Source organism: Globicephala melas, chromosome 4 (genome assembly GCF_963455315.2).
Source record: "Globicephala melas chromosome 4, mGloMel1.2, whole genome shotgun sequence".
NCBI lineage: Eukaryota > Metazoa > Chordata > Mammalia > Artiodactyla > Delphinidae > Globicephala > Globicephala melas.
The window spans coordinates 80,571,664-80,643,274 of NC_083317.1; the positions used below are offsets into that span (position 1 = coordinate 80,571,664).

A 71,611-nucleotide genomic window follows, 5' to 3' on the forward strand; every position below is an offset into this window, starting at 1 on the left:
GTGCCAGCAGAGACCACCTCCCTTCCAGGTTGACATTGGTTCATTAATTAACAGCATGTTCAAACATAATTATTGAGTTATGAATCCAACTATATGCCTCTATTTTGCCCCCAAAGATATAAAGATCTGAATCATCAAATGCCTTGCTGAAAACCTTGTCTATCAATTTTCTGCTGTCCTAGGTTAGTGACCTGTTAGAAGAGGCAGAGGCTTTAATTACCTGACTTGTTCGGTTTCCACAACTGATATTAGATCTCAGGAGCCATCTTTTATTTATTTTTATTTTTTGGAAGAATTATCTCTAAATCAAAATCCAGCCCATATGGAAGCTACCTTCTCTACATTAGGATTAAGTGAGGCTAAGTGAAGAGGGCAGACACAGTCCAGGTGCATTACTTATTTGAGTTTGCATTGAAAATTATCATTCTTGTTGTTTTAATGAATAACTTGATTTTTAGTGGTAATAACTAGAAAATGACTTAAAAGAAAACAGGGCTTCCCTGGTGGTGCAGTGGTTGAGAGTCTGCCTGCCAATGCAGGGGACATGGGTTCCCGGTCCGGGAAGATCCCACATGCCGCGGAGCGGCTGGGCCCGTGAGCCATGGCCGCTGAGCCTGCGTGTCCAGAGCCTGTGCTCCACAACGGAAGAGGCCACAGCAGTGAGAGGCCCGCGTACCGCAAAAAAAAAAAAAAAAAAAAAACAAAAAAACCAAAAAACTTTACAAACCTTAGTTAAGCAAAATAGAGATACTAACTTGCTCCTTTTTGCCTATATGTCCCCAAGCCAGCAATTCCAGTTGTGACTGTCCAATTATTCAATGACCCTGTGAAAGGGGTACTATTATTATTACCATTTTGCAGATGGAGAAGTTGAGGCACAACTTGTAAGTGGTAGAACTGGAATTTGATTCTAAGGGGTTTGATTCTAGAGTATATACATTTAAATAACTATGGTATACAGAGTGAAGTAAGTCAGAAAGAAAAAAACAAATACCATATGCTAACACATATATGTGGAATCTAAAAAAAAAAAAATTGTTCTGAAGAACCTAGGGGCAGGACAGGAATTAAGATGCAGATGTAGAGAATGGACTTGAGGACATGAGGAGAGGGAAGAGCAAGCTGGGACGAAGTGAGAGAGTAGCATTGACATATATACACTACCAAATGTAAAACAGATAGCTAGTGGGAAGCAGCCGCATAGCACAGGGAGATCAGCTCCGTGCTTTGTGACCACCTAGAAGGGTGGGATAGGGAGGGTGGGAGGGAGACGCAAGAGGGAGGGGATATGGGGATATATGTATACGTATAGTTGATTCACTTTGTTATAGAGCAGAAACTAACACAACATTGTAAAGCAATTATACTCCAATAAAGACGCTAAAAAAAGATTAAAAAAAGAATTATCTGTTACAAAAGCTAAGTTTAATACATTGGAAAGACTCAATAAATACTAAAGCCTTTAAAAAATAATTATGGTATATAAAACCTCCAATTTTGCATCTATATTCTGTCAGAAAGAATGACATTTGAAACATAAGGGTAGAATGAACAGCAGTAAGAGGAAATGGAAGACCAAGAGGGAAGAGCTGATTACAAGAAACACTTATTAACACTTCAAAGGAAATTATGTCTTCTGGACTAGACAAAATCCTAGAGTACTGAGAGGAATATAGAGGAGGTTGTTAAACACGGCTGTGACTTTGAGACACTGTGGAGGGGTAAGAGGCTGAAAGACTGGAGATGGGTGATTCTTCCAAAAGCTAAGAAGGTGACAGTCAACTTAGGCATCATTTGTAAGCACGTAGATGAGAACGTGCTGATCTCTATGACCCAATATGGGCTTGCTAAGAAGAAGTCATGTCAGATATACCTCATTTCCTAATAGGCTCTTGTATAAATGGATTTCAACAAGGCCTCTTAGCAAATCCTTGTGGACATGATAAGAAATATGGCTACATGCAAAATTAGTTATTTTCATGGAGGTTGATATGACTATATGCCAACGTTTTGATGAATGACAACCCGGAGAGAGGCTTTCAGTGGCAAAACCCAAGAGTTGTCCTTCAGTTCTTTGGTCAGCACTTTTCTTCACTGTTTGGATAAAAATCTTGATGTCTCAGCCAATACAGCGGACAGATAACATCAAGCAGAGACGCACAGACAGAATATTGGATGACTGAGTGGGGATCCCAAAACATCTTGACAGTCTGGACCACTGGACTGAATTGAATGAGAGGTAATTGAATAGGGAGGAAAAGGAGGTCCTTCATCCCAAAGTGCTAGTCAACTTCTCTCGTGTTGAGAAGTAACCTGGCAGCAGCGCTACCAATAAAATGATAATATGAGCTACACATGTAATTTAAAATTTTCTAGTATCCACATTTGAAAAAGTGAAAAACCAAAACCACCTCAGGTGAATTTTATAATGTATTTTATTTATCATTCTAATAATATATTTCACCAAATATACCCAGAATACTATCATTTCAACATGTAATCATTATATAAAATTCAGTTACTTTACATTCTTTATTTTGTACTGTATTCAAAATCTAGTGTGTACTTTATACTTATAGCACCTCTCAATTTGTACCAGCCGCATTTCAAGTGCTAAGCCACATATGGCTCCCATATTGGTCAGAGCAGCTTTAAAGGTTCTCACTGACACTCAGCTCTGTGACTGCACTGCCCTCTACTCATGGCATTCTCAGGCTCGCTGCATCAATAGAGGTACCATACCTAAAGTTGTCCCACTCATAAGTACTGATTTCATTTAGTGGAAAGAGAAAGGGTCTGGGCTCTTTGACATATAAATCACTGTGGAAGCTGTACCGGTACCCACGGCCTGTGACCTGTAGTCAACCCTTGATCATGAGTACTGGTACCATGTCAGTGACTAAAAGTCTAGAATTTTAAAAAAGTGAATACTCATCAAACCATTTTTTCCTCTCTGCTTATCTCCTGGAGTCCTTGGATGTGTATCTTTGTTCAAGGTAGACGTTTTTACTGGAGCTAATTGCAGCTTATCTTTTGTCAAGGAATAGAGTAAAATCTTCCTTCCATTTCTAAGAACAACCAATGCAACTTTTCCAGTGGTTTTGTTTCCATATCCTGTTCCCTTTTCCAAAAACAGTGATTTCTGAGCACTAACACCCATCTAGGATTCAGGAATCTGGCAACATAAACAATAGTGAATGCAGCTGAGGACGAGGAATTAAACATAAATAAATGTGTAGCTAAAATATGTTAGAAATCACAAAAGCTCAAATTAAAATATATCACCTTTCATTATTTCCATTTTGCAGGTGAGAAAACTGAGGTTCGGGGAGGTTAACTGGCTTGCCCAGTGTCACAGAATTGAATCCCATCCCAGGCCAACCACCCTTTCTGCTTCATTACATATCTCATTGGAGTGACATTTTTCCTTGCAGGGGTGAAGACATTATTATTTGTTCTCTCACCATAACTACCTAGAATACTTCTTCCACACCATTTATTTTCTCTAAGTAGAAATCATGAATTCATGATAGTTAAGAGCACATTCTCTGAAGCAGACTGCTTGGCTTCAAATGCCAGACCCACACTAGTAAGCTGTGAGATGTAACTCATTTCCTCATCTGCAGATTGAGGATAATACTCCCTCTTCCATACAAACAACCTCATCTATATAAGGCACTTGAACAGAAACTGGCACATAGTAAGGACTCAATAAATACTTGTTACTAAATGAGTAAGAGAGCAAGTTTTCAGTTCTTCACTTGAAAACTCTGTAACACATAGAAATCTTCAGCTTGAAGGGAACATATACTGACCATTACAACCTCCCAAGCCCATTTCTGGTAGGGAGCTTGCTGCCTCGGGGACCACCGCTCCATTTGGGGGCATTAACTTCTGGGAAGGCAGTTGTACCTTAGTGCAAAAAGCTTGGGCTTTAAAGCCTGGTTTTCCGATCTTCCTGTCATCTCCACCGCACCACCCTGTTACTATGCTTTATTACAAGAAGATCTATGGAACTTTGATACAAGTCTTTCCACTTTATAATGTGCTTCAGAGAAAGCACTTAAAGTAAACTGAAGCTCACAAAGAGTCAATGGTAAAAGAATATTCTTTTTTAACTCATTCATTCATGGCCATCTGGACCATGGATAAACAGTAGTGACAAAGCCCCGTGAACATTCTTATTTATAGAAAAGCGTTATATCTGGGGTCTTTCTAGCTAAGAATAATAACTCTAGTTTGGTATGTGACTCTTTGCAAAAATCTTGGAAAAAATCAGCAAGTGCAAAAAATGATCAAGAGCTCTCCTGGGCTAAGATATAGAAGAGAAATGTTGATAATTACTCCTAAGAAATTTTTAACTACAGCAACTCAGTACATAATGAATATTAAATGTACAAAAGTTCATGAAACACACATGTATTTATATGGGGCATTTGATTTCTAAGCTAGATTTTCAGTATTTCAAATAAGCCTCTGAATTTTGTTCTTTTTCTTCACAAGTGAACACACAGTTGGATCACTCAAGTCCAAATAGTGTCTGGGAGCTTCCCTGGTGGTGCAGTGGTTAAGAATCCGCCTGCCAATGCAGGGGACACAGGTTCAGGCCCTGGTCCAGGAAGATCCCACATGCCGCAGAGCAACTAAGCCCATGCGCCACAACTACTGAGCCTGCTCTCTAGAGCCCACAAGCCACAACTACTGAGCCTGTGCACCACAACTACTGAAGCCCACGTGCCTAAAGCCCGCACTCCACAAGAGAAGCCACCACAATGAGAAGCCCGCACACCACAGCAAAGAGCAGCCCCCGCTCGCCACAACTAGAGAAAGAGCCCGCGCACAGCAACGAAGACCCAACACAGCCAAAAATAAAAACAAATAGGTAAATTTTTAAAAAATAGTGTCTGATTGAGGTTAAAAGGTGCGCTTTTTCTTTTTTTAATTTATTTTTGGCTGCGTTGGGTCTTTGTTGCTGCGCACGGGCTTTTCTATAGTTGCGGCGAGCGGGGGCTACTCTTCGTCGCGATGCGCGGGCTTCTCGTTGCAGTGGCTTCTCTTGCTGCAAAGCACGGGCTCTAGGCGTGTGGGCTTCAGTAGTTGTGGCACGTGGGCTCAGCAGTTGTGGCTCGTGTGCTCTAGAGCACAGGCTCAGTAGTTGTGGCCCAAGGGCTTAGTTGCTCCATGGCATTTGGGATCTTCCAGACCAGGGCTCGAACCCACGTAACCTGCATTGGCAGGAGGATTCTTAACCAGTGTCACCAGGGAAGTCCTGGTGTGCTTGTTCTTAACTGTTCTAAATGGATGAAATTTCCTCCCCACCGCCTTTCCCCTAATTTTTATAAAACAGGGCAAAATAAATGAAAAGGCAATAGCAGCATTGGCTGCTGTATAGCCAAAGGTGGGAATGTTGCTGGAACCAAACTGATGGCTAGAAGGCAGCTCCACAAACACTCTGCAACAGCAGTTGTTCAACAACATTGAAACATTCACTAGCTAAAGTAACATAAAGAATGTAATTTGACTGTATAATGTAGAAAAGGGAAGGAGGTTACAAAGTCAAATATATTGACGTCACATACCACCTGAATTAGGTTCCACTGGGAGAAGCAAATACAACATGCAACTCTACTGCTTCAAATTCATTTTCTAGGGCCGACAATAATCCTAGTTCCTAACACAAGCCGAAGACTTTTCAAACATGAGGTCAACTGAGATTGGATACATGAAAAGTGCTTTCTAAACAGTAAAGTTTCCATGTCAGATTTGATTATTCCCAAATTAAATGAGAGGGAATATACTTTCTCAAGGACAATTAGGTGGTTGTGTGACCTTGTTTCACCTACTCCAATCTCTAATTTTCTTCAGGCTTCTTTCTAGAAAGTGCCATGTGTGTTTAACTGGGTACAGGGACTGGATCTTCATCACTCTTCCACAGGTTTGTGCATTCATCTTGCTTGATGGGAGGAAAACCCAGCTAGCTCACAGGCCCCAAGGAGGGAAGCGAGGCTGATCAAGGAAAAATGACCAAAATGGAGATGGAAGAGACAACAGGGTAACTACACCAACAAGAAACAGGAGTCAAGAAAAAATTAACAACAAAATTGTATTTAAAAACAGACTTCTCCAGTTGGCATTTCGAATGAAATAGCTAACAATTAACTCCAACCCTTTATACTGTGTCTTTTGCTCCTGGAGTCCTCTTGCAGCTTTAATTCTTGAAACTCAGGCGGCAGCACCAGACATAAATCCCCAAAGGGAGAGGTATTATTAAACCTTTTGCTGGTCATTCTTTTCTCAACACGAATGGACAAATTCTTAAGCCCTCTTATTCATTTCATGACGATCATTAGAAGAAAAAAAAATTAAACCAAACTTGCATATTGAAAATGAAAACAAAAACAAAAAACCCTGCAGATAATAAATATCGCTGATTCACTTATTTTAAAACAAAGTCCAATTTTATTCGCTCTTAATATCCTTGCAGTCCATTGTATACCTTCTGCACTGACCCTTGATTCAGCAGCTGTTTGATACCTGAGGAAAGAACAAACAAATGACTCCGTTAACAAAAAAGTGACTTCCCCAGAGTTTGAAGAGCATGTGTCATGGGGAGGCTCACAAAAGGCCTTATGACAACCAGGGATCTGAATTAAACAAGTAACTACCAATGTCTAACTTTATCGCATGTGGATACCCATACATGCACGTCCAAGGTGAGCCCCTGTCTTTGTGTCTCAGGCACACATACCACACATACATCCCACAAAATCCGATAAGAGGCAACTGAAATGGACAGAAAGCTCTTTGGCTGTCTTCCATTCCTTCTTCTTTGTCCTCTTTCCAGTTTTGACCTCTCTCACCTTTTCCTTTTTACTTAGGACCCACTGACTGGGCCCTCTTCTCAATCAGTCATTGCAGACTTCACCCCTAAGCCTCTAACCCTTCTAATGTAGACCTCATCTTTCCTTGAACAGTAAACATTATACCCTCACCTTCTCTTGCTTCCTCTGATAACTGTTCTTTTGGAAAATCCACATCAAAAGTGATTATCAAAGAGCCCTTGATGTTGTTGTTGTCAAAGTTGGGGAGCCCTTCCCCTTTCTTCCATAGCTTGGCTCCTGGTCTGGTGATCTTATCCCGGGAAATATGTACCTGGAAAGCAAAGGGGATGGACTGGAGCAGGACTGGTACTCTCGAAGCACAACACACAGCTTCCAGTGAGTACTGGCGCCCAGAGCCCATGTCATGGCTCAGAGCAGCAGGATGAAGGGGCAGGGCAAACATCATTAGGACAGTGTGAGCCAAAGAAAGAGAAGGTTTTCAAAAAGAAAAAGAAAAACGAAACACGTAAAAAAGTAAGGCTTTTACCAACGGAGACTGTAAAGACGAGACTGCCAAAGGCTGTGCAATCACCTGAGTAGCTGAGGGGTCTGTGGCGTTGTTACTGCTACACGTTCAGCAGCAGAGTGAGGAAAGATGACAGGACAAAGCCTGAGCACTTAGTTCCCGTGGCTCCAAATGACTGAAGTGGCTGAAGTAACCTCAACAGCAGCCATGTGAAGGCTTTAAAAGGACAGGAAGTGGGAGAACTGGTTTGCTTACCTTGTGACCATCCAAGTGAGCAAGATCCATATCGAAGCCCACCAGAGACTCCACGAGGGAGACTGTCACGTTTGTGTACAAGTCATCTCCTCGCCTTTCAAATATTGGGTGCCTAGAACAGAACAAGGTAAAGATCATTAACTTCCAAAGTCTCTCTTTGGGAAGAGTTCAAAAAGTTTTTAGAAAAATCATGGAAAAGGATGAATGCCACTCTTTCAAGAAATAGGCATTTATTAGACACTCCTTCGTGTATAGTATTAATCAAGACTGTAAAGTAGCCTAAGATTTATTAAACCCTAATCTTAGGGAGCTTACAATCAGCAGAAGTCAAAGCACGTAATTAAAATACAAGTAACTAGATTATGGAAAAGAGAGAAGGACAACTTCTGGCTGTGGGACTGGGGGAGAAGGGCATCAGGGACGGGTCCTGGGGGGCTTCTAGAGCTGGGCTTGTAAGGCCCGATCAGCTCTGAAGCTGCAAATAAGGTGGGCGCAGGGGAGGGTGGGGATAGGGCAAGAGGGAATTCTGGCAAAGATAAGGACTTGAGAAGGTACCAGGTTTATTCAGGGAATAGTACATGTGCCAGTTTCTCTGGGAAGTGATGGGAAAGACAAGGTAGGTGAGAAAGGTTGGGGAAAGATCACCGAGATTAAAGAGTGCTATGAGGGAAAAAAGTCCTTGGCACTGGGGGCCCATTTCTCCATATTTGGGTGGGAACCTTGTTTCAATGAATCCTTAGAAACAGAGGTATCACTGGTTTCCAAAGTGGTAACAAGAGACAAGTGATAAACAAGAAAGCCTGAGTCCCAGGTAAAATTCTTATGTAAGTAGAACTGCACGTTGAAGAGCAGCCAACCAGAGAAGCTGCCCAGCAGCTGCAGATCATGTCACAGAAGCTCCTTTCTATGGAAAAGTCTCCCATTCTTGTATGGGGCCGTATTTCCTCAGTTAAAATCTCTGGTCTCCTTGTCTGCCTCTCTTTCACAGCTCCTTACTCATAATATCGATGCTTTCCTCCCAACATCTTTTGGACTTGGAAGTCCTGAGTAAATAAATAAATGGACTCAATCCTAGGTTCCAACCCCAAATTTTCAGTATGGCTGTAGAGTTACATATTTAGGGTATTAAGGGCATGAAACAGAGGAAGAAGTCTGGAAGTGCCCTGGTGGCTACCCATATTTCTTTAACCTGACTCCTCTGAAAAGCAAGGGCTAAAGAGAAGGCCTCTAAACTGAGATTACTTACTTGACAACTTTGATTCGGAACCGTAAGTCTCCTGGCTCTCCATCCACATGAGGCTCACCTTGTCAGAAGAGAAGAGATTACAGCACACTGTAAGCCACGCAAGTTGAACGCTGCAAATCTATTTAGCAGTTGAGAGAATTTTCTAAAGCCACTACCTTAGGCTTTGACTGTCAAGCCTATCTGTGAGAGCAGCGTGTCTGTGTCTACCTGGTTATGTCAAGTCTCAGATTATTAGTGAGGATCACCTGGGACTCAGACACAGCAATAAATAACTTGACCTACTTCCTAAACAAGGAATGATTCACTGGTCTCCTGAATCTGATGTTTTAAAGCTATTTTTCTTCTAGAGATTTAAATTTAACCCCTAAGTGAGGTCTGAGAGCATCTTATTAATGCCAACTAGAGTTACATAACTTCTTTCATTGCTGAGTTAAAATTAATCCATTAAGTTCTGAACATTTAAACTTTGACCTAACTTAGGCTACTTGACAGTAACTTTTGGCCATGATAGTCAAAGGATAAACAGTAATGCTACTGCTTAAGTGGACCAGCCAGGATGCTTAAGGATGGTCATAAAAAGGCTTTCTGTGTCCTAAAACTGACTGAAGTGTGTTGGAAATGATATATGCATTTACTAGGTGGCCACGAGGTATGGGGTGAGGTGGGGGTGGGAGGTGTTCATAAGCAGGCGAGAGCATAAAGTTACAATAATAAAACATCAATATCAATATTTCACCTTCTCCAATAAAGGGGTACTCCATGCCATCTCTCACCCCAGGTTCAATTTCCACCTCCAGTGTTCGTTCTTCATTCACTAGTCTGAGACAAAGAGCATTTAAAAGAAAAAAAAAAAAGAAGAAAATATAAACCAAACCCCAGATACAGATAATAAAGTTTTATCTACTCAATCAGACCTTTTCTCTTGGAAGACTATCCTGTATCCCTAAATGACAAAACCACCTGATATCCATTTACACCTTCCACCTGCCAAAAGCCAGGGCAAAGCTACTATATATCACATAACCATGCGACTGCTGACTCCAAAAAAGCCTGCAGTAGACTGATTGCCTTGAAGTGGGTGATCAGTAACAGAGAAAACTACTCGCACTTACATAAACGTGCACCTGAAAGGACAGCATCATGTTTATCAGAAAATCTAACAGAAGAGTTTATCCTATTTGATTTTTTTCACTGATCCCACAAATAACTGAGCTAGTTTTAATATATACAATTGAAGGTTCAATTAAACAGTTGTATTTATAACATAAATCAGCAAATAGTACTTCTCTAATCTGAAATGTTAGCTGTACACATAAGATTGCTCTAAGTATTCCAAGTAGGAAAAAGGAAACATTCCAAGTAGGAAAACGGAAAAATATCAACATTTTTTTTAAGTATATTCAGAAATAAAGGGCACTGCTTATTAGTTCATAAACATAAAAGGAGATATTCTTAATAGGTACTTTCAGAAAAAATTAAACTGTACATTTCTTTGCTCTATCCTCTGGCAGAACATGAGGGAGAGAGAGAAGGATGGGGGACAGGGAGGGAAAAAAAATCTAGGTATGGACCATTGGCATTTTATTAGACAAATGAGATGATTAAAGTGTCCCTTGGCAGAGCAAAGAAGGTGCTTGCACTCACTTGACATTTGGGCACTCGTCGCAGACCACCTCCTGGGTCATCTGGAAGCGGCCGGGGCCCAGCTGGGTGGTCCGCATCTCCTGCCTGCAGTTGCACTTCCGTTTGCCAGGGGCCTGCCTTGCCACGGGTTTGTTTCTAACCACCTAGCAAGTACACACACAGGATCAGCTTCTCTCTTGTGTCCCACAGCCTTTGGTTTCCTCACCAGATCGGGACTCTGCGCACCTGCCGGGGTTGGCACTTCCCCTTCTCTCCCAAGCCATCCCTCAGGGAGACCCACAGCTGAGAGAAGTCTTGGAGGAGTTACAGGTCAGCTCCCACATAGGAGTTGAGCAAATGGATCTTTAACTGACTCAAATTCTAAAGTTGGAGAAGAGAGAGGAGGGTAAGAAAGAAGAGAACTGAAAGATAGTATGTGTGGAATCACCTTTTCTAAGCCATGACACAATACTACTGAGTTAAAGTAGTGCACAGAATTACTATCTCTTGAGAAATCTGAGCTGTGTAAAGCATAAGCCCTGAAGAACAACCACAGCCTTCAAAAGCTGGTTTGTGGCTCCCACCCCACGATTAGTCATGATTAACCTCATGAAAACACTTCCTTGTTTCAGGCAACTCAATCTGGCAGTGTTTTCCAGTGCTGTCTCGATTCAGATACTCTAACCCGTAAGAAAAGACACAACGATCATCTCCTTGTAGCTGACTGCAAGTAAACATTCTGATCCCTCTAAATCACTAGAAGCTAAAATATATGAAGAAATGTACTCTTGATTTTGCCTGTTTAGTCAAACACCTACTAATCACAGGGCACATGCTCATGCAGTGAGACGACATGAATGCCTGGAGAAAAATCCCTCAAAGCCTACGAACATATGAAAGCCCAGGTCAACGGAATAAATAACAATAACAATAATTAGAGCCAACACTTTATAGCACTTAGTATGTGCCAAGCAAGGCCCTAATCACATATATTTATGAACTCATTTAATCCTCACAGCAGCTTTATGAGGTAGATGCTGCTATTATCTCCATTTTACAGAGGAAAGAATGAAAGCACAGAAAGGCTCAGTAATACGACCAAGGTCACATAACCAATGTATGGTAGAGCCAGGATTCTAAACCAGGCAGTCTAGCTCCAAACTCTGTGCTTTTAATCACTATGCTCTCTCAAGGTAATTTTTTCTTAAAAAGAACTTACCATGGGGGCATTTAAATAGCAAGGTCATATACATCCTTTACAATAATTAGATTAAAAAGGAATTTGTTTAGGAGCATGCTAACTGCAAAGAGTGATGCACATTATGTATTAGCAATGATGACAGACAACAGGTCTGCAAGGGAACATGGGAAATTAATATTTTTACCTGGATATATGTACAAGACTTCCTAAAAGCACAGCTTGGAATTGAAAAAACGTGGAGGTAACCTACATGCCTATTGATGCAACGTGGTCACAATGAAATTCTCTTCAGCAGAATTATAGCTATAAGCAAGAACATGGATGAATTCTGACAATATTAAGAGTGAGTAAAAAAGGCCAGTCTCAGAAGATAATGTATAGTATGATATCATTTTTACAAAGTCAAAAACAGTGAAAGTAAACAATATATTATTCAGGTATTCCTATATATGTAATAAAACAAACAAACACGAGTGGCAAGAGAACAATAAAGACAAAACTCAGGATATTAGACAGTTACCTGGGAAAGGAGGCAAGTGAATGGAATAGGGAAGTAGCATGTAGGTAGATGTATCTCCTGGTATTGTTTTATTTAGTTCTTGGGCTGAGTGATGAGTTCATGAAATAATAACAGCATATCATGAACCAAGAATTATGATTAATTCAATTCTATACACCTCCCCACCCCCTAAAAGACAGAGAAGGTACGTAGAAACCTCTTGTTTTTAGTCATAAGAACACATTCTGGGAGTCAATATGAATAGCTGTATAGTTTGGACTTACTTCTACAAAATTTCCTGCATATACTTCTTCCAAAGTGACTTCTAGATCTACAATAATATCACTTCCTCTTGGAATATTTCTGTCTTGCTGACGAGGGGTTCCTCCAAACATGAAACCAAAATCTCCAAAGAAGCTGTTGGTAAGTGTAAAATCATCGTGAAAAGATATCAGAGTTCACCTCTTACAATTTTAGTTTTCTTCACATTGATAAAATATTGTGTCCCACCAGTGAGCAAAACTGAAAGACATTTTAATACATTGGAGTCATACATCATACACAATTTTTAATTTATATAATGTCAACTATATTGCCCCTACTACAAAAAAATTTACTTTTTAATATTGTCCAGACACACAGTACAGTGTATACAGTATGCCAATGAATTCTTAATCAATGAAAAAATAATCTCTCTCAATACTGACAAATATCAGGATATAATGGAGACAGAGAGAAAGGGTATAGTCTATATAAATTCATGTATTGCCAAACCTAATGGTAATTTTGGACATTTGTAGTGTTCACCTTTACATGCTTTTTTAGAAACTAACTTTGCTGAAACAAGCCACTGCTTTGTACAAGAATCTTGGAAACATAATTAAACTAAAAAAGCATCAGCCTTAGTAAAACTCTGGATCTTACAGAAAAGGAAGTTCTGGTCTCATAAGACGAAAATTAATTTGTTAAGTAACAGAAGCGTCACTTTGAGATTACTATAAACAGTGACCTTCAATTGCATAGGAGTTCTACTCTTGATGTTAAGTTTTGGTTATTAAGAGCCTCAGATGTTAGCATAGTGATGACAAATATACAACAACCCCAACCCCTCCAAAAAACAAAACCAAAACCCAATCTTGGTGAATGGATTCCCTGCATCTTAAATAAAAGCAGAGAGGGAGGATTTTGGTGGGGAAGGAGCAAGGGCAGAGCCTTTTTTCTTTCTGGCATCCCTGGGTATCACTTCTAACTGCTAAGGGGTTCAAACAGGACACTTCCCTGGTAGGCCAAAGCAGCCAAATCAATCCTGGGGAAGAGAAAGATTTCCTAATAATATTACTCACACATCGTCCTAAGTCCTGAAAATCTACTGTCACCCCCAAACACTAAATGAGGGAAGCTGTTGTAGCAACAGTGATTCTTACTTCTTTTGGGGAAGCGTTCACAAATCTGAAGAAATCTGAGAATCTAAAGAAAATTCTCTTTGAGAATCTGAAGAAAGCAATGCATCCTATCCCCATAGAAATGCATATTCAAACATCTTTTTATTTATAACTTGACTTGAAACCCCAGATCAAGATCTCCTATTCATGCATCATCAGGACATATGAAAATTCAAATGCTCAACAAAGAGGGGCTCAAAGAGCGGGAAGGAAAGATGTTTATTATTCCAGCCTCTCAGCACTCCCAGAAAGCTGGGCCCAGCAAGGGATGAAGAGCCTCTAACCCAACTCCTTCCAACAATGCTGATTATCATAACCATCCCTCTCTGGTGGATGGGATGAAGAGTCAGTTTGGGGTATGAGAGTAGGAATTTCTCTCTCCGCTTGTAAGAATCACCTTTGCTCATTAAGTGGTTTGCAGATTCTATGACAGCAGGGAGATACAATGAACTGGTTTCCAACATATATCCCCCCCAACACAGTCAGAGTTGATTTAATTGATATGGTTGGCTAGATGGACATCCCTTTTAGTGCCACCTGTCTTTTCTGGAGCTTTGTGAAAATAGAGGAGTATATTCCCACAGAAAGGATGATGAATGACCTCTTGGTCAAGGATCAGTTGAGTTGTACTCTTCATCGAAAGCTTCTGAACAAGGGAGCAAGGATAATTCTTTAATAATCACTAAGTGATCCATTCTCAGACACTAATACCCTGCAGATAGATAAATTACTTACTGTGAAAAAATGTCTCCATGGGAGCTCTGATGCCCATCTTTTAATCCTTCTTCACCATAAGTATCATATTGTTTCCGTTTCTCACTATCTGACAGAACCTGGGGGCAAAAGCCAGTGGAAGAAAAGATTATGAGTTGGTAATATTCAGGTAAGGTGAATTCACATTTATGTTTTTGTTTTTTTAAACTCTGATACTGTGTGTAAAATTTTAGTGGAATTCAGTTTTCATTATGTATGGTATTAAGGCATGTTTATAAAGTTATTTTCTTTATCAGACTAAATTCTTTGATCAGTGCTCATTTTGTAACTTTCCACAATGCTCCATTCATGTTTTTAATTTAAATTTATCAAAACTCACCTAGCCACATAAATATCATGCTGGAGATTAGCGACATGGCTATGAATGTGAGGGCAGTAACAGGAAGAGGTGAGATGAATTCCTCAGGTTTACTTCCCCCGTAGTTTGACTCCAGTGTTTAGGCTGTTAACCACTATGTTATATTCTCTCTCTAAACTATAAACTAGGACATGACTATGACAGACTGTCATTAGTCACAGAAGCAGTAAACTAGGACAGCCGTCAAGTTTGCTCAGCCCTACACATCTATACCATAACCCCTGCACCCCACTACCACACACACATTAAAAGACTGGTAAGTCAAGGGACTCCAATGACAGGTCTCCAGAAAGCTCTACACTGCAATATTTTCATATTCCCTTTTCATTCTTTTGATTCATGTAGAAATCCATTTGTGGAAGAATGCTGTCTGCCACACACAGCTCATAACCTCCTGAGTTTGAACTGCAAAGAGTGAAAAGGGACACTGCTCTATGAAGGACGCTCAAGCTCAATTTCACAACTTGAAAAGACTTTCTGAAGTTTTAATGGTTTTAGCAAACTACATACTCAGTCACAGGTATATGCTTTCTCATTGGGACCATTCCATATATAGAACTAAAGAATGTAAAACAAAATAAGCTTCAATGTTCTTCAAAATTTGCCCTCCCAAAAAAAAAGCTTCCCATTTACTTAGAGCATTCTGAAATATATGCACACATATAACTTTGAAAATTGAATAACTTTATGTTATTTGATATTCTTAAATGTCTATTTAGATAGCAGACTGAAGGAGAAAGTTATTTCAAACCCATACTTGTGTTGGCTCAGGAAACGTGAGGTTGGAAGTAGATGGGGCTTGTTGACTCAGCAAAAGAAAGGGAAGATCTAACTGGCGTATGTAAATAGGACACACTTTTGGCTCAGGGCCTGAATGATGTGTAAGGTGCCACAGCAAAAATCTACTAACATTTAAGATACATTTAGAAGGATAAAAAGAAATTCAGTGTACAAGAGAGTGAGCATTCTTAAAAGCAAAGACAAATGGGTTAGTCTAGAAGGGACCAGAGTACTCAACTAAAGCCACTGTGATAGACCAGGTGAGAAAAAAATAGTTTGGTAAATATCCTAAAAAAATAGCCACTTTGGGGAAGTAGAAACAGGCAGAGTTAACTTTAAAAACAAACAAAACAAAACAAAACTCATTATTATGTGATCTGGATTTCCAATATTTTCACTTTCAAGTCTACTTCTCTGTTCCTGTCTTGGCAAAGAAATGAACCCCACATTTGGGTCCATAAGAAACACCATTTCAAAACCCCAAAACAAAGACTATTTTTTTAAGTCAGCTTCTTTTTGGACATAGGAGGCTTCTGTAATAACTACCCCCAAATTACTCTTAAAGTTATCTATTACCGTTCACTTACTCCTCACTTTTCTTCTGTCTAAGGAATGCAACTTTATTCCATAGTCTTGGAAACTTTTATTATTAAAAGAAAAAAAGGAGTTTCTTAGTTGATTGGCCAACCAACCAGAGTCTCAACTAATTAAAATGCCAGTAGTAATCCCAGCTCAGTAGAGAAGACAGATTTGTATTCACAAAAGACTCTTCAACTTTACTGGGATTCTGATTTGTGAACACTAATTTATCTAAGGACCAAAGGCAGGCAATCAAGTGAATGATACAAAGAAAAAAGAAAATTTGAACTAGTGACCAGAAGGGTTCTTAAGAGTTAAACTGCAATATCATGAATGATCTATGTATAGCCTTGCCTAGGTCATGGCTAAAGAACATGGTAGAGTTTTTAAAGAGCACGGTAAATTCTTAGCAACAGCTTCCCCAGAAAATATTTTTGATTATTGGGTTCCTAGCAAGCAATGGGAATACTCATGGGAAACACAGTGTGAAATATGGAATCCATATTATCAACGAGAAAGAAAATGTTACATACAGTAATTTAGGAGGGTCCACCAACCCTCTCAAGTTTATTTGTGGGCCCGAGGTTAGGAACTTTGGTCCTACAGGTGTTGAGAGAAGAAAGGGAAACCCCATTAGTTCTAGGTTTCACCTGGGTATATAAGTCACTGTTTTGGTTCATTCACTTCTTTAACCTAGGAGGCCTTGGGATCCCTTCCTTCTGGGTTTTTTCCACTAAAATATTTTTCAGATTTGTTTTCAGTCTTCTCACTATACAGGGATTTAATTTGAATTCAGAAGTTGTAGCTCTCTGACTTTTGGAGTCAAATTATTTTTTTCTGTGCCCTTTTAGAAAATGTGAATAAATGGTGACTAGAATTGATAACACTGTACTGTATAACTGAAATTTGCTAAGAAAGCAGAGCTTAAATGTTCTCACCAAAACAATAAATATATGAGGTGATGGATTAACTAGATGGGTGAAATCCTTTCACAATGTATATGTGTACCAAGTAATCACAATATATACTCTAAATATCTTACAATTTTATTTGTCAATTATATCTCAATAAAGCTGAAAAGAAAAAGTATAACCACAGAATAATAGTATTCTATTTCTAGGGGAAAGGTGAATTGCAACACACACAAAACAGCTAACTCCTAAATTAATACATATGAAAGATTATCAGTGACTTATTTGTAAAATTTTTTCACCACCGTGTTGAAAGATTCTGTGTATAATGGTTTTTCAAATAGTAAAAAGATTATTAAGCATTCAGTAAATATTCCTCTGTGTTGTTAAAAAATTTTTTAAAAATAGTAATAAGAATATGCCCAGCTCTACTATATCTCAAGGTGTCCTAATGAAGATTAAATGAGATGATACACATGAAAGTATTTTGACCTCTAGATTACAGGTTGCAAATTCAAACTACAGCTGTGTTTTCTTTGATTTGCACGAAAAAGAAAATTTAAAATTGAATCAGTTACCAACATTTTACAACCAGGAGAATTTACCAAAAAATCAGGATTTCCACTCCTCTTGAAAAATTAAATGATCTGGCCACGGTGTGCAAACACAGTGTTTGCATCTGTATATGGCAAAAACTGGCTGGTGTTGAATAACAGCTGTTCCCTTGAAATGGGGCAAGAAGTCTTCAGCTTGTCACAGTCCTCTTCAATCGCTACTGATTCCTAACATGGAGGTAGAATATCCACTCTCCTGTTTTATCTTATACCTGCCCTGAATGTTATCTGCCTGATCCACATGGGCACATGTGGATTTGCAATCCTCATTTAGATTTTATTTCTGTTTCTGGCTCCAACTCTCAAACGGATTGATTGATCATCAGTCTACGTATTAACCTACCGATCCTATTTTCTTTCATTCGTCTTTTTCAACATTACTCTCCTTAATAAGACAAATACTGAAATGAAAAGGGCAGGAAGTAGCACCTACTAACATTAATGTACAATATAGCATCAACTGCTACTTTTATCTATTGTCAATTTTTTTTTAAAAAGTGACTTGAAAAATGGGAGTGTTACTCAGCATTACATGGCTTTTTCTGTATCTGTAGGTTTTATTCACACTTTATCCTTTTCCTGACTCACCTCATAAGCAGCACCCAGATCCTGGAATTTCTCCTGCGCTCGAGGATCATCAGGATTCCGGTCAGGATGAAGCTGCAGGGCTAGTTTCCTGTAGGCCTTTTTAATATCCTTTATAGAGGCACTGCGAGGCACCCCTAAGATCTTATAGAAATCTCGCCTGAGGGTGGGGGAAAGGGAGAAGATATTTCATTGAAGAGTTAATACATTACATTTTTAAAAGTGAAATTTTTTCCTTTACATTTAGGTTTGTGTCTGAGCAAAGAGGTAGGAAAATGAAGGTACCCACGTGACACACGAAAAAGAATGACTAAAAAGAGAACACACCAGAATTTGTAATGAGTCTCATATTGAAGTAATCACAATGAGAGGCTATGTACTTTTTGAACAATACTAGAATTATTCAAAATATCTCTGGCATTCTTCTCTTAGAACTACCTTTAGTCAAGAAAGTCATTTTCTTATTTCATGGTCACACATCATTTTCAACCAAGAACTGTATACTCAAATTGACTCTCTTTTTTCTCCCCTATTATTGACTTCAAATGACTTTTGACTGCTTCCAAAGGTCAATCTCAAAGGATGAATTTCTTTGTTCAAAAAGATTATGTCACAGAAATGTTCTAACAGTAGCACTCTTGGAATGTTAAAGATGAAGTGACTGAAGTTAACTTCAGAGGTTAACACAGAGGTTAAGTCAAAGCCCAAATAAAAAGCTTGAAGAGAGAGTAACACCCATTTGAATGGATGAGTTGTGGAGTTTTTTGCTGAGAGAGAAAATTTCAATTTTGCAGTCATTACTAGTGGTTATACTAGTTTGTCTAGGTCAAGTCTTAATTAGAGACAGCTGCTGGAACCCATATGCAGGTGCCTATAAGTCCCAGCAGCTGCAAATATGTACATGGCATGAGCTAGGAGATAAAGTGGAGATCCACTGACCTCCTTGCCAGGAACTATGTTGGAACCAAATTAATTGTAAAGGGAATCTTTGCAGGAAGGGCCAATGGGAAGACAGAATAAGACTAACAAACTTTTAGGGCAGGGACCATAGCCAGCCCATAGAAGACACCAATAAATATTCGTTGAATGAAATGAATAAATAAGCATGCTCACAAAAGTCTATTCATTTTGCCAGAGTCAGCAGAAATTACTCTGAAAATGCATTCTCTCAACCAAAGGGATGGGAAAGTTGTTCACAGGGAGATGATGTAGTAATGATGGTAATTTTAAAATGCAGTGGGGAAAAATGCATTGGGGTATCAAGATCCACGTAATATATGACAGAACTTTTTTAAAAAATGTATTTCATAAGCTCTTAGTCACACTTCAGGAAAATCATTTAATCATTTTATGTATAAATTTTAAAAACTATCACTGACAAGGGGTTCCATGAGGATTATTTAGGTGCTTTATCGCCACACCCCAAAAATCTGCAAAAACTTGACATCTCTTGAGACAAGAACTAAATAAATCAAAAGTTTCACTAATGTTAATGACAAAAGAGCTAGCTATATAAAAAATGAGGCTTAGGATATACTTAATATAAAAATGGTTAAGTAACAGCTGAGAAAAATACAGGGAAAAGATGGCTGGCATAACTCAGCATCAACATGACGGTTCCCAAGAGAATCCTTTAGGAAAAACTGAAGTTTATAGCTACAGTACTAACAGTATTTATCCTGACATCTTGTTTAAACAACTTAAGGTACCCATTCCTTTAAGTGCAAAAAGTACTAACAAAAAACATGTTAAAAAACCCAATAAAGCATTACCTAGGAGAAGTTAATTTTTTCAGAAATTTAATATGTTTCAGAAGAAAAAAACCCAACAAAGTTGAAGCATATATGCACAGGGAAAAAACTTTTAAGAGAATAACAAGTACTTAAAGTTTAAAGCTCTGCTAGGTAGTGCTTTCTACATTCAGAGCAACCTATAAATTTGTCAAAAGCTAAGACTTTACTATTCCCCACATTCTAAAATATGAACCTGGCATATCATACCCTGTGGTCAGCAGGCCTATACGATAGTGGATCTTATTAAAGGCCGGAGAATCTCAAGAGTTCAGGTGGTCCTACTTCCTTCAAACAGGTGGCACATTATCATCCTCATGTCACAGATGAGAATTGAAATGTTCCTTCAAGGTCACATAATTTGTAAGTGGGGTGGGGGTGGGGGGGGTGGTCTAGAATCCCAGTTTACTACCTATTGGTGTAGTAGTGGAAATGTTTTTTCCCCGCTCGTAATACCATTCAGCTTCCTAAGAATGCTCCATGGAGAGACAGTGAGGCATGATGACAACTCAAGCTCATCATCTCAAGAAGCTGAGAAGTACAAGGGCTCTCCCAAGGGTCTGCCTTGCTCCCTCAATCCAACTTCCTTCAATCCCAGCATGGCCTCCCTAACCTGTCCTCCCCACTTCCTCACTTGGCCTGGCATCATAACCCACCCACTTAATGTCCGCCCAATGGCTTGTTGCAGGCTCAACACTGCATCGTCCTCTTCTCCAGTTCAGCAGCCCCCTCACACCACGTTGCTTTTGGCACTGCATCCAACCCTCACTTCTCTAGGCAAATCTAGCTCTAGGTCTTCTGGGTCTAAGCCCCTCTCACCCATATCACCCTCTGCTCTCCTCTCCACCCCACAAGCCTGGCCCACGCTACCCATTCCTCCGCTCCACCGCCTCACCATAGCAACGCCCCTCTCCACTCCCCAAGTCTGACAATGCCCCCTCCTCCCTCAAGCCCCCTCCCCAGCCAAGACTGACTTAAGGGCCCCGTGCCCGCGGATGCCAGTTCCTCACCCGGCGATCACGGCCCCGATGAGGTACAGCAGCAACAGGCAGAAGGTGCCCAGGTTCTGCGGGGCCATGGTCTCTCTGTGCGGGCCCCTGACCCCCGCACTCTTCACAGCCTCGGCCGCCGCCGCCGCGTCGGCTCGCCAGCCCAACCGGCCCTGAGAGGCCGCCTCACGCCGGAGTCTCCGACTTAGTCGGGAGCGACAGCTAGCTTGCCCCCCTCCTCTACCAGTCCACTTCCCGGGAGTCCCGAGTCCCGGCGAGAGAAGCACCCAGCGGGCCAGAGCCAATCGCTGCTCGGGACATCACACGCGGCCGGCGCCTCACAGCCAATCAGCGCAGTACACTTCACCTCCGAGGCGGTGAGGCCGGCCAGTTAGGCTTCGGAACTACAGCCGCAGCTCCCGGCCAATTAGAAGGGGAAACGTCAGAGAATCGTGCCGCCGCAGGAATCCGCTCAGCCCCGGCACCTGCGAGTCGCAGAAAATTACGTAAAGATTGGTGGTGGGGAAGGGTTCCAAAAGCCGGCATCGCGGTACACAAAGTTTCCCTCCGCCCTCCTCCTTGGACTCTCCACCAATCACGGGGCTCCTCCTCCAGCACTGACCAATTGCGGGAGGGCGGTTTTATCTTGGTTACGAGTCTCGGAATTTCATTCACCTAGAGCTAGGCGCTGTACGCCGGAGAGGAAGGACGCGGGCGAAATGGGCGGGGACAATGACTCCACGCCAACAGCACGGCTGATGCACAGCTTAGATCATATTTTATCTTCTAACAAACCTAGGAGAAAATTGTCTCGGTTTCGCAAAGAAGAGGCTGATGAGGAGTGGCCCTGGAAGCAGACTTAGGTTCGGATTCAGCTTCCACCACTTCCTAGCGGTGAGAACATGCTCCCTCCCCGCTCCCAGCCTGACACTAAGCTGCTTTATCTACAAACCTGAGGCAAAGCATTTACTGGTAGTGTTGTGAATTTTTAGTAGGAGAAAATCTGTAAACCGTCTGGCACATAGTAAGCACGCAAAGAACAATAAATATTACAGTTAAGAAGAGAGCGGATCCCCCCCCCCCATTTTTGCTCATTTCAGTAATTGCACCACCTAGTTGTTCACTACAAAACTTTAGGTGTCTTCCTTGATTCTCTCCTGTATCCCCTATCCAAATCTTTACCTTTAAACCATATATTGAATCTGTCCACTATTCTACATCTCCACTACCTCTCTGGGCTAAGTCACAACATCTCCCACCTGGCAAGGGCTTCCTAACTGGTCTCCCTGCCTCCACTCGTAATATCTTAGTATCTTTTTTTCACCCCGTCCCTTCCCCCTGCCATGATTTTTTACAAACATGTCAGATCATATAATTTGTCTGCTTAAAAGCCTCGAATGGCTTTTCAATGCACTTGCAATAAGATCCCAAGTCTTTATATTTATACTAGCTTATAGAAACATTATTTCTCAATAAAGCTGGGGATAAAGAACAAAAATCTTATATGATCTGTACCCTCACCTAGTATACTCCTTACCACGTTCCAATAAAAGTGGTTTCTTTTCTCTTTTCTGAATACGCCAAGCTCATTCCTGCCTAGGGCATTTGTTCTAGCTGTTCTCTGCCTGAAACGCTCTTTCCTCAGATCCTAACATGGGTGACTCCTTTTTAAACTCAGATAACAGCTTAAATTCACCACCTCATAGCGGACTTCCCTGACCAACCAATCTAAATTAGCCCCTACTGAGTCTCTATTCTTACAGTGTGCTATTTTATTATTTCCGTCCCTGCCCCCAACACTCAAACACATTGGAATGCCACATTCATGAAAGCATGAATCTGTACTGTTTTGTTCACAGCTGTCTAGAACAGCAACCTAGAACAGAGCTTGTGACAGAGACAAAGTCGCTTTGACTGTGATCTTCGTGTGCTGGCTTCTTATTCTTCAGGCCTCAGCTCAGATTCGGCACTCACCCCTTTCCCCAAATTTCATAACACTTACTAACAACTGAAATTATTCTATTTTATTTTCCTAATGTATTATCTATTCTCCCTATTAAAATATATACTCCAAGAAAGCAAGAACCTTATCTGTTTTGTTCACTGCTGTAATCCTAGTGCGTAGCACTGTGCCAGACAGAGTGCAGAGGTAAGAGGTAGACCAGGTTACTGCTTTCAGGAAGATGCCTACTAGGGGAGAGAGGCCACATAAAAGAGGAACTAAATTGCATTTTATGGTCTTATTTACCTTTGTATCTCCCATACCTAGAGAGGCCATAAACGAACTAAGAAAGCAGGAAATGACCTTTCCTTTAACATCAGGAACAAGACAAGGATGTCCACTCTCACCACTATTATTCAACATTGTTTTGGAAGTCCTAGCCACGGCAATCAGAGAAAAAAAAAGAAATAAAAGGAATACAAATTGGAAAAGAAGAAGTAAAACTGTCACTGTTTGCAGATGACATGATACTATACATACAGAATCCTAAAGATGCCACCAGAAAACTACTAGAGCTAATCAATGAATTTGGAAAAGTTGCAGGATACAACATTAATGCACAGAAATCTCTTGCATTCCTATACACTAATAATGAAAAATCTGAAAGAGAAATTAAGGAAACACTCCCATTTACCATTGCAACAAAAAGAATAAAATACCTAGGAATAAACCTACCTAGGGAGACAAAAGACCTGTATGCAGAAAACTATAAGACACTGATGAAAGAAATTAAATATGATACCAACAGATGGAGAGATATACCATGTTCTTGGATTGAAAGAATCAATATTGTGAAAATGACTATACAACCTAAAGCAATCTATAGATTCAATGCAATCCCTATCAAACTACCAATGGCATTTTTTATGTAACTAGAACAAAAAATCTTAAAATTTGTATGGAGACACAAAAGATCCTGAATAGCCAAAGCAGTCTTGAGGGAAAAAAACGGAGCTGGAGGAATCAGACTCCTTGACTTCAGACTATACTACAAAGCTAAAGTAATCAAGACAATATGGTATTGGCACAAAAACAGAAACATAGATCAATGGAACAAGATAGAAAGACCAGAGATAAACCCACGCACCTATGGCCAACTAATCTATGACAAAGGAGGCAAGGACATACAATGGAGAAAAGACAGTCTCTTCAATAAGTGGTGCTGGGAAAACTGGACAGCTACATGTAAAAGAATGAAATTAGAACACTCCCTAACACCATACACAAAAATAAACTCAAAATGGTTTAGAGACCTAAATGTAAGACCAGACACTATAAAACTCTTAGAGGAAAACATAGGAAGAACACTCTTTGACATAAATCACAGCAAGATCTTTTTTGATCCACCTCCTAGAGTAATGGAAATAAAAACAAAAATAAACAAATGGAACCTAATGAAACTTAAAAGCTTTTGCACAGCAAAGGAAACCATAAACAAGACGAAAAGACAACCCTCAGAATGGGAGAAAATATTTGCAAACGAATCAACGGACAAAGGATTAATCTCCAAAATATATAAACAGCTCATGCAGCTCAATATTAAAAAAACAAACAACCCAATCCAAAAATAGGCAGAAAACCTAAATAGACATCTCTCCAGAGAAGACATACAGATGGCTAAGAAGCACATGAAAAGCTGCTCAACATCACTAATTATTAGAGAAATGCAAATCAAAACTACCACGAGGTATCACCTCACACCAGTTAGAATGGGCATCATCAGAAAATGTACAAACAACAAATGCTGGAGAGGGTGTGGAGAAAAGGGAACCCTCTTGCCGTGTTGGTGGGAATGTAAATTGATACAGCCACTATGGAGAACAGTATGGAGGTTCCTTAAAAAACTAAAAATAGAACTACCATACGATCCAGCAATCCCATTACTGGGCATATACCCAGAGAAAACCATAATTCAAAAAGACACATGCACCCCAATGTTCATTGCAGCACTATTTACAATAGCCAGGTCATGGAAGTAACCTAAATGCCCATCAACAGACAAATGGATAAAGAAGATGTGATACATATATACAATGGAATATCACTCAGCCATAAAAAGGAACGAAATTGGGTCATTTGTTGAGACGTGGATAGATCTAGAGACTGTCATACAGAGTGAAGTCAGAAAGAGAAAAACAAATATCGTATATTAACGCATATATGTAGAATCTAGAAAAATGGTACAGGTGAACCAGTTTGCAGGGCAGAAATTGAGACACAGATGTAGAGAACAAACGTATGGACATCAAGGGGGTAAAGCCGCGGGGGTGGTGGTGGTGGTGGTGGTGTGATGAATTGGAAGATTGGGATTGACATGTATACACTGATGTGTATAAAACTGATGACTAATAAGAACCTGCTGTATAAAAAAATAAATTAAATTTTAAAAAAAGCAGGAAATGACCAAAAATCATAATATGGAGTTTTAGAGGAAGGAGTTACGTTCCTATGATGGGTGAAATCCAAAAAAGCTTCCTGAAGGCGGTAATATGTAGGAAAAGCTAACAGTTAAGGAGCTAACCCTGGTGGCTCTCGCTTCAGACATCCTGGGGTTTGTGTTTTAGCTCGGTCTCTGTGTTACTTTCACCTCTCTAAGCCCTCATCAGTAAAACAAACGTACTTAACTTAGAGGGCTCTTAGGAAGACTGAGATAAGATACGTAAAGGTGCTTTAATCGGTGCCCAGCCCACAGTAAGCATTCTATAAATGTAAACTGTCATTATCATTATTGTTACTGATCAAAGCGTGCTGACCTTACCAGCAGCTAGTGGCTGACCACAGCTCTGTGGAGCAATGGAAAACTTCCTAATACCCTGAGTAGAAAGGCGCGACACCACAAAGCGGCCGGATCTGGCTTCACGTTCCAGCATCAAGGACTCTCAGCTTCAGCCAACTGTTTCCCAAATCGCGGAAGAAGTACCGGGCCGCTCTAGCAACGTTTTCGTCCAGCTCTCGGTGGTGCGAGGCCTCGCGCTTGCGCAGTGGGTGGGCGGCGGGCTCTGGCCGGTCTGGCGGGCGAGGCGCGGCTGCGCGCTGGGAGATGCGGCCAGTTGGCCCCTACCTTCGCAGGTAACCGCGCGCGGGCCGGTGCCAGGGAAGGAGGGAGGAACCCATCACGCCTCGGGCTCGGGCTGGGGAGGCCGCCTTCGCGCTCGCCAGGTCTTGGGTCCTTTACGGACCCTGTCAGCTGGGGCTTCTCGGTTCCTGAAGTGAGATTGGGGCGCGCTCGGACGGCCCACTCAGAGCCGCATCCTGGACCGCGTCCTACCCCAGAGAGCGGACGAGGTGGCGGCGAAGCCTCGGTAGGACCGCCTTGGGCCTCACGCCGATCTCCCTGCTTGAATAAGCCGGATCCCAGCGCATCCCAGGGGAGCTCTTGAAGAGGGAAGGAGCCCCAGTTTATGTTTACGAATTTAGCCCTCTCTAGCCCTCTCTAGTTTCGTGGTTACAATAGAGGGTTCATCCCCAGGTTCTGGCTTTTGATTGCTAACTTCAGGGACAGGGGTCAGTACCTCACAGAGCAGCCTATTTTCATTTTGGAGCGGACTAAGATCTTCCTCACAGAACTTTCATCGTCTGGTGTTACTCAGAGGGACGTTAAGCCATTCCCAATTTGGAAGACAGCTGCCATCTACCCTCTCACACCCTTCTTTTGGGTTTATGCTTCCATGACCTTACACCTGGTCCTTAGGTGGCCTTCCATTTAAGGCCAGTCATTCTGGTCATTCTCTTCTGGATTCACTCCTATTTTCCAGAGTCTCCCAAAACTGGGTTCCTAAAATACATTTGTAAGTAACACGGTTCTCAAGTCAGACAGACTTGAATTCTAATCCAGGGCTCTGCCAACTCAAGTATGTGACTTTGGGTAAGTCCCTTAACTTTTCTAAGCCTCAGTTTTCTCATCTGAAAATGGGGATAATCATATGTATCTCCAGGTGGTTGTGCGGATGAAAGGTGAAGAACATGAAATACTTAGAATGCTACCTGGCACATAGTAAGCACTCAATTGATGTCAATTACTTTTTGAACAGAGAATTCCCAAAAGCACAATTTTCTTAAAGTCAAATGCAAAACATAATAATAGCAATAAAACATTTTGATATAATCAAATTGATGGAACAATTTGATATAATCATTTTGGAAAGCAATGGTAATATATGTCAGGAGCTTCAGAAATCTCAGTTACTTCATTTCACAAATGCACATCTGAAAATTTTCTCTGGGAATTAATCATAATGCAGAAAATATGCAGAAAGATGGTAATTATAGCATTATTTATAAAAGTGAAAACATTTAAACATTTTCTAGTGGAAAATTTTAACATACACAAAAGTAGAATAAGTAAGTGAACCCCCATGTATTCATCATCTAGCTTCAACAATGATAAATAGTTTGCCTATCTTGTTTTTGTGAAAAAGTTTAAACCTACGAAATGTCTGAAAATAGAACAGTTGAATAAACTGGGGTACATTTATTTAGAGTGCTATTAAGCTTTTAAAATAAGACAGAATTGTATTATAAAATAATACAGACTATATAGTATTATCACAACTATGACAATTCAAAAACTAATATCTAACTTGTGTAGAAAAAAAAACAAGGAAGTACAGTAAAATATTAACTAGTTTCCCTTTGGTGGTGGGACTGTGGATGATTTCCTCCCCTTCTATTTTTAGATATTTAACAAATATTTCCTAAAAATCATGTATTGTTGTTATAACAATGAACAAACAAAATCTAAAAATATTGCATCTGAACTAAGGACAGTAGAATATGCCAGAGCAGGTTCACTGTTATAGAGACTAAAGATGCTTTGACTTTCCTTGATCTATTTTTGCAGCCTACGTTTACCTGAGCATTCTTTTTCTTTTTTTTCTTTTTTTTTTTGCGGTACGCGGGCCTCTCACTGTTGTGGCCTCTCCCGTTGCGGAGCACAGGCTCCGGACGCGCAGGCTCAGCGGCCATGGCTCACGGACCCAGCCGCTCCGCGGCATGTGGGATCTTCCCGGACCGGGGCACGGACCCGTGTCCCCTGCATTGGCAGGCGGACTCTCAACCACTGCGCCACCAGGGAAGCCCTACCTGAGCATTTTTGTCTGCCACCCTGTGCTAGTGCTTCATATTGAGTTCATATGGTCAGCTAACACGTCCAGATCTTTAATCAGGCATCCTCTATGTGTAAGTGATTGGACTTTGAAATTTTATTCCCCTTATTTTGACTAGTGTTTCCCCTCAGGATAGAGCAAGATTTCTGGTGATAGGATGGCTCTTTCCCATTTCTTCTTTTCTTCGTCCTGAGCAGGCATCTATCTCATACCTCATGCATTTACACACTTCCTTGAACAACCACTTTGAACAACTCAAGTGAGATAGTTTTATTACAATATTTTTCTTGCTCAAATAGATTATAATGAGATCTGACCAAAAATCTATTCTGCTTTTGTTTGATGAACTAGATCCACTTTTTAAATTGACATAGTACATTTAAAAACAGTTAAGGGAGGGGTCACCTTACAAGAAACTGTGTAAATGCGTTTTATTTCAAATTAGCTTGTGAAGAAACTTTGTTTCCTAGGTATGCAAAGAAGCCTTTTCACACAGATGTCCTTAGAGATAATATGGATGAGTCCGGAGTTCTCCTCTGGGTGAAAGCAGAACCCTTTATAGTGGGCGCCTTGCAGGTCCCCCCTCCATCCAAGTTCAGTCTTCACTATCTCAGGAAGATATCCACCTATGTGCGAACCCGGGCCACAGAGGGAGGTTACCCACGCCTGTACTGGTCTACATGGAGGCACATTGCATGTGGAAAGCTGCAGTTGGCTAAGGATCTGGCCTGGCTTTACTTTGAAATATTTGATAGTCTTGCAGTGAAGACACCGAAGGAGCGCCTGGAATGGTCTGAGATTCTGTCCAACTGCATGTCTGAGGATGAAGTCGAAAAGCAAAGAAATCAGGTATGGATTTATGTGTACATGTATGTGTGTTTAATTACTTTGGGAAATAAACTATTTAAAATTTTTGTACTAGCTGTACAGTGTGCAGTTTAAGGTTTTAATGACCATGTGATGCCAAAGCACCATTTAAGTTTTAGCAGTTCCAGTTTGACAATACTTAGTGAGTTAGTCCTTACTTAGCAATCCTTATTCACTTATTTTTAAAGCAGTAATGTTATAGAAACCCTGTAATTGGAAGAGAGAAATATTTTCATTGACATTAAAACTACTGAGATACATGAGTGCTTATGAACTGCTGACATGTTACGGTCCGAGCACCTGACTCTTTTTAAGTGAGCGTCTGCTATATGCTGAGATTCAAAGATGATTAGAACAGCAGCTCTGGCCTCATGGAGCTCATAGACTAGTAGGTGAAGCTGGTGTGTAAAAAAGTGCTATTTAATAGACATTTCTCCAAAGGAGACATACAGATGGCTAACAGGCACATGAAAAGATGCTCAACATCACTAATTATTAGAGAAGTGCAAATCAAAACCACAGTGAATTCTACTCAGTACTCTGTAATGACCTATATGGGAAAAGAATCTAAAAAAGAGTGGGTAAATGTATATGTATAACTGATTCACTCTGTTGTACAGCAGAAACTAACACAACAGTGTAAATCAACTATGCTCCAATAAAAAAGAAACCCACATTGAGGTATTACCTCACACTGTTCAGAATGGCTATCATCAAAAAGTCTACAAATAATAAATGCTGGAGAGGGTGTAGAGAAGAGGTTACCCTCCTACACTGCTGGTGGGAATGTAAATTGGTGCAGCCACTATGGAAAAAAGTATGGAGGTTCCTTAAAAAACTAAAAGTAAAGCTACCATATGATCCTGCAATCCTACTCCTGGGCATATATCCAAAGAAAATTCTAATTTGAAAAGATGCATGCACCCCAATGTTCACAGCAGCATGTTTACAATAACCAAGGCATGGAAGCAACCTGAGTGTCCATTAATAGATGAATGGATAAAGAAGATGTGATATATTTTGATATATATATATATATATATGTGTGTGTGTGTGTATATAATGGAATATTACTCAGCCATAAAAAAAGAATGAAATAATGCCATTTGCAGCAACACGGATGGACCTAGAGGTTATCATACTAAGTGAAGTAAGACAGAGAAAGACAAATATTATATGATATCACTTATATGTGGATCTAAAAAATAGTACAAGTGAACTTATTTACAAAACCGAAACAGACTCACAGACATAGAAAACAAACTTGTGGTTACCAAAGGGGAAGAGGGGGAGTGATAATTTAGGAGTATGGGGTTAACAGATGCAAACTACCATATATAAAATAGATAAGCAACAAGGATCTGCTGTATAGCACAGGGAACTATATTCAATATCTTGTAATACACTATAATGGAAAAGAATCAAAAAAAGAATATAAATATATAACATATATATATATGTATAACCAAATCACTTTGCTGTACACCTGAAGCTAACACAATATTGTAAATCAACTATACTTTAGTTTAAAAAGTGCTATTTAATAGTATGGAATGTGCAATAAAAGTATGCATAAAGTACAGAAATAGAATAGAGAAGACAATGATTAATTCTGGTGATGAGGAAAGACGTCACAGAGAAAGTATATTATTCAGGGTAGACTATTACAGTAACAGGTAATCCCAGCATTTTAGTGGCTTGGTGCAATAACAGTTTATTTCTTATTCATGTGGCAGTCCAATATAGGGCATCTGGTTGGATGAGTCTCTAGGCTGCTGTCATCTAAGCAGTGACTGAGGGATCTAGGCATCTTCTGTCTTTTGGAGCCACTATTATACTAGGTTAAAAACAAACAAAAATGAAATTTCAGTGGCTTACAGTAACTAAGGTTTATTTCTTGCTTATTTTACATTTAGGCTGCACCTTAGCTATGGCTCTTTTCCAGGCTGTGGCTCTATGTGTCTGCCCATTTGGAGACTCAGGCTGAAGAAACAGCTTCTATGTAGGTCATGTCTATTCTTGGGATAGAAGGGAAGAGCAACAGAGCAGGAGAAAAGTCTTGATGCCTCTTAAAACTTTTGCTCAGATGTGACATAAACTACAACTACTTTTGTTCCATTGGCCAAAAGCTTTGTCACATGTCCATGCCTAAAATTAATAAGATGGGAGGTAAACTACCTCACAGGAGGCACGGAAATCCCATGGCCATGGGAAGGGCCGTGTAAGCCTCTTGGAGGATGAGGAAGTGAACAATTGCAAATAAAATACAGTTTGCCACAGCCATTCCCACTAGGGCCTGAGTCCTTCACTTCCATTTCTTTGGGAAAGTTTTTGGGAGGCTTAAAAGCAGTATATGTAAACCCACCCACATTCCATTGACTAACCCAGTTATGCCATATGCAACTTCAAAGGAGGCTGGGAAATGCCATCTAATTGTGTGATCAGGAAGGAAAGGCATTTAGTTAGCATCTAGCCAGTCTCTACCACATGGTATAATATCTAAACAAGGGTTTGGAGATTGAAAAAAAAGTTTTGCAAGCAACCAGGAGGAGAAGGGCATTATAGTTTTCATTAATTAAACATTTATTGAGTGCCTACTATGTGCTAGGTACAGTAGTGGGTGCTGTGGATACAGATATGAATAAAACCTTCAAGAAGCTCCAATTTTTTTGAGTGCTTACTATGTACTAGTTTCTATGCTAGTTACTAGGAATATAAAAATGAAAAAGAGAAAGATCTTATAGTCTCATGGAGAGGCAGGTATATGAAGGAATAATGATAATATAACAAATAATTGTTAAATGGAAGTGTGTATAAAATCAGGGAATTACGTTGAGTGAAAAAAGTCAATCCCAAGAGGTGACATACTATATGATTCCATTTATGTAACATTCTTGAAATGACAAAAGTATGGAGATAGAGAACAGGTAAGTGGTTAGGGGCTAAAGAAGGGGTGAGGTAGGGTGGGAAGTGGAGCCACTAGTATAATAGTGGCTTCAAAAGACAGAAAATGCCTAGATCCCTGAGTCATTGCTTAGATGACAGCAGCCTAGAGACTCATCCAACCAGATGCCCTGTGTTGGATTGCCACGTGAATAAAAGGCTATACATAAAAGGGCAACATGAAGGAACCTTGCGTGGATGGAAGTGTTCTGTACCCTGACTGCATCCGTGTCAATACCCTGGCTGTGCTGTTGTATGATAGTTTTGCAAGATGGGAAACTGGATAAAAAGTACATGGGATCTCTCTGTTCTTGCAGCTGCATGTGAAACTGCAGTTACCTCAAAAAGTTTAATTAAGCAAGTAAAATTTTTAAAAATATATAGATTCATGAGGTTCCACATTGACAGCTGATTGAATTGGTAGGTTTAGGTGATCCTGAGAATCATATTTTTAAGTTCTCTAGGCATACTGATTTTTAGCCATGTTGGGAATCAGGTGAATATAGCTGTAGACCCAGATGTATTACTTCACTTTTTTGCCTCTCTTGTATGTGTATGGGAATGGGTATATGAGGATAATCATGAGCTTCAAATCCTGAGCTTCAAACCACACCCTTCTTCAAATAAGAAATGACGTAACATCTGTCAGACCAGCAGTATTTTTTTTTTAAGTCAAACACCCTTTTTAAGAATTTGATGAGAACCTGAGGCCTACTCCCCACAAAATGCATATACACCAAAAAATTGCGTACAGTTTCAGGTGTTGCACTGATATCCTGAACTTTCTTGATAAGTCTGTGATCAGGTTAAACTAACCTCTGTGTCTTGATTAAATTTCCTTCTTCCTTTCTTTCATCTATTTGTTTATTCAGATTACTAAGGTTTTTTTTAATTGTAATTGTAAACTTCTGAAATAATATACTTTTAAAAAGTATGTACTTCATCCTTTCCACTTCATCAGTTTTGGGAGAGAATGACTATGGCCATAGATGCTACATAGCTTTCTGAGAAAGTAAGTGACTCCAGTTTAATTAGTTTTAGAAACTCCTATATCTGGGTATCAGAGACATACATATCCAATGCTAGCAATGTTTCCACATTTGTCTTCTTAGGATCAGCACACTGTTGTGAATTTCTTTTACTATATCTACTTAGTTACTATATCTAATAGTGGTTGATGTTGTTTTAAGACATATGTTCATCATTTATTTTCTTCTTGGACAGCTTTCAGTGGACACCCTACAGTTTCTGCTCTTCTTATATATACAACAGTTAAACAAGGTCTCCCTGAGGACATCTTTGATTGGAGAAGAGTGGCCTAGTCCCAGACACAGATCTCAGTCTCCTGACCTGACTGAAAAATCCAGTTGTCATAATAAGGTACTGTTTAAATTATGATCTCTTTCTCTGAAAGGGAAAATTTGTGAGGGAGACAGTTTGCCTTCATTAAAAATTACTTTGAATTGCTTATATAAGCCAGAGATTTGTTGGCTTGATTTGTTTTGTTTTGTTTTTTCTTTCTTTTCCTAATTATAAAACGAAATCAATATGTGCAATCTTAATCAAGATAGAGAAGTGATTTCAGTTCCTGCAACGACACAAAAATCACTTAGATAAATTTTCAGGCAAATCGTTCACTCTACTCTTACTAGCATTCCCATTTTTGCAAATGTTAATGAATTTGATTTCGCATGATTGTAGGCAACTCAGTTAACTTCTCTAGCTTGGCTTCTTTTCTCTAAATGGAGATGATAATGCCTATTTCTGAATGGCTGTGAGAATTCAGGAATACATAGCATGAGACTTGTTGCATCGTAAGCACCAGTATATGGTGACTTTAGTTTGTGCTATAGCGTGATCTCTCCCAGCAACTGATTGGACCAGGGATGGACACTTGACTAGAATAACCCATTCCTAGGTATGTATTTGAATTTGGTCTGATTTGAAATGATGATCTGGCCCAATCAGTACCCCAGGAATGAAGAAATTACCCAGTTGGTGATAGGTATTTGCTGGTAGCTCATGTGGCATTGGGACCAGAATAGCTACCACATCCGTGAGTGACCTGGAGTTATGAGGGATTAGCAACTCTGAGATAAAGAAGAGAATGGAACAGACATGCAGAGAGACCTGAGAGAGAACCAGGTTCAAGATGGCTTTCCAGTTCCAGTTCTGATGAGGTTTCCCTGTACTTCAGTTTGGGAGATGATTGTATGTCCCTACAGTAGAATCTCCCTTCACTTGAATTATCTTGTATTCCCCATTTCAGTGAAAGTTACCACCAGCCACCCTTGCTTTCTCTATTACCACCCATACCTAGTTAGTTGTCAGGTCTTACTGATTCTGCATTCAAAATAACTCTTTAAAATTTTGTCCTTTTTTTGGGAATTCCCTGGCAGTCCAGTGGTTAGAACTCGGTGCTCTCACTGCCGGGGGCCTGGGTTTGATCCCTGGTCAGGGAACTAAGATCCTGCAAGCCTCGAGGTGCAGCCAAAATAAAATTTATCCTTTTTCTTCCTCTGTATAGGCCCTAATGTCATTTTTTTTTTGCTTTGATTTCTATAATTAGATCCTACCTGGTCACCCTGCTTTCAATCTATAGCCCACCTACTACACTGGACTTTGTAAAATACAGATCCTTTGTATCCATCTCCTGTCAGAACTCCATCAGTGAATTCTCATTGTCATTGTTGTTTTCATCTTGTACTGTTTGGAGCCTTCTTAGGCCTACTTACCGTGGGGGAGGGAGATGCAGCAAGAGGGAGGAAGAGCAGGTGAGGCTGTGGACAGCTCTGCTTTGAAATGTTCTTTGGCGTCCAAATGAGAGTTTATTAAAAAGAAAAATGGTATAGCTATTTACAAAATAGTTTATGTCTCTGGCACACAAAATAAAGTCCAGATATCTTAGTATTTCATACAGAGCCTTTTGTGACTGGTCCCTGCCTACCATTTTACCTTTACCTGCCACTTCCCAGCATGCTCCCTACACCCCACCCAGAACTTCCGTTTCTCTGAACACAGCAGGTGATTTTACTCCTATGGGCCTTTGGTTGCTGTTCCCTAGGCCTAGAATGCTTTTTTCCCTGCTCTGTTTGCACAACTACCAGCGTCAATCAAGAATCTATTCAAACAGCGCTCCACTAAGAGTTGTTTTCCCCAAATGAAGTTCTTTGTTCTTCTCATGCTCATAGAACATCTTACAGATCTCTGCTATAGGTCTCATCCCACTGTGTTATAGTTATTTGTTTATATTGTCATTTCACTACATAGTTGCTGAATTCCTTGAGGACAGGAACTATGTCTTATTTAGTTTGCATAATTCATCACTTAACACTGCTCATATCACATATCTGTCAAATGAATAAGCCAAGTTATTGGTACGTCTGCCAACTCAAAGCTTATTCCCAAGGTTATAACTTCTCTTTTCTTTTTTTAATTTATTTATTTTATTTATATTTATTTTTGGCTGCGTTGGGTCTCGTTGCTGCACGTGGGCTTTCTCTAGTTGCAGCGAGCGGGGCTACTTTTCACTGCTGTGCGCAGGCTTCTCATTGTGGTGGCTTCTCTTGTTGCAGAGCACAGGCTCTAGGCACACAGGCTTCAGTAGTTGCAGCACGCAGGCTCAGTAATTGTGGCTCACGGGCTCTAGAGTGCAGGCTCAGTAGTTGCTCTGCGGCATGTGGGATCTTCCCGGACCAGGGCTCGAACCCGTGTCCCCTGCATTGGCAGGCGGATTCTTAACCACTGCGCCACCAGGGAAGCCCCCAAGGTTATAACTTCTCTTAAATCTGGTTACTGTAAGATCAGTTGCCTTGTTTCATTAGATTTTGAAATTCCTTCTGTAATTTGAGAAGGTAAATTTTAAAAAAAACCTAGTGCTTCATGAAATGAATGTCTGAGGCGGTTATTTTTATGTTTGATCTGAAACTTTTAGAATAGTTAATACTAGCTGTGTGACCTTGGGCAAGTTTCTGAACCTTTTTGTATCTCCATTTCTTCATCTGTAGAATGGGCACGGTAATAGCATCTATCCTAAGACTGTTGCTAGTTATAAATATGTTAGTTTGTGTAACAGTGCTTGGCACACACTGAGGGTTAGCTACTAGTATTACTTTTGAATTATCTAAGGTAGAGAGAGAATCTGTTTCTACCTATTACGTGCACAGAAAATCTTTATAAGATTTATATAGCCACTTCAAATGCTTTTGGGAGGATGAGGCAAAGTATAAATACAAAATGATTAAAATACAAGTCTCAGGTCTTACTGTTCTGTTGAAACAATGAGTTTCAATCTCATTGATCTGTTAAAAGTGCTTTCTTTTGATATTTTTTAGAACTGGAATGATTACAGTCACCAAGCTTTTGTCTGTGATCATCTGTCAGATCTCCTTGAACTGCTTGTAGATCCAGAACAACTCACTGCATCATTTCATTCAACCCATAGTAGTCTAGTCTCTCGAGAAGCTGTTGTAGCACTCAGCTTTCTTATTGAAGGTACAGTGAGTGGAGCCAGGAAGATATATCCACTTTATGAACTTGCACTGTGGCAACCACTACATGCAGAAAGTGGCTTCTCAAAGACCTCTAAGGCCTTTTCTTTCTACAAGCTGGAAGCCTGGTTGAGAGCCTCTTTAACTGGGAATCCATTTGGTGTATCTGCTTGCCTCAAGTCTGGGAAGAAATTGGCTTGGGCTCACCAAGGTATTTATTAATATTTTAATCTATATTAAATTGAATGACAGGTTAAGGAACCTAGTGTTTTCTGGTGTATTAATGATCACATGTCTTTTGTGGAAGACCTAAAAAATATTGCTACTATAAAACAAAAAAAGGGAACGTCTCTTTTGTATATGACTTTTTCTCAAGGCTGCAACAGTTTGAGAGAGTTGATTCATTAGGCCAGGTTGTTTTGGTTGCAGTTAGTAGAAACTCCAGCTTCGGTTGGTCCTTTTCTTTGCTCTGCTCTTCTCTTTTCGGACTCTTTTCCTCCTGTCACTCTCATATGCTCATTTACTTGAAGCTTTCCTATTTTCTAGGCACCCTACCAGAAATTGGCCATTCCATAGTTACAACCTCATAGAATTGGTGTAAAGATGAGATTCTTTTTTAGCTACACAGACACAAGCAGACTAGCTATTTCTAAATTGGAAATTTAAATTCATAGTAGAGAGAATTACGCTTTGGTTGCAAATGTATCTATTCCTGATAGTCCAGGGATGGCTAGAGGGATAGGTTCAGGTACCGTATGACTTCTTCAGGCCCAGATATAAGTTTTAAGAGAAGAGGGGCCCAGATAGAAGTTTAAAGAGAAGTAGGTATCTGTACTAAGGCCAAGCAAAATTAATGGGAAAAAACTAGAATATACTTCCACAATCTCTGAGTTTCAAAGGTAAAGAAAAAATAGTTTCTGTGCAAATGTAAAAAAAAAAATCAGTTTCATATCAAATGTTTATAATTCTGAAAACCAGAAAATGGTTGAGCAACATCTACAGTGACCCAAGTATTATACATGCAACCAAGCTATTGCTCTAGCGTGAGCTCCGATTCTCAGATATGTAAGGCTCCTACAAATATACAGGAGATACTACATAATTCTTAATGTTGGTAAAAGAATATAAGTAAGTTTTTAAACGTTGTTAAGGTAGGCACTGGAGGAAAAAGGACATCTGACCTTTTAGGATTACACCAAAACATATTAGATAGTAGGATTACAAATAATTTTTATCTTGTTTTACTACTAGTATTTAAAATTTTTCTACAGTAGCCATATATTACTTTTCTAATAAAAGGAAACAATAAGAATTGTTTTAAAAGAAGAACAGCATACTATGTGACCTCTCCACATTTGGCCAATTTTCTTTACAAGGGTATCCTGATGGTTTTCTGGGAAGTACAGTCTGAGAAGGCAATGATGTAATGGTGGGACTGTGTTAGGAGGGCAGCCTGCACAGATTTCTTGAGGGGTGAGTTTATGTTTAAGGCACCACGTTCGAGAGGAAGATGTGCTCTCACTTAGTAATGATCCTAGGAGTAAAGACGTGAACCCAAATACAATTCATGGAATGATGTGGTGAGTAACTTAGAAGGGGTTCAGAATTAGTATTATGGCAATTTAAAGAGATTATTTAAGAGTTGGGATGATAAATTAAGGCTGGTTGGAGAAGATACTGTTTGAGTTGGGCCAGCTCTGCCACTTACTAGCCATATGGCCTTAGGCACATTACTTAAGTTAAAGGGTAGGCATGAAAAAATCTTAGATCTATAGGCCATGTTGAATGAATTATAGGTTTAACCTTTTTTTAAAAAACAAAAAAATTTGAAATATTGCAAATATACAGAAAAGCACAGAGAATAATATGGCATACCCAACACCCAAATTAACATTTTTTTAAACCTCACACGGGTCTAATTTGAGACATGTAGACATGTGTAACCTCGTATGGTTGATTGTTTTTCTTTGAAACAATCTCATTTATTTATATTTTTCTTAAATAGTTGAAGGGACGACCAAAAGAGCTAAGATTGCTTGTAATACTCATGTGGCCCCTAGGATGCACCGCCTGGTGGTGATGAGCCAGGTTTACAAGCAGACATTGGCCAAGAGCTCAGATACTCTGGTGGGGGCACATGTAAAGATTCATCGTTGCAACGAGACTTTTGTATATCTGCTGTCTCCCTTACGGTAAGCAAGGGTGTTTTGATGTTGTGACGTTTTCTTTGGATCAGGATTTGTCCTTTTATTTGCCATCAGAATAATATTGTAGTCAGATATTTTTCATCGTATTCTTATTCAGAGAAATTTACCTCATTTTTCAGATCTGTAACAATTGAGAAGTGCAGGAATAGCACCTTCATCCTGGGCCCTGTACAGACTGCTCTTCATCTCCACAGCTGTGACAATGTTAAAGTCATTGCTGTTTGCCATCGTCTGTCCATCTCTTCTACAACAGGTTGCATCTTTCACATTCTGACGCCTACACGCCCACTTATTCTCTCTGGGAACCAGAGAGTAACTTTTGCCCCCTTTCATACCCATTACCCAATGCTGGAGGACCACATGGCCAGGACTGGCCTTGCTACAGTGCCTAACTATTGGGATAATCCCATGATTGTGTGCAGAGAGAACAGCAGCACAAATGTCTTCCGTCTCTTAGCACCATGTGAATTCTATGTGTTTATTATTCCCTTTGAAATGGAAGGGGACACAACAGAGATACCTGGGGGTCTTCCATCTGCATATCAGAAAGCACTGGGCCAAAGAGAAAAAAAGATACAGACCTGGCAGAAAACTGTGAAGGAGGCTCGTTTGACAAAGTGAGTATTTTCTAAAAGTAGTAATTAGTCTTATGTAAAACTCCATGGGAAAGCAAATGAACCTGCACATGTTTATAACTGTGCTAAAGAAATCAAAAAGACATAGTGTGTCTTTCACTAAGGTCAGTATCCCAGGCACAGTTTGGTTGGGGGATGGGAGCAAGTGGATACTCAAGTATTAGATTCCTTTCTTTTAAGTAGCTTAAGTTTAACTGGCAGATATAAGACTTAAATGAATGAAAGATCATATATAAGGTCAATCATAAATGGATTGGTTTTAGTTTTTAATGTACTTCTCTGCACTACACTAGTGGTTCTCAAACTGCATTGTGCGTCAGGATCATCCAAAGAGCTCGTTGAAAATACAGGTTTCCTGGCTCCACCACTCCACAGGCAGACGTGCAAGGGTGGACTCCTAATGCCGGTCCATGGACTAATGCCAGTTTTTGTCAGAATTTTCCTAATCCACGGTAAAATGTGAAAAATAAGTACAGTGTTTTAAAATAATGCTAAATTTAGTCAATTTAGAATACTGTCTTTTATTCTGAAATTACTTTTTACTTTGGGGGTACTAAAATATTTTATTTTTAATAACATGCTTGTGATAGTAGATGGTTATAGTTTATTATGTCCACCACAAAATTTTATTTCAAGCGTTTTGATCTTTGAACTCTAGAAGCCAGGGAGACGCTATATATAAACCATATATAAAGGTTCAGAAAACATCAGTGTGGGTGGTCAGAGATTTATGGAGAAAATAGAATTTGTGTTGGACCTTGAAAAATGAGCAGAGTTTGGAGAAGAAGTGAGGGTTGGGCAGCATACTTTTAACAGCACTAGAGTAGCAGATGTGGAAGCAGAAGCAGACTTCAGGTATCCTGGAAATCAGTTGCTGAAACAAGATTCTGATTATGGATAATGATATTTAAACTTGGATGGGTAGATTGAGCTAGATTATATAGAATCTTGAATATCAGGCAATAAAGGTTAGATTTAAGTGGAGTTAAGTAATAGGAGCCATAAAAGGGTTTTGAACAATGGAGTGAAAGCCATTTCATTTATTCAGGAACATTTATAGAATGCCTACAATATGCAAACCACTTTATTAGATGCTATGGCAGATTAAAAAATGTGATTGGCACATATGGAAATCCTCTACTTAGATCTGAAAGAGGGAAGTCAGGGTGATATTACAATATTCTAGACTAAGAAACTGGACTAGAGTGGAGATGAAGGGGGTGGAGACCAGAAATACTTTGACAGGAGGCTGGACTTGGTGCAAGATTTTGTTAAAAAGACAAGAAAATTAACGATGACTCCAAAAATTGGAGCCCAGTTTAGAAACATTTGATCAGTTTTCTTCTGGACAGAATAGCATGTACAACTTAAAAGTAGTGGATGTTCAGAATAAGTAATTATTGTCTATACAAGTATTTTGGTATTTAATTACATTTTATTTGTTAGAGATATTAGGAGAGGAAACATAGTACTGAAAGATGGAGGGGTGCTTCTTCTACAGCATTGTCCATTTGGGAGCTGGAGCCAGTTTGAGAAAAGGGTATCAAGTTCTTTTGGGGGATGTTTACATGAAATGTCCTCTGTTCTGATAATGTCTTGGTCCTTGAGACTTAGAAAAACTATTACTTTAATAATTGGATTCCATTTGCTTGGTATCAGTCTTTTTGTTTGTTGTTGTTTCTTCTGGTTGTCATTATCTTGGAAAATTAGCCATTCTAAAAATGTTTCTATTTCTGATGATCCAGAACGTGATTTGATGTGTAAGTAAAAATGCCTATTTTAATTAGATCTCTTGGTTTTATTAGATGTTAAAATTAGTATTGTTCTTTGGATAGCTGTGTCTATATTGTAGTGGAAAGTACTCTGACTCAGGAATTAGTACAGATCATGCCACTTATTGTGTGACATTGAATGTGTCATCTGACCTGTCTAGCTCTTAGCTATATCATATATAAAGTATATTTTCTACCTGATGAAATTGATATAAAAGTTTAATAAGATAACTTATAGTAACGATGTGTGTGTAAGACACTGTAGTGGTGTGTGCTGTACTGTGTGTAGTAATGTGAGTGTAAGGCACCCTGCTTAGTGATGAGTTTGTGAGACACATCTTCTGGGTGAGATTGTTTACCCACAATATCTGAGACCTGCCCTGTTAGAATTAGCTTCATTCTAAGAGAAATTGTTGAAGAAGGCTTGATCCAGCCATGGTATTTTCTGGATGCATTCTTGTGGCATATGGATTAAGGAAGGAAGTATATAATATATAATTACATAGTTGCATTTAGATTCTTTAAAACAGTTGCTACCTGCCAAAAATACAAACATCAATAACAGTCACAACTCATGCTTTACCTGGGAATCCACTGTAGTAATACTGCTGTTATCTGTTACAAACATTCCACCTGGTTTGTATCTCATGGATTGAGCCACCAGGATACTAATACTACAGATCAGTCATTCTCAATTTAGCAGAATAGTGCTGATGACCATAATAATAGGTAATATGTATTGAGCACTTACTATGTGCCAAGTACTGTTCTAAGCACCTTCTATGTATTAATTCATTTATTCTTCCTAATAGTTCCCTATCACAGATGAGGAAACTGAGGAACCGAGAGATTTAAGTAATTTATCCAAAGTCACACAGGAGCCAGGATTCACACCTAGTCAGCCTGGTTCCAGAACCTGGGTTCTTAGTGTCTTTACTGTTTTCTGTGAACTGTTGTATATAATATAATCATTATACCGATGTGATACAAAAATGGATCATTGGAAGAACGTTCTTTTAAAGCAATTCTGTTGTTTGGATGCTGCTAGTATTTAGATGGCTAGATTTTCTTACACATATGAAAAGCTTATACACATGTGTGGAATCTGGAATGTGGTAAGCATTTAATAAATATTGACTCTGAATCATAGCATGTTGAAGTCATGAGATCCATGATAACACTAGAAACCAGCAGGAGCATGCAATTTAACTTTGGGAACATGGGAAGACAGAAGAATTATTGAATAATTTGAAAAGAAACTGCCAACACGATCCTTTTAAAGTGATAAGATGATGTCATTTCCCTGCTCTGTCCCTTCTAATGGGTCCCCATCATACTTGGAATAAAATATAAAACCTTCACAGTACCTACCAGGCCCTCTCTGCCTCATTTTCTGTCATTCTTTTCCTCATTCACTTCCCTCCCACCATACTATAGTGTTACTTAGTCATTGCTGTCCAGCCAAACACCACCAGGAACGTATCTGTAGAATAAAGTTGGATTTTGTTACTCATTACAAGGAGGGAGAGAACTAGTGTCATCTCTATAAAAGCGTGTTTAAAAGAACTGATAATTGGATTTTGGCTGTTAGGTGATTTGGGGGAGGGGTGTAGGAAGCAAAGTTTTGTTGTGGGTTGGATGCAATCTGGAAGTGAGGGTAATTCTATGATTTGGTATTGTAATAATTTTTATATTAAAGAGGAGGGAATAGAGGGGCTAAAACTATAATTGTAAAGAAACAGCAGTCACTCATTAGCCAGGAAAGGGTGATGCTCGGTCATTTTTGTGGTTTGGACCACAAAATGGTTTTGTTTTTTGTCTGGACCTGAGATATGATTATGGAATGAGGTTTTTTTTTTTGCCTTGATCTAGCATTGTCCCATAGTGGCCTTCCCTGTTGGTGTGCTATGGGATTATTTATGTTCAACAGAAGAGCAGCAGGCCAGATCCCAGCTACACCTAGGCCTAGCTGATGGTGCTAAGCTAGCTCCTGGCTGTCAGGAGCTTCTCTTCTCTTGCTTATCCTGAACATGATAAATATTCTCTCACTTTAGAGCCTTTGCACTTTTTGTTTCCTCTGCCTGGAATGTTCTCCAGATATTTATTTTGCTTAATCCATCACTTCATTCAGATCTCTGCTTACGCGTCATCTTAGGCTTCTGTCCATCCTTTTTCTAAATTAGCATTCCAAATACTCTTGATTTCCCTACTCTGCTCTATTTTTCTCCAAGCCACTTACAACTACTTAAGTTCATATACATATTTATTTTATTTATTACCTATCTCTTCTACTAGAATATTCAGTCCACAAAGAGCACAGACTACATAGGTCACAATGTGAATGGCGCCCTCTAGAATCATGCAGTGCAAACCTGCCCGGACAGAGACCATTTCTCTTCTCTTTACACATTTATCCTCATCAGTCAGAACACTACCCAGCATCACTTGGTCCTCAGTAAATATCTGTTGAGTGAATAACCACAGTAGAACAAAATATATAATTACTGATAAGTTTTTACAAAGAGGGAATTGTATCTGACCAATCTTTTTTTTGGTGGTGGTGGTGGTGGTGATTCAGTGTATAGAACTGAACAGAGCAGTTATTCGGAGAGAACAAATGGATAAGTAGAAATAATTTAACATTTATCCCATTAAAGTATTTTATAATCACTTGGAGTAAAATTAATATGAATTAGTATTGCTACATTCTTTTTGCAATTTTAGGGATCAAAGGAAGCAGTTCCAGGTACTTGTGGAAAACAAATTTTATGAGTGGTTGATTAATACAGGACATCGTCAGCAGCTGGACAGTCTTGTGCCCCCTGCAGCAGGCTCCAAACAAGCAGCAGGATAAGACTTCCTCATCAAAACACTGGTAGGCATTTATAATGGAGAGCACTTAAAACAAGTTATTGGGGGAGATATTACAAGCATACCAAAATACCACACAGAATATTATGTCACCAACTATTGCTGATTTTTTCCACCGCTCCCCCCACCATATACAGATTTTTACATACCCATATATACTACATTTTATAGTGAGAAGGCCAAGCAAAATATTCAGGTGGAGCCTATAGAGTTACGGGCAAATATAATAGCCAAATTTGTCTTTTTTGTCTCTTGCCTGGCACGAGTTAGACCGTCCAAAGCTCTTCTGTACTTCCCCATATATGGTTTTAAGTCTTACCCTTTCTGACACATTTTTCCTCTTTCCCATAATCCCACACATAAATCAATTAATAAATTAGCTAATCTTTGTTAATTGTACATATGGGCATTAATAAATTACCAGAATTAGTCCAAATGAAGATTTGAATACTAAATTCTAGGAGACCTACAGATTCAGTAGAAGAGAACATGGATACAGGCAAATTTATTGGAAGTTATTTAATCCAAATACATAGTATTCTTTTTTTTAATAGAAATTAGCTTATTTTGCTATTTTAAAGTATCTTTAGAGACTAACAATAGAAAAACACAAAGGACATAAATAGGTAGTTCACAGAAAGATACTTACAAACACAAAGATGCTCACTTTCACTTAAAATTAAAGAAATGTAAGATACTATTTTTCATGTATCACATTGGCAAGGATCAAAAACATAGTACACAACACTGATAAGACATTTCAGTTACCTCTGGGGAAAGTGTAAATTTGTGCAACCTTTTTGGAGGATAGTTTGACAAAATCAGAATTAAAAATGCACACATTCTTTGACTTTGCAATTTCACTGCTTAGATTTATCTTACAGATACATTCATGTATGTAAAGATCTGTTTAAAAGAGATGTTCAGAAACTAACACAACATTGTAAAACAACTATACTCCAATAAAAAATAAGTACATACATACATACATATACAAGAGATGTTCATTGCAGCATTGTTTGAAATAGCTGTAGGCTGGAAACCAGCCAAATGCTCCCCATTAGAGGGCAGGTGCCTAATGAACTGATTCATCCATGCCACGGAATGCGTCTTTGAAAGGAATGAAGCACACCCGCATGTGCTGATCCTGAATGACCTCTAGGGGGTGATGGTGAAAGCTGGCAGGGGGCATAAAATGTTGCCTCGTGTGTTTGAAAAAAGGAAAGGGATAATCACATATTTTTATGCTAGTTATATGCCTTAAAAATTTCTGAAAGGATATAAAGAAATTGTTAGCAGTGTTTGTCTTTGAGGAATGAGACTGGGTGTCTAGGGTAGGAGAAAACTTACTCTTAATTTTTATTGAGATATTCACATACCATAAACTTCACTTTTTTTTTTTTTTTTTTTTTTCTTTTTTTTGTGGTACGCGGGCCTCTCACTGTTGTGGCCTCTCCCGTTGCGGAGCACAGGCTCCGGACACGCAGGCTTAGCGACCATGGCTCATGGAACCAGCCGCTCCGCGGCATGTGGGATCTTCCCGGACCGGGGCACGAACCCGTGTCCCCTGCATTGGCAGGCGGACTCTCAACCACTGCGCCACCAGGGAAGCCCAAAACTTCACTTTTTTAAAGTGAAGAATTCAGCAGCTTTGATTATATTCACAAGTTTGTACAATCATCACTATTTAACAAATCCAGAACATTTTCATCACCCTAAAAATAAAGCCCGTATACATTGACAGTCACTCCCAATTCCTCCAACTCCCCATATCTCCTCTGCCTCCTGGTCCCTGGCAACTTCTAACTTCTACTATTTGTTGCTTGAGTTGTCAGTTCTGGACATCGCATATAAATGGAATCATACGATATGTGGCCTTTGTGTCTGCCTTCTTTCACTTAGCATAATGTTTTCAAGGTTCATCTATGTTCTAGCATGTGTCAGTACATCATTCCTTTTTATGGTTGGATACTATTCCATTGTACGGATATACTGCACTTTATTTGTTCATCAGTTGATGGACATTTGAGTTGCTTCCACTTGTTAGCTATTGTGAATAATGCTGCTATATGTACTTTCGTGTACAAATTTTTGTGTAGAGATGTTTCTATTTCTCTTCAGTATACTATGCAGAGGAGTAGAATTGCAAGATAATATGTTTAACTTTTTGAGGAACCGCTGAACTGTTTTCCAAAGCTGCGTAAACTTATTCTTTATTTTTCATATATTGTTTACATTTTCAAAGTGTGTATTACTTTTTATAAAAAAATAATTTTACAATATTTAGTTAATAAATACTGAGATTAAGAATTGGAAATTTGATGAAGATTATACAAAGGAAATGGGAACTATAAGAGGATAAAATCTTACTTTAGACTAACCCCACAGCCTGCTACTTTATGTCTATGTATGAATTTCTTTTCTTCTATTATGAACTAATGTGACCCTCAGAGAAAAGGAATGTAATTAACTTTTAACTTCACATATTTTATCACTCTAAATCATCATCTGACCAATTTATGTGATTTTATGAAAAGGATTTTTTCCTATTTTTACACGAAGGTGATAGAAAGTTAGTTTTTTTGTTTTGTTTTGTTTTTTTCATATTCAGGGCCCTGGAAACAGGAGGATGAATGCAAGATGGTGCACGTGTTGAAACTAAACTGGAAAGGTGCTCTTGCTGCTTAAGAGACTTTGGGGATTTTTCTTCCTATTTAAGACCTTTCCTTAAGTTTCCTTCCAATGTCATTTGCTACTGTTTACATTGAATTTTAGATAAACTTCTATTATATAAACATATAGTTTATAGAACATCAGAAGGCTCATTTTGTGATGCTAAAATGAAAAAGTTGATGAAGGCATTGTATATATGTTAATATTAAAGTGATTGAGAATAGGTTTTATAGTTCTTTGTAACTATTTAAAAGGAAATTACTACTCCTTTTAGAAAAGAATTGGAATGAAGGTATGATTTTTGGAGTATAAATATAGCAGGAAAGATTTTATACAAAGATATTTTAGTCCTTAAAGTATGCAACAATGAAACTGTATAAAATCTTTATTTTTCATTTCACTTTCTGCTTCAAATTTTCAATAAACAAACTCTAAAAAGTAATCTTCTCCTTTCAGTAAAAAGATAAAGCTTTACTTTTAATTTTAGAAAAGATTTCCAATGTCATTCTGTGATGTTATATCAAAATAAAGTTTACATTTGATGGGAAAGCTATGTTCTTTAAGATAAAACAGTTACCAGTTTAATGAATCTGATTGCTGATAAACATTGTTTCATATGCTTTTTGGCCATTTAATTAGTAATTATATCTAAAAGCGCTTGATCTCTTATTTCTAAAATGAAGATTAACCCTCAGAATGTGTTTTAATTATAATTGGAGTTTTTATTTTAAACTTGCTTGATGAAATTCAAGCAAGGAGAGCATTACCAAATAAAGAAACACTGGAATAATAGAAGTGTCTTTTTGGAAACCGCTATTGTTTAATGAAATTAATGGTATTAATTAGATACTTTCTTTAAAGTTTATAAAGTTCAGAAAACTAAGCATATAACTTAATACTTTGTAACTCAACAGTCTTCACATCAAGGCACATTTGTCATTTTCTGGCTGACCAAAATATATTTTAGGGGCATCCCATTTATAAAAATATTTGCTGGAGGCTTTGTTAAGGGGAAAGATGAGGAAGTTGGGCTTTTGAGAAGAATATATTTGACCAGGAAAATTAAAATGGAGAACAGTTGATTTGTTGTTTCTTTGAGTTTCAGTAAGATGTAATCTCATTCCTAAAATCAGAGGTATATGAAGCACCAAAAACTGTTCCCTACACAGGTTCCAGTATGATATCATGCAGAGCAATGCCACCTAGCAGGTGGCAAGCTGGGCTTAGCTAAACTTTTGCAAATTCAGGATTTCCACAGTAACTTTCTGTCTCTCGGGCTACACATTGTAGCACCCTTTCTTGTGGCCTGGATCTTTTGGGTGTATGTGTGTGTTTTGAAAAAATTTCACACTTAAAGAACAGTGGCAGGAATGTAAATTCCCACATGCCTTTTGTCTAGATTCACCAACTGTTAACATTTTGCCACTTTCACTTTACCAACCCTCTGTATAGTGTTACTATTTTATTTTTGCTCAACAATTTAAGGGTAGGTTGAAGACATCTGGGACCTTAACTCCTAAATATATTAGCATGTATTTCCTAAAACCAGACATTCTCTTACATAGTCATAGTACATATGATTAAATTCAGGAAGTTTAACAATGGCACAATAGTAGTACCTAATATATAGACTGTATTAAAATTTTCTAATTATCCCCCAAATATCACTTGTGTTGACTTTTTTTCCAAACACAAGATCATGCATTGCCTTTAGTTGTCATGTCAGTTTTATTGCTTTGGAACATGTTTCACTTCTGTTCAGAATTAGAGGGTGGTTTTTTTGACTCATCTCCTGCAAGTTCTTTTGCAGAAAAAAAGACATGGGGGATTTCAAGGTGGCTACTTGCTAGAAAACCAAATTGCCCAAGTAAGAGGAACTTTTCTGTTTTCAATTTTGAAAAATTTGGCTGGGTTTTGGTGTCTTGAGTCAGCAAAGTCTATAATGCAGCAAGGCTTGGTAAGCATTAAAGAGGGTACTGAAGCTTTCCTTTATTTCATAATCCTGATTGTTTTTCTAGAAACCATCAATAGCCTCTAAATGACTGACTCAATTTTTGGATCCTATTCTCTTGACTAAGCAAATGTTTGATTTGAAACCAACCCAGTATAAATGTCTCTGTGCCTCTAACTCTCTGTAGCTATTCCTGGATTTCAGCACTGGGGAAACCAATCTATGCACCAAAAATGTCTAAAGCTGGAACCAAGGTAAGTACATGGTCATGCTGATTTCTAGCCTACCCACTTTTTCACCTAATGGTACATTGAAAGAAACATGGAGAAAAGCTTTTGCTTCTTCACCTGGAGGTGAGTATGATAGTGGATAGAAGGCTGGGATTGATTGAAGAAAAGATTAAGGAATGCTTATTTTATTTTCTATTCTAACAGAATTACCAAATAATTTATTAAGGGTTTATCTTCATGTGTGGTACTTACTATGTTGAATACTGTACAGGTATGTAATGTGTAAATATCGTCATGATTTCTGCCTTCCAGCAACTAATCTCTGTATTTCCACAGGAATAAGACATGCAGATAAGAGGATTATATGGAGTAGAGAACTTTCAGTGTTCAATTAAAAATCTGTCTTTTGAAATTTAGCATCAACCATTAATATTCTAAATGGCCAAAACGGATGGACCAATCAAGTGAATTAAATCCTACATATCCCCTTCATTCAGCAGCTACTCTTATCCCTTTTCCCCCAAAAATTGTTTACTTACGTTAGGAAAATTGCCTCTAAAATATGTGATTCATGATTATTGGACTGGAAATTGATTCTCTTTGGGAATGAGGGAATATACCTTCATTCTCTTTCTAGTTCTTCACTGACTGTAGGTCTAAAGCAAAGCCTCTGGTGCCTGATTTTTCCACCTAATGTTTTACTGTGTAAATGTTCAAGCCCATTGAATCTTAAAAGAATAAGTAAGAGATGGTAAATGAATACTTGTATGTCCCTTACTTATATTCTCCAATTGTTTACATTTTGCCATATCTGGCTTCTCTCTGTGTCTCTTTCTCTTTTTACTAAACCATTTGGAAATAAATAGCAGACTTCATTATACTTTTGCCTTAAGTTTTTAGGCATGTATATCCTAAAATCAAGGGCATTCCCTGTATAAACATCATATCATTATCAGGTCCTCCAAATTGATCAGAATATAATACCTAATATTTAGACTATATTCACATTTCCTCCAGTTGCTCCCAAAAATGTGCTTCATGGCTGGCTTTTCCCCTGATGTGGGATCCAGTCAAGGGTCATGAATTTCATTTGGTTGTCAAGTTTCATTAGCCTCTTTTTTTTAGCCCCTTTAATATAGAGCAATCCCCCTAGTTTTTGTTGTTGTGAGACACTGACATTTTTCAAAGTCCAAACCCAGGTGTCTTATAAAAAGTCCTGACATCTGGACTTGTCTAATTGTTTTCTCATGTTTAGATTCATACTAACCACCTTGGCACAAAAACTACATAGGCAATGTCAGGCACTTTGCATTGCATTTTTTCAGGAGGCACCTGTTAACTTGTTGCATAACTGGTGAGCGCCTGATTTTTTTTCCCGTTTGGAAAATAGAACTAATAGTCGTATTTGCATCCAGAAGGTTTTGGGAGAAAAATGAGACAGTGTCTTTAGTGCTCTGAGGTTTTTGAAAAATATGCCATGAAAATCCCACTAAAAAGCATCTGAAGTCCTTAGAGGGCTATCCACGTGCCTGGAGGGAAGGTTGTTACAGAACAGCCCCACTTTCAATGATTTCCAGTGTAGGGATAATGTACTCTTTTATTTCTTGTAGCTGGTCTGTTCACTTAGTAAAAACTTTTGCTTGCTAAGCCAAAGGAGATAGTAATAGCAATTTATCTTTTACTTTTTTATTTCTTCTCCCTTTCTCATTGTCTTGCTAGCAGTTTGATCAGAGGAGTTATGGGCTGGGCAAAAGCAATGCATTTTAATAAGTTTGTTCTTGTTACCTGTGGAATAGTCAAGACATTTTCCCCTCTGCTATATTGGATTAGTAGGCTATTTTTCAAAAAATTAACTTGACAATTAGAGTAATTTTGTAATAACTTCTAGGAAAACCTCCTGCACATTTCTTAGCCTTCTCTACAAAACTTTTTGTCCAAGAGTCCCAACCTCTCAGCTGACCGTGAAGTGGATTTCATGGTCTTCTACAAATGGAAATTGAGTAAAGGTGCAACATTCTCTGGGCCCTGAAACCTGGAAGGTCTGCTACTGAAAGAAGAGCTTGGCCCTGGAGCTCAGTAATGGTTCTGTGGCAATGCTAGTGCTTTGTTTCAGCCTTGGGATGGTTGGCTGGTCTGCTGGAAGGGTGGACAGCAAGGAAAAAATCATGTATATTTCCACTTTTCATATACTGAAGTCAGTCAGGTAAGTGTGCAGAGGGTAGTAAGTGTGAGAAACAATGAAGGAAGAAAGATGATATTAATTTCCCATGGCATATCCCTTGCAGAGCCTCTTCTTTGGTGAATAGTTGGCCAAAAACCAAAGGTAAATTTAATTAAGTTTAGAATCTATCCATTCTTAGAGAGTTTACCTTGATTTTCTTGAAGATCTTGCCACAGGTTTTGGGAAAAGCCTCTGAGATTCAGGATTGGTCTTGTTCCATTGCTAAGAGTAAATGGTATATTTTGAACAGAGTTAGCTGTGCAGGTAGGAAGACAACAGAGGGAGATGAAGTGACATAAAATGAACAACAGATTACTAACCAGGAGTCTGCACTGTTGTCCACTGGTTTGCCTGCAACCAACTTGTAACTAGCTAATGACCTTAGGCCAGTCATTTAACTTCTTTATCTGTAACAGTTGTAGCGAAAGCTTATTGGAAATCCTGAGGCAGCTATTAAAATTGCTCTATTGGCACTGTGCCATCAGACCCTCAGAACAACCCTCTACAGTGCATAGTGTTACCCAGATTTAACTAGTGGCGCTGCGATTTTGTTTTCTCACCTGTACCACGTACCTAAATCTGTGCTGTGCTAAAATGGGAAAGGGAGCGGGAAGAGATCGAGATGACTGTGGGAAGGGAAGAAAGGAGGTGAAGTAGGTGATTTAGGGGCAGGAAGGGTAAGGAGCCTTTTAGGGAACAGGAAAGGGAAGAGTCGAGAAATGGGAAGGGCAGGAAGGAGAAAGTTTACAGTGGAAGGAAAAGCTATTAGTAGGTTGCTATGTAGAAAGGCTCACCTGCGTAAAAAAGAATGAGGCCCAGCTGCGAACTATTTTTAGTGTCTTCCTTCATTCCCTGCATCTAATTAGTCACCAAATCCTCATTTCTTGTGACTGTCCTCATGGTCATTCACATTGCAGTTGCCTTTGGTTGGTCCTCAGCATCTCTCACCTCCGCCCATAGCAATCAGCTATTTCTAGGTACCAACCATTACATTACATTTCCCACATCATCACCAGAGGGATTCTAGCATGGCTCTTGTGTCACTTCTGGCTTTATTTCCTAACACTTCACCACAGGCTCAGTCTGCACCAGGCTTAATGAACTACTTGTCCCTATAGTGGGCCATGTCCTTCCACTCCTTTATTCCAGTAAACGAGCTGTTCTTTTTGCTCTGCCTCTGGAAAACCCCCTACTTATCCTTCAAACCTTGCCTCAAAGATCCTGTCCTCAAAAATCTTCTCCAGACTCTAACTGGCTCTGTCTGCTTCTTTCATCTGAAATGGCTGACAGGGTTTTTCTCCTTCTAAACGTATAAAGCAAATTAGCCACAAGGTGGCGGCACAACACCAGGGAATTAACTGCTCAAATCAATGACACCTGTGATTTCAGTTTAAATTATAAACTGGCATTGATCTTGGATGTGGAATTACAGAACAAGAAGGGACAGACTGTGTGGTCCATTTGGTTTTCTAGTGGTTTTCAGAAACTGCATCATGAATCCCTGGGACTTCCTGGGAACTCTGTTGCCTGTTTCAAACAGAAAAGTTTTATTTTATAGCCAGGGCTTCAAATCTAGTCCAGTCCTTTCATTTGACAGATGGGAAGCTGGAGCCCTGAGAGGTGGCTTGACTAAAATAGTAGGGCTGATTGTAGAGATGCAGCTCTAGAGCCCAGGCGTAGTATTTCCCGTTCCTCAGGGCTGCATATTTCCCAGTGCCATCACAGGCTTCAGAGGTTTACCCCAAAGATTGTGATGCAACTTGGTAAGAGTTTGAAGCAAAGGACATTCTTGCCTTGTCATTTTGTTACTTTGCAACTACTTTGTTGGCAACAAAATAGTAATACAGAACATATGATATATTTTCATGTCTGTATGTTCTATATCCATCTAAAATAAGCTCTAATGCTAAGGTCTGTGTTTTCTTTTTCTCTATATATCTCTTCCATATCACCTAGAATGGATTTCTGTATTTGGAACTCACTCATCTTCATCTAGCATTTGTTGAGGGTTTGTCAAGTGCAGGGTATAGGGGTCCACAGCTGAAATAAGGCTTGGTCCTTGCCCTTGGAAGAAGTCTAGTAGGTGTCGGTGGGAGAGACAGATAGAAAAGTGGAAAATTTATTACATAAGTACAGTGAGAAAGAAGCCATGAGCTTGAGTCTGAAAATGCTGGCTGACAGTAGAGCATTCTTTTGTTTTGCTTCGTTTTAAGGCCTCAGAAAGTGCTCATTCCTGTTGTTAACTAAAGTTGTCTGCCAGAAGGCAAATGTTGTGAGGTATGGTAGAACTAGATATTTGCTCCTCAAAATGGAGGAGAAAGGAATTCCTAAAGTGGGGAAAGTGTTCTTAATTTTCATTTTTCTATCAACACAGCCACTTAACCCCTCAGTTTTTCCACTTTGTTTGCCCTGTGCTCCAGATTACTTTCTTTGAAGACAAAAACTTTCAAGGCCGCCACTATGACAGCGATTGCGACTGTGCAGATTTCCACATGTACTTGAGTCGCTGCAACTCCATTAGAGTGGAAGGAGGCACCTGGGCTGTGTATGAAAGGCCCAACTTTGCTGGGTACATGTACATCCTACCCCGGGGCGACTACTCTGAGTACCAGCACTGGATGGGCCTCAATGACCGTCTCAGCTCCTGCAGGGCTGTCCACCTGGTGAGTCTGCAGAGGATGCGCGTGCTCCCTCTCTTTCTGTCTCTTACCCCCTACCCCGCCATTTTGCTTTTACGTGAAAGAGTTTTCTTAAGATTTTCCCACCTCTTAATGGGTGGTTGTCTCTTGTTGGCTGCTGAGGCTTCAATAAAATCTTAGGTCAGTTCATCACAAGACTACGTGACTTATTTCCATAGTACTTTCTCTACCTCTTGTATATTTTAAGGAATTGTTTTTCTTATTGAACGTCAGCTGTTTCAGTCAGTGCACAGTGGGGATGGGCGTTCAGATCATCTCACGTTCAAGATGGTGGGTCCCAAACCTCACTGTTCTCTGAGTTCCTGGCCTGCTGTTGATTTTGCTAATGTTTGCTGTTCATTTCCCCCTTTGTTTCTTTAGTCTAGTGGAGGCCAGTATAAGATTCAGATCTTTGAGAAAGGGGATTTTAATGGTCAGATGTATGAAACCACTGAAGACTGCCCTTCCATCATGGAGCAGTTTCACATGCGAGAGGTCCACTCCTGTAAGGTGCTGGAGGGCGCGTGGATCTTCTACGAGCTGCCCAACTACCGTGGCAGGCAGTACCTCCTGGACAAGAAGGAGTACCGGAAGCCCATCGACTGGGGCGCAGCTTCCCCAGCTGTCCAGTCTTTCCGCCGCATTGTGGAGTGATGATACGGATGCAGCCATAAGCTTCTTCCTGGGGCCAAATGCTGGCTGGCCTTGTCGTCCAAATAAGCATCATAAATAAAAACAATTGGCATGCATTCCACTGTTTACTATAATGCCTCTCCTTAAACACTTGTAGGCACCAGTAAAGTAGTGCCCACCACAGCAGGCAGTTACACAAAGCAACTCATCCTTCAGGTTATATCTTTGTGCCAGACGAAATGGGACTGGATTAAAAGGTTAGAAAATCGTACTGCCATGTGGTGGTTCTTGTTGCTTAAGGTCTGTATTAATGGTGCACTAGGAGGATGCGGAATTCGCGTCTCCTCACAACTAGGGCACCTATCAGGCACCGGTTGGGGGCCACGGACACCGAAGGGGATGGGAGGAACCCCCAGTAACCGGGTAGGATGTGGGGCAGAGTGAGGGGGGAGGAGTAGTGGAGGCAGGACGGGACTGGCACCGCTGAGGGGCAGCTGGGGGAGAGAAAAGGATCCCACGCCCAATGGGGGAAATTGCGGGACCACTGGGAGGGCAGAGTATCAAAAGGGAGCGTGGCCAGGTTTCCCCTGTCCACTTGGGCCCCCAGGAACCTGTTGAGATTCCAGGCCTGATCCTCTGCCCACCTAGGCCCCCTCCAGCCGTGCGGGTCCTGAGGGAGTGGGAGGGAGGGAAAGGGGAGCAAAGGTAAGGCCGGACCTCCAGGACCAGCACCCCTGAGGGGCGGCTGGGGTAGGGGAGGAGTTCCTACACCCAGCGGGACCCACCCACGGTTAGGGGGCCAGCGGGACAGGGGAGACCCTGGGAGAGATGGTGGGGGAGGGGCACGGAGGAACGTAAGGGAACAGGGCCAGCGCTTTCCCTGTCCACTTAGGCACCAGGAAGCCTGTTGGGCTCCTGGGCCTAATCCTCTGTCCTCAGAGCCTCCCTCCTGCTGTGCAGAACCCAAGCCCCACGCCTCACCCCCACCCAGGGCCCCACCTCTACACGGTCCCCCTCCAACGCACGGGGCCTAAACCCCACCCACACACCCTCACTCAGCGCCCTACCTCCAAACTCTGTAACTCCACATTCCAGAGGCCCTTCTTTCCACGTGCAGCCTCTCCCTTTCTGCGCAGGTCCTGAGCAGAGGCCCCGCCCCACCTTGGCTGTGCCCCGAAGGCCTTTTCCAGCTGAGCCTAAGGTCCTGAGCCTAGACCCCGCCCACGCTCAAACGTCACCACCCCACCTGTCTAGGTCCTGCCCCACCCTAAACCCCACCCCTGCCTAAGTTCCACCACCCCCACCACCACCCCCCCCCCCCGTCTAAACTCCACCCCGATAGCCAAGGGTTGTTTTTTTTTCTTTTTTTCCTCTTTTAGTTTGGGGTTCTGTTTTGCCTTGTTGACTCATTGCTGTTGATTCACTTATATTTTGATTTTTTCTAATCTTTTATTTTTCTAATTTTATTTTATTCTTTATACTTTGTTATTGTTCTGCTCCTTTTGGCTTGTTTCCCCCCCTCCTTTTTTTTTCTTTTTTCTGTTGTGGTTTTATTCTACCTTGTTTCAATTATAGTTTTATTTTTCCTAATATATTTTTTATCTTTCTAATTTTATATTGTTTTTTATTCTCTGTTATTGTACTGCTCCTTTTTTTCTTTTTCTTTCTTTTTTTATTTTGCCACGCCATGCAGCTTGTAGGGTTGGGCCTGAGCTCCTGTGGTGGGAGCTCCAAGTCCAAACCACTGGACTAACAGAGAACCTCAGACTCCAGGGAATATTAATCAGAGTGAGGTCTCCCAGAGGTCCTCGCCTCGGCACCAAGACCTGGCTCTATCCAACTGCCTGCAAACTCCAGTGCTGGACGCCTCAGGCCAAACAACAAGTAAGACAGGAATACAGCCCCACTCACACACACACACACACACACACACACACACACACAAAATGAAACGACAAAAAATTATGTTACAGATGAAGGAGCAAGGTAAAAATCTACAAGACCAAATAAATGAAGATGAAATAGGCAAACTACCTGAATAGGAATTCAGAGTAATGATAGTAAAGATGATCCAAAATCTCAGAAACAGAATGGAGAAAATACAAGAAACATTTAACAAGAATCTAGAAGAACTAAAGAGCAAACAAACAGTGATGAACAACACAGTAACCGAAATTAAATACTCTAGAAGGAATCAGTGGCAGAATAACTGAGGCAGAAGAACGGATAAGTGAGCTGGAAGATAAACTGGTGGAAATAACTGCCAGGGAGCAGAATAAAGAAAAAAGAATGAAAAGACTTGAAGACAGTCTCAGAGACCTCTGGGACAACATTAAACGCACCAACATTCGAATTATAGGGATCCCAGAAGAAGAAGAGAAAAAGAAAGGCTTTGAGAAAATATTTGAAGAGATTATAGTCGAAAACTTCCCTAACATGGAAAAGGAAATAGTCAATCAAGTTCAGGAAGCGCAGAGAGTCCCATACAGGATAAACCCAAAGAGAAACATGCTGAGACATATTAATCAAACTATCAAAACTTAAATACAAAGAAAAAATATTAAAAGCAGCAAGGGAAAAGCAACAAATAACATACAAGGGAATCCCCATAAGATTAACAGCTGTTCTTTCAGAAGAAACTCTGCAAGCCAGAAGGGTGTAGCAGGATATATTTAAAGTGATGAAAGGGAAAAACCTACAACCAAGATTACTCTACCCAGCAAGGATCTCATTGAGATTCGATGGAGAAATCAAAAGTTTTACAGACAAGCAAAAGCTACGAGAATTCAGCACCACCAAACCAGCTTTACAACAAATGCTAAAGGAACTTCTCTAAGCAGGAAACAGAAGAGAAGAAAAAGACCCACAAAAACAAACCCAAATCAATTAAGGAAATGGTAATAGGAACATACATATCGATAATCATCTTGAATGTAAATGGATTAAATGCTCCAACCAAAAGACACAGACTGGCTGAATGGATACAAAAACAAGACCCTTATATATGCTATCTACAAGAAACCCACTTCAGACCGAAGGACACATACAGAATGAAACTGAGGGGATGGAATAAAATATTCCATGCAAATGGAAATCAAAAGAAAGCTGGAGTAGCAATTCTCATATCAGACAAAATAGACTTTAAAATAAAGGCTGTTACAAGAGATGAGGAAGGACACTACATAATGATCAAGGGATCAATCCAAGAAGAAAACATAACAATTATAAATATTTATGCACCCAACATAGGAGCACCTCAATACATAAGGCAAATGCTAACAGCCATAATAGGAGAAATTGACAGTAACACAATAATAGTGGGGAACATTTACACCAATAGACAGATCATCCAGACAGAAAATAAATAAGGAAACAGAAGCTTTAAAAGACACAATAGGCCAGATAGACCTAATTGATATCTTTAGGACATTCCACCCAAAAGTGGAAGAATACACTTTCTTCTCAAGTGCATACAGAATGTTCTCCAGAATAGATCACATCTTGGGTCACAAATCAAACCTTGGAAAATTTAAGAAAATTGAAATCTTATCAAGCATCTTTTCCAACCACAAAGCTATGAGATTAGAAATCAATTACAGGAAAGAAAAACAGTAAAAAACACAAATACATAGAGGCTAAACAGTGTACTGCTAAATAACCAAGAGGTCACTGAAGAAGTCAAAGAGGAAATCAAAAATACCTAGAAACAAATGACAACAAAAACATGGCGATCTAAAACCTATGTGACACAGCAAAAGCAGTTCTAAGAGGGAAGTTCATAGCAATTCAAGCTCATCTCAAGAAACAAGAAAAATCTCAAGTAAACAATCTAACCTTATACCTAAAGGAACTAGAAAAAGAAGAACAAAGAAAACCCAAAATTAGTAGAAGGAAAGAAATCATAAAGATCAGAGCAGAAACAAATGAAATAGAAACAAAGAAAACAATAGCAAAGATCAATAAAACTAAAACCTGGTTCTTCGAGAAGATAAACAAAATTGATAAACCTTTAGCCAGACTCATCAATAAAAAAAGGGAGAGGACTCAAATCAATATAATTAGAACTGAAAAAGGAGAGATTACAAGTGACACCACAGAAATACAAAAGATCCTAAGAGACTACTACTAGCAACTCTATGCCAATAAAATGGACAACCTGGAAGAAATGGACAAATTCTTGGAAAAGTACAACCTTCCCAGATTGAACCAGGAAGAATTAGAAAATATAAACAGACCAATCACAAGCACTAAAATTGAGACTGTGATTAAAAATCTTCCAACAAACAAAAGCCCAGAATGAGATGGCTTCACAGGTGAATTCTATCAAACATTTAGAGAAGAGCTAACACCTATCCTTCTCAAACTCTTCCAAAATATAGCAGAGGGAGGAACACTCCCAAACTCATTCTATGAGACCACCATCACCCTGATACCAGAACCAGACAAAGATGTCACAAAGAAAGAAAACTACAGGCCAATATCACTGATGAACATAGATGCAAAAATCCCCAACAAACTACTAGCAACCAGAATCCAACAGCACATTAAAAGGATCATACACCATGATCAAGTGGGGTATATCCCAGGAATGCAAGGATTCTTTAATATATGCAAATCAATCAACGTGATACACCATATTAACAAATGGAAGGAGAAAAAACATATGATCATCTCAATCGATGCAGAGAAAGCTTTCGACAAAATTCCACACCCATTTATGATAAAAACCCTGCAGAAAGTAGGCATAGAGGAAACTTACCTCAACATAATAAAGGCCATATATGACAAACCCACAGCCAACACTGTTCTCAATGTTGAAAAACTGAAACCATTTCCTCTAAGATCAGGAACAAGACAAGGTTGTCCACGCTCACCACTTTTATTCAACATAGTTTTGGAAGTTTTAGCCACAGCAATCAGAGAAGAAAAAGAAATAAAAGGAATCCAAATCAGAAAAGAAGTAAAACTGTCACTGTTTGCAGATGACATGATATTATACATAGAGACTCCTAAAGATGCTACCTGAAAACTACTAGAGCTAATCAATGAATTTGGTAAAGTAGCAGGATACAAAATTAATGCACAGAAATCTCTTGCATTCCTATACACTGATAATGAAAAATCTGAAAGAGAAATTAAGGAAACACTCCCATTTACCACTGCAACAAAAAGAATAAAATACCTAGGAATAAACCTACCTAAGGAGACAAAAGACCTGTATGCAGAAAACTATAAGACATTGATGAAAGAAATTAAATATGATACAAACAGATGGAGAGATATACTATGTTCTTGGATTGGAAGAATCAGCATTGTGAAAATGAGTATACTACCCAAAGCAATCTACAGATTCAATGCAATCCCTATCAAAGTACCAATGGCGTTTTTCACAGAACTAGAAAAAAAAAAGTCACAATTTTTATGGAAACACAAAAGACCCCGAATAGCCAAAGCAATCTTGAGAAAGAAAAACGGAGCTGGAGGAATCAGGCTCCCTGACTTCAGACTATACTACAAAGCTACAGTAATCAAGACAGTATGGTACTGGCACAAAAACAGAAATATAGATCAATGGAACAGGATAGAAAGCCCAGAGATAAACCCATGCACATATGGTCACCTTATTTTTGATAAAGGAGGCAAGAATATACAATGGAGAAAAGACAGCCTCTTCAATAAGTGGTGATGGGAAAACTGGAAAGCTACATGTAAAAGAATGAAATTAGAAAACTCCCTAACACCACACACAAAAATAAACTCAAAATTGATAAAAGACCTAAATGTAAGGCCAGACATTATAAAACTGTTAGAGGAAAACATAGGCAGAACACTCTATGACATATATCACAGCAATATCCTTTTTGACCCACCTCCTAGAGTAAGGGAAATAAAAACAAAAATAAACAAATGGGACCTAATGAAACTTCAAAGCTTTTGCACAGCAAAGGAAACCATAAACAAGACCAAAAGACAACCCTCAGAATGGGAGAAAATATTTGCAAACGAAGCAACTGACAAAGAATTAATCTCCAAAATTTACAAGCAGCTCATGCAATTCAATATAAAAAAACAAACAACCCAATAAAAAATGGACAGAAGACCTAAATAGACATTTCTCCAAAGAAGACATACAGATGGCCAACAAATGCATGAAAAGATGCTCAACATCACTAATCATTAGAGAAATGCAAATCAAAACCACAATGAGGTATCACCTCACACTGGTCAGAATGGCCATCATCAAAAAATATAGAAACAATAAATGCTGGAGAGGGTGTGGAGAAAAGGGGACCCTCCTGTAATGTTGGTGGGAATGTAAATTGATACAGCCGCTATGGAGAACAGTATGGAGATTCCTTAAAAAACTAAAAATAGAACTACCACATGGCCCAGCAATCCCACTACTGGGCATATACCCTGAGAAAACAATAATTCATAAAGATACATGTACCACAATGTTCATTGCAGCACTATTTACAATAGCCAGGACATGGAAGCAACCTAAGTGTCCATCGAAAGATGATTGGATAAAGAGGATGTAGCACATATATACAGTGGAATATTACTCAGCCATAAAAAGGAATGAAATTGAGTTATTTGTAGTGAGGTGGATGGACCTAGAGTCTGTCATACAGAGTGAAGTAAGTCAGAAAGAGAAAAACAAATACCATATGCTAATGCATGTATATGGAATTTTAAAAAGTGGTACTGATGAACCCAGTGGCTCGGCAGGAATAAAGATGCAGACGTAGAGAATGGACTTGAGGGCACAGGGGGGATGGGGAAGCTGGGATGAAGTGAGAGAGTAGCATTGACTTATATACACTACCAAATGTAAAATAGATGGCTAGTGGGAAGCAGCATCATAGCACAGGGAGATCAGCTTGGTGCTTTGTGACGACCTAGAGGGATGGGATAGGGAGGGTGGGAGGGAGGCTTAAGAGGGTGGGGATATGGGGATATATGTATACATATAGCTGATTCACTTTGTTGTACAGCAGAAACTAACACAACAACAACAGTGTAAAGCATTTATACTCCAATAAAGATGTGAAAAAAAAAGATTCACAGATTACAGATTCTGTAAGAGCCACACAGTTTATCTAAGCCAGTGCATGTAAATCTATTTTTAAAGCAGCAGAACCTTTCATCAAACAAAATTTTATGCTCTAATAAGCATAACAAAGAACTTAGGGTTAGGAAAATGTAAATTAAACCACCTTGACATACCACTACACACTCACCAACAGCTTAACCTGACTGACAGTACCAAATGTTGGCAAGAATGTGAAGCAACTGGAACTCTCGTGCACTCCTGAAGGGAAGGAAAAATGGCGCAGCCACTTTGGAAAACAGTCTGATGGTTTCTTATAAAGTTAAACATACACTTACCATATGTAGTAGGCAGAATTTTAAGATGGTCCCATGACCTTTGCTCCCAGATGTTACTCCTGTGATTAGGTTACATTACATGGCAAAAGGGAGATTGTTTGGATGGGTCCAATCTAATTACACCAGTCCTTTAAAAGCAGAGTTTTCTCTGGCTGGTAGCAGAAGAAGAACCAGAGAGACTGGAAGTGTGAAAAGGACTCAACATGCATTGCTGGTTTGAAGATGCAAGGGGTGTGTGAGAAAGAATGTGGGCAACCTTAAAGATCTGAAAGAGCCCCACCCCGCCCCCATGCAACGGGAGGAAGAAGTGGATCTTTTCCAGCTCTCCCAAATAAGCACCCAGCCTGACCAATACCTTGACTTCAGCCTTGTGAAACCCTAAGCAAAGAATCTGGTCGAGCCCACTCAGACTTCTGACGTAGAGAACTATCAGGTAATAAATGGGTGTTGTGTTAAGGCATTACATTTGTGATATGTAGTTACACAGCAGTAGAAAATTAATATGTCATTTGACCCAGAAATCCCACTCCTAGGTATTTACCCAAGAGAAATAAAAATGAATATTCACACAAAGACTTGTACTTCAGTCTTTATTCATGATAGCCAAAAATCTGCAAGTCCCAAATATCCATCAGTAGGTGAATGGATCAACAAATTGTGGTATAGCCGCATAATGGGCTACTACTCACCAGTAAAAAGAAATGAAGTACTGATAACACACAGCAATATAAATGAATCTCAAAAGCATTAAGCTAAGTGAAAGAAGATAGACACATAAGACCACATACTGTATGATTTCATCTATATGGAATTCTAGAAATGGTAAAACTATAGTGCCAGAAAGTAGATCAGTGTTTGCCAAGGGTCAGGGATGGAGAGAGGGGACTGACTACACAGGGGCACAAGGCAACTCTTTGTGGTGATGGAAATCTATACCGTGATTGTGGTGGTATTTACAAAACTGTATATGTTTGTCAAAACTCATCTAGTTGTACAGTTAACATCAGTAAATTTTATTGCATGTAAGTTATATCTCAATAAAACTGATTTTTAAAATGTAAAAAAAAAAAAGGTCTGTATTAATTCAGCAGGTACAATAATCACAGCTGCCATTTATCGTGTGCCTTCATTATCCCATGTTCTCTTCACAACAGCCCTATAAGAGAGGGGGTCCATCTGCTTTTTACAGATGAGGGAACTGAGGTCTAGAGAAGTTCAAATTTGCCCAAGTTTACCAGCTGGTAAATGGAGAAACCTGGATTTGGTCCAGGATATTTATGTTTCCAAAGTCCTTGTCCTTTTTAGTTCCAACTCGTTCATTCAACACATATTGGCGGGGGATCTGTGTGCATAATGTAAGAATAAGACCCTGAGAAATTTAAAAGGTAGGAAGGACAGGTCCCCTTGAAGTTCTGCTTGAGGAGACAGAACACCTATCAAGAATAGCCAGTAAGAACAGGGCTACTACTGGAAAATAACAGAGCCACAAGTCACCAGAATTCCCTTGTTTAAGATCCAGAGACTCCTAGGTCTCTTACTTCTCAACCTAAGTTCAGTTCCTCTAAAACAAAAGGACATATTAAACAATTTGTCCCTACTCTACAATAGTTGACATGGAGTTTTATTTACTTTGAGTGACCCCTGGGATCTTACCTATTGAATCTTAATGAAGAATGATGAAGGAAACAGTATTGTTAGGAATATTCTGTGAGCAACCAAGTGAACCTGGGGATATGCTGAATTCACCTGTCTTTAAAAGAGACAGCAAAGCCCCGTCTCCTAGGAGCTGTCCCTACAAGGACAAGTTAGGATGGCTGGGGACACGGCCTCTGTGTGTACTCTAGTCTACACTCTAATGTGTGGTAGATACTTTCCCTCAAGTATTTTAATGCATTTTGTTAACTTCCCCTGCCTTTTGCCATTTTGTCTGTTTTGAGTGAGGGGCTTTGAGAAAACTGAGTGAAAATAAGGGAAGGACCCGCGAGGAACCGGGGCGGAGGAATGGGAGGCCGTTCGCTGAGCCTCAAAGGGCTCTGGGCCCTGTCACCCTACCTGAAGCTAACTTTTCTGATCTCCAAAACAGTGAGTTGAACCAAATGCTTACTCAAATCCCGTCAAACATCAACATTTGGATTCTCTGGAGGCTGAAGGACTAGCTGATGACCAAGGACTACTGAGACTCATTTTTAGAGGCACAAATTCTGGAAGTGGCTCAGAGATACTGCTCCTCCTTTTCTGCCCAGGAAACTGAGGCAGTGAGTTAGGGCCAGTCTCTCCTCCCGTATCAACTGCTGCCACGTTCCAATTCATGGTAAGTCAGCCACCGTCTGTTCAAAACAACCAGAAAAGCAGTTCTGGCAGCAGGGTAGGAAAACAAGTGTCAGGATGACTAACCACAGCCTCAGAGAAGCAGAGGATGGCTTTTGACAGATAAAACTGAATTATAATTTTGAGATATTAGATGTCTTTTTGTTCATGCCCTGATCCAGAAAGAGATTGCAACCTTTCTCCCCAGCTGTAGAGACATCAGTCAACTTGCACTTAAAAGGAATTTTACTAGCAATTGATATTAGAGGTCAGGAACACATTATGTCCTTATCCAGCAATCAGTCCCAGTTCTGGTACGATATTCTGCCATTAGAGCAAGAAGCCAGCGTTCTCCCATGAAGCACACCCAGAAGAGCACGGGGGGTGTTACTTAGAATTATTAACTTCCTCTACCTTTTATTGTTTTGTCGCTCTGAAATGGAGGGTTTCAAGAAAATTGGGCAAAAGCATTCTTAGACCATTTTAGCTCTGCTTCCATCCTGAACATTCCTCTGAGACAAGTGTCTGGTTATCTCCCAACGGTGGAGCCCACTTCCTCAAAATGCAATGTCAGGGACTCCCATTTAAGTTACCAGGGTAGGGTTGCCAGATTAAATACAGGACAGTGTTAGTAAGTCTCAAGTGTTGGGATACAAATACAGTATAAGTATATCCTAAGTATTGCAGGGCATACTTATACTAAGAAAGTATTTGTCTGAAATTCAAATTAAACTGTACCTCCTGTATTTTATTTGCTAAATCAGTCAACCGCATACATGACGGGTAAGGCAAGTTACACATGAGCGACATGGGACTAAAAGCGAGTGCTGCAGGCTGTGGCACTGGGATACATGTCCCACAGGCCATTTACACACAATTTTTAAAAAACACTTTTGTGCTTTTTGTGAGGCAACAAAACATGTCTGCAGCTTGATTTGACGTGTGGACCACCAATTTCCAATCTTGGCTTGTTGAAGAGCTCTGAATATCAGGAAATGTTCCTTGCACCCAGTCAAAATCTGCTCCCTGTAACTAACTGTCAGCCCTCAATCCTAGTTCTGCCTTCCATCTAGTTCTCCATTCCCAAGATAACCCTTTAGATATTTGAAGATCCCTCCCTGTTTGCCTCCATGCTCTCATTTCTAGGCTGAACAATTCCTAGTCCTTCCATTGTTCCTCTCTGGACATGGTTGGCTCCCAGTCTCCTCACCACACTGGTGCCTCTCCTCTGCGCTGATCGCAGATTGGCTTTTCCCCGCTGTCCTGGCTACAGTCTGATCAGTGCAGACTACAACTGGAGGGTCGTGTTAGTGCTTTCACCCTCCTTTCTCAGATCTATACTGTTCTTGACCAAGCTCAGCTCTCCTTGTGCCCTCCTACCAGCCCTGATATGAGCCTGATCACACTTCCCTAAGAACTGGCATTTCAGCTCAAGGGCTAGAGAGTTCCTTTCCCCACTGAAGAGTTAGAAATGGGTTCAAATCCTGCCACTTTCACATGTTAGAGAAGTCACATAATCTAATATATATAATGTCAATTTCCTTATTTGTAAAATATAACACTTTGTGGGCATTAAATGAGATAATATATGAAAAATACAGAGCATATATTATTTGTAGTAGTTATATTCTATGACTATAGAATCCTATGGGAACCCTGAACAGCAGATACAATACTGAAGTACTTTTTCCTAAAGGAAATATAGGGCTGGGTTCCTGTGAGCCTCTGGTCACAACATTCTTGTCAACTAATCAATACATAACCTTTTGTTGACGTGTATTTCTGTTTAGAGACACCTTATTTAATATACATTGTTGATTCATTAACCTTGAACTCACAGCTAACTCATACCTGAAGGAAGACTATATAACACACATTTTCTCTGTAAGGCACATCGCAGCCTTCTTGTGCTTGGGAACACTGCACAGCACTTTAGCACTGCCTTTGTGGGTTATTTTATACAGTGAAATCATGAACCAAAGGAAAATAATGCAGAAAACATAGCACTAAACACTGCAAAAAGGACACTTGTTTACAGTATGAGAGCTGAAACAAGAAGGCAGAGCGTTTATTCTACCTCAACTGGGAACGTGCACACTGGGCGACAAATTTTTTGCTGCTGTGCTCATGTCCAGGAATGACCTCAAAAGCGCCATGAGCAGTGATGTGGGAATTACAAATAAATTTTAGTGAGTGGGTGAATTCACAAATACAGAATCTGTGAATGACGAAGATCGACTGCACTTCCCACCGTGGCCAACATGCTGGTACCACCTCCTAGACCTTAAGTACCTCTGTTACCAAGTTGCTCTGTTTTCTGGTTTTTGTTATTTTACTTGTTTAGCTTTTTCATACCTCTTTCTAATGCCCCAGTTGTTTTCAGAAAAGCATCGCGCCATTTTTGGCAGATGCTTCATAGTCGGGCAGAAATACATCAGGATCACCCAACCCATCCTGCTGCCTTGAAAAAGAGCCGCTTTCCACGGGAGGCTGGTTTCCCTTAGTTCTCCCATCTGCCTCCCTCCTGGTTCTGGCTCCCACCAGTCCCAGGGCCAGCAGGGTCGCCCCGAGACCTCACGCACACACACACCCTGTTTTCTCACTTCCTCTCAGTCTCTCTTATTTGGGGTCGCTTAGGCAACAGAGGGCAGTGAATCACCAAGCTTTCTTTTCAGCCCTTTGCCTGATGAGCCTTTGGTACATCTGGAGAGAAGGATCCCTTCTATGCAGGGGAAACCACTCTGCCCGCAGGCACCTCCCACCTCTGCCTCTTCACTCAAGCCTCAAACTTCAAAATCAGGGAACTCTATACCTGGAGGGGCTGGGGGCCTTCCCTTACACTGTAACAATGGGCTGAGATGGGCTTACTAACCCCAGTTTACAGACAAGGAACTCGGGCTCAGAGAGGCTGAACAACTTGTCCAAGGTCGCTGGTTCCAAAGTTCTGGTTCTTTCCACTGTACCATGCAGCTTCTGCTTCTCAACCTTCACGACACAGAGCCAGGATACCTTGTCAGTCATAACATGAGCTATTTCTTTTTAAATAGCTTTATTGAGATATAATCCACATACCATACAATTCACCGGTTTAAAATGTACAGCTCAATGGTTTTTAGTATATTCACAGATATGTGCAACCACCTCCACAGTCAGCTTCAGAGCATTTTTGTCACCTCAGAAGGAAACCCTGCATCCTTTAGGGATCACTGCTATTGTCCCTCAGCCCTGAGTGATCCCCAGTCTACTTTCTGTATCTATGTTTTTGCCTATTCTGGACATTTTACGTAAAAGATATCATATAATATGAGGTCTTTTGTGACTGGCTTCTTTCACTTAACCAAATGTTCTCAAGATTCAGCCATGTTGTAGCACGTACCCATGCTTCATTCCTTTTCATGGCCAAATAATATTCCATCGTGTGAATATTCCACATTTTGTTTATCCATTCACCAGTTGATGAACATTTGAACAGTATTGCTATAAACGTTGGTGTGCAAGTTATTATGTGGACACACAGCTTCATTTCTCTTGAGTACATACCTAGCAGTGCAATTGCTGGGAGCATGAGCTACCTATTCTCAAATGCTGGAAGTCTGTGGGGACTTGAAGCCACACAGACCTTGGTTCAATTCTAACTCTGCTACTTTGTAGCTGTAGGATTTCAGGCAAACACACCTCTCTCTTAGTCTTAGCCTCCTCATATGTAAGATAGAGATAATTACACCCACTTCCCAGTAGTTTTGCTGGCACTAGATGAGATAGTAAGGGGGAAATTCTTTGTCCAGGGAACGACCCAAAGGAGCAGGTACTCAATAAAGGCAGCTATTCTAAAATCTCTCCAAATATGGAATCCCTGCAGGAGGAGGCTTAAGAGGAGCCACTGATGCTGAAAAGGTTGGGAACAGTGGGCTGGTGGTCTCTTCAGCCCCTCCCCACTTTCATGACCAGTGACTTACGAGTCTGTGAGTGGCTATGAGATGGTGTCTGGGGAGCAGGTGGAGGGGAGGAGGGCGCGGTGGAGCGAGGTGGGGACGGGGCCGCAGGAGAGCAGAGAGCTCCGTGCCTCGGAGGGGGAGAGGAGCAGCTACTTGCACAGAAAGGGGAACGTGATCTCTCTCCCTTCATTTCTGCCAGGCCTTGTGCTGCCCCCTCGGTCTTCTCTTATCTCCGCTAAAGGATCGCATTTCCTTTCACTTGCGCGAAATGGGTTCCTGTTTCCCCGGCGCCCACGTGGCCCTTTGTGAGTCAGCAGCCGCCGGGGCCCAGCACCCTGGTTGAGTGGTTCCGGAATTGATGAGCTCCGAGGGAAAGGCTGCCAGCACTTTGTCCCCTGGGAGCGCTGTGGGCACAGATTTGTTCCCATTGTTCCCGCCCCGCCTTCCAGAATAGGCCGCATTAGCCGGCGCGCTGACTGGGGCCGGACAAGGGGGTCCCGGCTGGGGTGCTGACCTCGGCGCTTCTCAGCACACCCGCACGCTATGCCGAGCTCACGGGAAGCCGATGACCCTGGCTTGGCGGGTCCTGCAGGATCCAGCGCTCAGGACAGCGAGAGAAATCTTTAGATTGTGTTCCGGTGAGCGGGGGAGGCGAAGGGGGCTTCCCGCAGGTCGGTTATAAACTAGAAACGAAAGTATCTCGACCACTAACAAGCTCCGGGGGCCTCCTCTAAAGGCCAGGGGTCCTTGCAGTGAGGAGGGAGTCGCTTTTCACACCACGCTGGCTGTGTCACACAGCGGTTCAGCAGCAGCTGCTATAGGCGCTGTGTAGGCAGGTGCTAGTCCAGAGTTTACAGGGCTGTTTCACGTGCAATTCCACACGTGCCCCTAACCACGGGTTATGTGAGAAAAAGAAGACAGTTATTGTTATTCCCATTTTACATGTGAATAAACTGAGTCCCTGAAGGACTGTGGGGGTCATTTACAGACTTCTTGGGCTCCCATAGTCAACAGCAGCCCTTTGGTATGACAGGTTCATGCCAAAAGCCTCTCCCATGATATGACAATTTTGAAAAAGTCCTTTCTCTCATTTTTATCACACGTAGAACGCATACTTTCAGAGTAGGTGGCTCCTGTGATTTCATGGAATGTTAGTGAAATCCAAGTGAGCATGGGAGTGCTGGGCTGGGGGGGAATGTGCGAGTGTCTGTGAGTGTGCATCAGAAAGACAAATAGAAGCGCTTTCTGTTTATCCATTGTTTCGTGTTATCTTCTTCCTTTCTGCCCTCCATCTTTCTGGTTTCTAGCTGGGCCCTGCCACAAAAGAACGACACATCTGGCAGGTCTGTCGAGCAAAACGGAGGTGTGATGGCTTCTCCTTCAGGTATACTCCCTTTTAAGTAAATCCAATTCACGAAAAGTTTCAAATGTGCAAAACAAATAAATCAGGAAGAATATCAACTTTAAAGTGACTACCTATGGGAGTCTTTAAAAAATTCACATTTAAAATTTCAGCAAAAATTCAATGCTCACAGAACGCTTACTATCAAAGAATTTGTGAAAGTGAGAATCTATTGGGTGGTAGAAGTTGAGGTACCCAAACTTATCAAAGGAGATGCTCTCAGCCATGACAGTCTCGTGCTATTCTTACACCCTGGAAAGAGGACCCTTTCCCTGCCTCGGGGCCCGTGCTTAGGAGGACTCTACATATCACAAACTCCAAAATATAGAATGTTTTCTGTCTTTCTGTCTAAATCTGTCTCCCGCTGTCTCTGTCTCTGTCCATCTGTCTTCCTCTGGTTTGATAACCAATTGAATGAAGAGGAATTACAGGAGAGGGTCACTTGGGCTGAAATGGACCCCCTAGACCAAGGAAGAGGGAGAAAACCACAGCCTCTGTCCTGGGAAACCAGAGAAAGCGGGTCGGATTAATTTACTTATTTGGGGGTTAGCTTCATTAAATTCACCCTTTTTAAAAGTATTTGGTTTGATGAGTTTTGACAGATGTATGCAGCTGTGAAACCACCAACACAATCAAGAGGTAGAATACTTTCATCACCCAGTCAAATCCCCTTAGGTCCCACTGCAGCTAATCCCCTCTGCCCTCCCTGCTCTGGCAACCCCTGATCTGTCTTCTCTCCCCATAGCTCCTCTTTTCTAGAATGTCATAAAGGTGGAACCGTGCAGTATGCACCCTTCTGTGCCTGGCTTATTCTACTTAACATAAAATGCTTTTGAGATACATCTAAGTTGTTGCTTATAGTAGTTTTCTTCTTTTAATTACTGAGTGGTGCTCTGTTGTATGGATGTACCACATTTTGTTTTACCGTTTACCAGTTGAAGGAAATTGGGGTGCTTCCAGAAGCCCTGCTTTGTTGACAGTCACTTCAAATCACCCAGAGTAGGTACATAGCCAGAGTCGTTTCCACAAGATAACTATGCGCTTTCCCTTCTCTCTACACGGGTGATGTAGTTTGGGGAGGTGCTTAGAATTGCCTGGAAATCCTGAGTCGGCAAAATGACACGCAGGGAGGGGAATCTGCTTGCCTCAGCTTCCTGGGAGACCTTGATTGTGTCCATCCGTTTCAGTCCCGAGGGTCTAGTCACCAGTTGGGAGTCCTGGGCCCAGGTCCAGCTTCTACCCCATCCTGGCTCACAGGCTCACAGGTGGCCGGGCTGACCCAGGGAAGAGCTCACCTCCTTTAGCCTCTGGGATGCAAGGGTAGTGCTTGGGAATAGGCTGCGAGGCCCAGCTAGGAAAGCAGGCCCGTAGGGGGGGACAGCTTCGCTGAGTTTCTACATGCTTAGCCAGCTGGTGTAGGGGGTATATGGGCCTCCGTTTGCACTCTCGCTCCAGGCCTGCTCCTGCTGGTAGCTGGGGAGGCCGGCTGGGAGCCTCTTCCCACACTCCCGCAAGCAAATGGCACCGGTGGCCCTCTAGCGGTTCAGACGAGTAAATTCTGTGTCTAAAAGCACCTGCTCTGCCCCCAGAGTGTAGCTTGTGTGCTGGGAGGATCTTACCTCATTGTTCCATCTGGTCCCCTGACTGACGGCAGCTGTCGGGCCAGGAGAAAACAACCCGTGCTTGGCAGTCCTCCCCGGCGTCCCCCATCCGCTGCCTCTCCAACCCCCTCACAGTAACTGTTTCCTCCTTGCCATCCTGAGCCCTACCACATGCCCCAGCCTCTGCAGATACCTCCACCTCCTACTCAGTGGGGAAAAGAAACACCACAGGGCCAGGTTTGCTCGGCCTCCTCCCCGCTCCCTGCACGTTTCTTCCTGTCTCTCCCTCAGGGGCCCCTGACATTTTGTTCTGGATCCTCTTCCCTCTTGACTCTCCGACGGATTCACCTTCCCCTCTCTCTCCACATAAATGACTCCCACATCTACGTCTGCAGATCCACAGGCCCCAGCCACCGTCGTGTCCTCACCTCCTCCCATCTCCACGCGGTCACAAAATCCTGTCCAGTTTACCTTCTGTGGATTCCTTGAAGCCTCCCTTTCTGCCAGCACCCCCCGCCCCCCGTGCCTCTGCTTGTGTCCTCAGGGTATCCTCCCCCAGGCCTCCAGCCTTCTCTCTCTCCTCAGCAATCCAGAAGCCTTCCTGTGTTCAGAGTGTTCTTTCTAAACCACAGCTGTGATTGTGTCACTTCCTTGATTTAAACCCTTCTAGTTCATTTCTCAGGTTCGGAGTGTTCTGAACAAA

General features: G+C 40.5%; 3 protein-coding genes and 1 pseudogene across 7 annotated transcripts; 3 read left to right on the plus strand and 1 right to left on the minus strand.

Moving 5' to 3' along the window:
* Positions 1-6,084: 6,084 nt before the first annotated feature.
* Positions 6,085-25,906, minus strand: DNAJB11 (DnaJ heat shock protein family (Hsp40) member B11). 2 transcript variants are annotated; one of them, XM_030861292.3, is made up of 11 exons: positions 25,754-25,906; positions 21,015-21,478; positions 18,218-18,374; positions 14,349-14,446; positions 12,456-12,588; positions 10,493-10,635; positions 9,585-9,667; positions 8,849-8,906; positions 7,603-7,714; positions 6,993-7,152; positions 6,085-6,534 (listed from the first exon to the last, which is right to left on the minus strand). In XM_030861292.3, exons 2-11 carry the CDS (start codon positions 21,080-21,082, stop codon positions 6,470-6,472), a joined length of 1,077 nt encoding a protein of 358 aa, XP_030717152.1. In that variant the 5' UTR covers positions 21,083-21,478; positions 25,754-25,906; the 3' UTR covers positions 6,085-6,469. The 2 variants fall into 2 exon arrangements, with proteins under 2 accessions (XP_030717152.1, XP_060154289.1); XM_060298306.2 differs by having other exon boundaries at positions 25,749-25,899.
* Positions 25,907-25,972: 66 nt separating this feature from the next.
* Positions 25,973-47,330, plus strand: TBCCD1 (TBCC domain containing 1). 4 transcript variants are annotated; one of them, XM_030861268.3, is made up of 8 exons: positions 25,973-26,064; positions 28,856-28,949; positions 33,135-33,290; positions 36,245-36,611; positions 38,406-38,592; positions 38,727-39,224; positions 43,739-43,889; positions 46,497-47,330. In XM_030861268.3, the coding sequence occupies exons 1-7, from the start codon at positions 26,036-26,038 to the stop codon at positions 43,866-43,868; spliced, it is 1,461 nt and encodes a 486-aa protein (XP_030717128.1). In that variant the 5' UTR covers positions 25,973-26,035; the 3' UTR covers positions 43,869-43,889; positions 46,497-47,330. The 4 variants fall into 4 exon arrangements, with proteins under 4 accessions (XP_030717128.1, XP_030717099.1, XP_030717109.1 ...); XM_030861239.3 differs by having other exon boundaries at positions 25,988-26,064; positions 28,571-28,949; XM_030861249.3 differs by lacking the exon at positions 25,973-26,064 and adding an exon at positions 26,080-26,860 and having other exon boundaries at positions 28,571-28,949.
* Positions 47,331-47,564: 234 nt separating this feature from the next.
* Positions 47,565-54,471, plus strand: CRYGS (crystallin gamma S). The gene is made up of 3 exons (XM_030861305.3): positions 47,565-48,763; positions 53,381-53,623; positions 54,020-54,471. The coding sequence occupies exons 1-3, from the start codon at positions 48,743-48,745 to the stop codon at positions 54,290-54,292; spliced, it is 537 nt and encodes a 178-aa protein (XP_030717165.2). The 5' UTR covers positions 47,565-48,742; the 3' UTR covers positions 54,293-54,471.
* Positions 54,472-68,173: 13,702 nt separating this feature from the next.
* Positions 68,174-71,611, plus strand: part of LOC115857490 (mitochondrial assembly of ribosomal large subunit protein 1 pseudogene) — an 8,376-nt pseudogene continuing 4,938 nt past the window's right edge.

Excerpts from the sequence above, each read along its gene's own strand:
- CRYGS (XM_030861305.3), top strand. The coding sequence starts at position 48,743 with ATGTCTAAAGCTGGAACCAAG. Across the intron at positions 48,764-53,380 it reads TGTCTAAAGCTGGAACCAAG|ATTACTTTCTTTGAAGACAA; the intron begins GTAAGTACATGG and ends CCTGTGCTCCAG. Across the intron at positions 53,624-54,019 it reads CCTGCAGGGCTGTCCACCTG|TCTAGTGGAGGCCAGTATAA; the intron begins GTGAGTCTGCAG and ends TTGTTTCTTTAG.
- DNAJB11 (XM_030861292.3), bottom strand. The coding sequence starts at position 21,082 with ATGGCCCCGCAGAACCTGGGCACCTTCTGCCTGTTGCTGCTGTACCTC. Across the intron at positions 8,907-9,584 it reads GTACCCCTTTATTGGAGAAG|GTGAGCCTCATGTGGATGGA; the intron begins GTGAAATATTGA and ends TCTTCTGACAAG. Across the intron at positions 6,535-6,992 it reads ATCAGAGGAAGCAAGAGAAG|GTATCAAACAGCTGCTGAAT; the intron begins GTGAGGGTATAA and ends TTCTTTCCTCAG.
- TBCCD1 (XM_030861239.3), top strand. The coding sequence starts at position 26,036 with ATGCGGCCAGTTGGCCCCTACCTTCGCAG. Across the intron at positions 28,950-33,134 it reads TCGAAAAGCAAAGAAATCAG|CTTTCAGTGGACACCCTACA; the intron begins GTATGGATTTAT and ends CTTCTTGGACAG. Across the intron at positions 36,612-38,405 it reads ATTGGCTTGGGCTCACCAAG|TTGAAGGGACGACCAAAAGA; the intron begins GTATTTATTAAT and ends TTTCTTAAATAG.